Source organism: Leucopleurus acutus, assembly GCF_964270905.1.
Source record: "Leucopleurus acutus genome assembly, chromosome: 6".
NCBI classification, from domain to species: Eukaryota; Metazoa; Chordata; class Mammalia; order Artiodactyla; family Delphinidae; genus Leucopleurus; species Leucopleurus acutus.
In genome coordinates, this window is record NC_139149.1 from 9,456,958 (window position 1) to 9,529,046 (window position 72,089).

Genomic DNA, 72,089 nt, shown 5'->3' on the forward strand with positions numbered 1-72,089 from the left:
TGTGGTGGTAGGACAGAGTTCTCCATTGTCTTGCTACATGGCTCTCTTCATCTTTAAGCCAGCAATGGCCAGTGGAATTCTATTCATGATTCTCATCTCTGAATTCCCATTTTGCCTTCTGCTGCTGCTTTTAAAGGCTTATGTGAATTACGTTAGGCTCACCCAGATAATTCAGGATAATCTTCCTATCTTAAAGTCAACTGATTAGCATCCTTAATTACATTTGCAAAGTACCTTTTGCCATAGAGCAACATATTTTTTCACAGGGATTAGAATCTTCTTGGGGGCTATAATTCTGTCTGCCACACGCATGTTACCATATATAGCTAAAACAATATATAGTCTGACATTTATGATTATATTAGAATGGTGGTATTATTGGTGACTTTTTTTCTGTGTCTACTAATTTTGTTTTTCAGCTAAGTGAACATGTTGCTTGTGTGTGTTTTATCAGGGAAAAAAATGTACAGGTTATCTATGTTTAATAGATGATTTTTCAGCCCTGACTATTGTCCATGGATACAGCATTGCTGAGTTTGTAGTTTGGAGCGAAAAGCTTGCTTTCTGACTGCTGTTCTAATTCTATTCTCCAGGCATCCTGACACTAGACAAGGACTACCTCTCTGAAATGTACATGAATGTGTTGTCAAGAATTGGTGTGAAATGGGATATGATAGAGCAAGTTTAATGATATGAATGTCCAAAGCCCTAGGTTCATTTGTGTGTTTCTTTACAATGTGTAATAAAATGGGTGGCTCTATGGGAAATCAGATGTGTCCAGGCCTTATAATGAGATGACTGGCTGGGGCTCTAATAAGATGCCTTGCTGGGAGCATGTAATTAGACATTTGACTTGGTGTATGTAATCAGAGGTGTGACTAGGAGCATAATTAGTTTGAGTGTTGAGAGAGAGTAATGCTATGTACAGCTGGACGGTAAAGAGACGCTCAGGCAAGCCTTGTGGGAAATGCATGGGGACTGTGATTATGCACACACTGAGAGGGAAATGAGGCATGCGGGACCATTCCCTTGGGCTACAAGGGTGACGTGATCTCTTAATAGTGTGTGGTCATTCATTAGGATTAGGCTATCAGAATAGATTTACCTGTGTGGCATAGAGGGTTGAGCATGGACTCTGATGCCACACTGCCCAGGCTAGAATCTCTGTCTCATCTCTACCAGGACAACCACAGGCAAGTCACTTATGTTCTCCCTGTCTCTATTTTCTGTCTGTAAAATTTGAAAAACAATACTACTTACCCCATGGGGTTGATGTGAGGATTAAATGAGTCAGTGCTTGGAAAGTGTTGAAAGCGGCGTCTGACATATAGGTAAGTGTGCTCTATAAGTGTTAGCTGTTATGAAGGGCCAGGACCTATACGTGAAGTATTGGATTTAATCCTTCTTACAACTCTGCAAGGAAACAGAAGCTTGGAGGCATTCACTCACTTTCCCCAAATCACACAAGTAGCAATTAGCCAGAAGGAATCTACTGTGTGGCAGTAGATTTATGGTTTGAAGAGTATGATGCCCATTGCTGAAAGAGAAGATGGAAACCTGTGAACCAGATTCCTTGGGGAGCAATGAGGAGGAAAGAATGAGTAATAGAGCTGAGTTGATAGAGCTGGTAGAGAACTGGCTGCACCCTGGGCCTCGGTTTCCCGTCTACATATTAGGGAATAACAACCTCATCTCTTAGGTGGCCTTAAAAGTGAAAAATATGTTAAAGAGTTTAAAATAGTGTCTGTTACATGGTACGTTTTGGTCAGCTAGTATGGTGTTTGTCTGCAGGTAACAAAAAATATGACTCAAAGTGACTTAAGTATGTGTTGATTTGCTATCACTAGTTTAGAAATCTGGGTATAGACAAGTCAGGGCTGAAATGGACGTGGCCGAGTATCATATGACAGTGTTTCCACTGGTCATAACTTGGTGCCTCTCCCCCTCTAAACATCAGACCTGGATTTCAGAAAAGAGAATGTGAAGGGTGGGATTTGGAGGACAAAGAACCTCTATACAGGTCAGTTAGCCTGCATTATAAAAACCTCCATGTTCTAAACACTGCTTTCTGCTTACTTCTCATTAGCTATCGATCCATGGGAGTTTGGCAAAGTGAGTTTTTAGCTTTCCAATGTACATATACTGAATTCTTAATAGCTTTCTTGTGGATTGGTAGGTGGTCTTTATTTATCAAGGATATTACTCTTTTTTCATCATTTAAACTAAACATTAAGGTAAACCTTAATGATGGAGTATTTAGTTTTTCACTAGAAAACCTTGGCAAATTTACAAAACTTCAGGGGAAAAATAAATCATTCTTCATGTAGGAGAGGCTGTTATTCTACATGAGAATTACATGTAGAATATCTTCTGTGTTTTTGTGCTGTATATAAGGTTACAAATAGATCTAACAATCTATCCCCTCCCACCCAAGGCATATTTGATATTTCTTCCTTTACTTCTACTTAAAATAGGAGGAGCTGCATTTCTATTGTAGAAATCTACTAGCAGTTACATCACAAACCAAACCAACAAATTAATTTATCTCTGAGAATGTAAAGAGTTAAACCTCTCTGAGCATTCCACAGGAGGCATTTTACAAACTCAAGGGCTCCACAGTGGTCATTAGCTATATCTCCATGGAGCCATTGGTGGTCTCGCTCCTTCATCTCTTTTCTCTAAACTTGAAAGGGAAATTTATTGCACAGTACAAATTATCTAACTGAAAAGGATCTTCACCTCAGACTGGGCACTGCTGTGAATTTCTCCTTTGATGATGAAAGGGTAGATAATGTATTATTCAGGTTAGTCTAAGTTATACTGTAGTAAAATAAAACCTCCACATTTTAGTAGTTTAACAAAATCAAATGATTATTCCTATTCATGTGAGGTGTCCAGCGAGGTTGGCAAGGGGAGCTCTGCTTACCAAAAGCCATCAGAGATACAGGTGGACCAGGGCACCACCATCTTATCACGTCATTTTCTCAATACAAGGGTCAGGATTTATTACAACTTCACAGAGATGGCTGGAGAGTCAAGCACAGACTATTAACTAGAAGTGACATGTATTATTTTTTCTCAGATTTCTTTATCCAAAACTAGTCACATAGTCATGTATCCAGAAGTAAGGAAGAATTGAGCATTGGTTAGATTGATCCCAGTTATTATTCTGCTTCATTTTTTCCAAACTCCTAAAGGTAAAACAAAGCTTGTACTTGCTTTATTCACTTTTTTACTCCCCTCTTACTCTGTCTCTCCTGAGAAAGCTCTAATACAAAGGTCACCGAGGGCTGACGTATCCCCACCCCTTTGTTCTTAAAACCCACAGAATATTCCTAAAATGATAATTTTGCTAAACACTTACTCCTTCTAAAATTCTGTTCACTAGATATCATTTATTTAAATGGTTCTCCAAGCTCCTTAGCATGACCTGACTCTCACCTCATTTCATTATTATCCTAGGACTTTTTATTCTGTTTTATTTTTCTTTGCTTCCTCCCCTCCCTCCCGGTGCCTGCTTGCCTATTTCCCTCCCTCCCTCCCTCTCTCCTTCCCTTCCTTCCTTCCCTCCTTTTCTTTTCTTTATTCCCTTTTTTGACTTTCTTTTTGCAATTGTATGGTCATAACTTTGCTAATTTTTGTTCTTAATTTTGTTGGGGGATTACAAGTTTCATATGTTTTTAGAAATCAAAGAAGAATAATAAATGTTTAATAAGGTAGTTTTTATATTTCAGCTTCTTTTCTAATATTTAGCTAATTTCTTTTTGTGATATTCTTAACCATTTTTAAGTGGACAGTTCAATGACATTAAGGACATTCTCATTGTTGTCCAACCATCACTGGCATCCATCTTCAGAACATTTTTCATCTTCCCAAACTGAAACTTAAAAAGTAAAAAACAAAATTAAAAAACAAGTCCTCATTCCCCACTGCCCCCAACCACCATCATATTTTCTATGTTTATGAATTTGGCTTCTGTGTGTTCATCACATAAGTAAAATTACACAGTATTTTTCCTTTTCTGACTGAATTACTTCACTTAGCATAACGTCATCAAGGTTTATCCGAGTTGCAGCATGTGTCACAATTTCCCTCCTTTATAAGGCTGAATAATAGTCCACTGTATGTATTTATCACATTTTGTTTATTCATTCATCGATTGATAGGCACTTGGGTTACTTCAACCTTTTGGATGTTGTGAACTGTGCTGCTATGAACATGAGTATACAAATATCTGCTTAAGTCTTCTTTCAATGCTTTTGAATATATAACCAAAAGTGGAATTTCTTGTAATTCTCTTGATATTTATTAATATGGCAATTGTGCATTTACTTTTTTGAGTAACCAGTATGCTGTTTTCCATAGTTCCTACACCATTTTATACTTTTACCAGCAATGAACAAGGATTCCAGTCTCTCCACATCCTCACCAATACTTGGCATTTTCAGTTTTGATATTAACCTACCTCATAATTTTGATTTGCACTGCCCTAATGATTAGTGATGTTGAGCATTTTATCACGTGCTTATTGGTCATTTGTACATCTTCTTTGGGGAAATGTCTATTCAAGTTCTTTGCCCATTTTTGAATTGTACTTTGTGTTTGTTTGTTTGTTTTTGAGTTGTAATTCCTTATAGATTCTAAATTTAACCTCTTATCAGATATGTAATTTGCAGATGTTTCTCTCATTTCATGGACTGATTTTTCACTGTGTTGATAATGTCCTTTGATACACAAAAGTTTTTAATTTTGATATAGTCCAATTTATTTTTTCTTTTTTTGCCTATACTTTTGGTGTGTCATATTTTTAAAAATTGCCAAATAGTGAAGCTTTTTCCTTAACATTTTTCCAAGAATTTTTTTTGTTTGTTTATAGCTCTTCTATTTATGTCTTTCATCCATTTTGAGTTAATTTTTTTTTAATGTGGTATAAGGTAAGGATCCAACTTCATTTTTTGCATGAGAATATCCAGTTTTTCCAACACTATTTGTTGAAATGACTACCTTTTTTCCCATTGAATACTCGTTGTACTAGTTCATTTGACCATACGTGAAAGGTTTTATTTCTGGGTTATCTACTCTTTTCCATTGGTATATATGTTTTTCTTTATGTCAGTACCAAACAGTTTTGATTACTGCTGCTTTGCAGTAAGAATTTAAATCAGGAAGTGTGAGACATCCTACTTTGTTCTTCTTTTTCAGTATCATTTTGACAACTCAAGGTTCATTGAGATTGTATATAAATTTAAGCACTGAGTTTTCTACTACTGCCAAAAAAACATTAGTTTTTTTTTCCATAGGGACTGAATCAAATCTGTAGATCATCTTGTGTTTTATTGATATCTTTAGCAATAAGTCTTCTGGTTTATGAATACAGATGTCTTCCTATTTATTTGTGTCTGTAATTTCTTTTAGGAACGTTTTGTACGTTTCAGTGTACAAGTCTTTCAGTTCCTTAGTTAAGTTTTTTCCAAATAATTATTTTTTTATTTGACTATATAAAAACATGGAATCATACTCTTAATTTCCTTTCAGATTATTCATTGTCGGTATACAGAAAAATAACTAATTTATTTGTGTTAATATTGTATCCCCAAACTTGACTGAATTGGTTTATTATTTCTAACACTTTTTTTGGAATCACTAGGTTTTTCATACATAGGATCATGTTGTCTGTGAATAGCAATGATTTTACTTCTTCCATTACGATTTGGATGTGTTTTGTCCTTACCTAATTGCTCTGGCTAGGACTGTGTTGAATAGGAGTGGTAAAAGCAGTATCCTTGTCTTGTTCCTAATCTTAGGGGAAAAGCTTTCTGTCTTTTACCATTGAGTATGATGCTAGCTGTTGTTCATATATGGACTTGATTCTGTTGAGGTACTTTATTCCTGGTTTATTTTTTTCATCATGAAAGTGTGTTGAAATTTTTTCAAATTTTTTTTTTCTACATCAATGGAGTTTATGTATGTGTGCTTTTCCTTCATTCTGTTAATGTTAATATGTTACAATGATTGATTTTCAAATGTTGAATTATCCTTGAATTTCAGGTATAAATTCCACTTAGTCATGGTATATAATCATTTAATATGTTGTTGAGTGACTGAACTTGGTATACTGGTGTTTTGTTGAGGATTTATGCATCAATATTCTTAAGGGATATTGGTCTAAATTTTCTTATTGTGTAGAGTCTTTGCTCACCTTTGGTATAGGGGTAACGCTGGCCTCAGAATGAGTTTGGAAGTATTCTGTCCTCTTAAACATTTTGAGAGAGATTGAAAAGGACTGGCACTTAGTACTCTTTAAATGTTTGGTAGAATTCACCAGTGAAGCAATCTGGTCCTGGACTTTTCTTTTTGGGGAGGTATTTTGAATCTTGATTCAATCTCCTTAACAGTTACAATTCTATTCAGGTTTTCTCTTTATTCATGATTCAGTCTTGGTAGGTTGTGTGTTTCCAGTAATTTGTTCATCTCATTTGTGCTATGAAATGGAAGACTTCTAGCAGGGCATGTTCTGAGCCTTCGAGTCAACCCAGAGTGAAGGTTTAAGGTCTTATCAGCATTTTGGAGGGCATGTGTCTTCCCTGGGCCTGTGTGTGTGTGTTGGGGGTGGAGGGCTGCATGCACGCACATGCTCTTTGTTTTTTGATTCAGCCTATACACAGCTTTTTTTGTTTTGTTTTAATGTCTTATTTTCACTAAGACTCTCACTCCTGCTTCTTCTCTGGCCCTTCAATGTGCTATGTGTTCCGATCACTAACCACTTGACCCAGGCATGAGTAGGTCTCCAGTCTACTTTTGGGGTCCATGAACCTTGCCTGTTGCTTCTCATGACTTTTACTAGGCTGAGGTCCAAATGATGCTGTTTTTGGCCTTCTGAGCTCCAAGTTAGGTGACACAGAGATGAATTCCTCAAACAGTCCCCAGACAGGTTAGAATGTTTCCAATTAAGTCTGTTCTACTTTTTCTAGTTCATGGAAGGGGACTGGGGAACAGGCTGCTCCTTCTCTCAAACCAAGGCACATCACACTAGAGAAGGTGTGGGCAAAAGCAAGGAAAAAAAAAGAAATTTACTGTTTGAATGTGTTTCTTTTCTTGATTGGTCTTTTACTTGGTTGCTATAGATGGTTGACTGATTTACAGAGCTTCTGTAAAGTTATTTTAGTCAGTATATAGTTCTTTATTTAATGTTTCCATTGGGAAATGAGGAAGTGGAGTTTTCTAGTCTACCATCTTGCTGATATCCCTCCCAGATTAATTCTTAAAATAAGACTGTAGCATAGATATTATAACTAATGATCAATTTTTGCAGATAAGAAAACCATAATACATAGAGACTGAGTAATTTTGCCAAGGTCACAACAGAGAGTAGCCAGCAGAGGTGGGTTTTAAAATATGCCCATAACTTCAAGAATTCATTGGGCTTGTTTTTATTCTAAGATGGAGAAGGAACCTTTATGCTTCCATTCTACGATAGAGATTATAAGATGGAGATACTATATTATAAGCTAGAGATACCTATTCTAAAGTACAGAAGAAGGCTTGACATCCATTTTGTTTTCTAATCTTTTATTCTGACCCTAAGTTTAGACATCTCGGAGGAAGTGATACACAGGTACTTAAATTCAACTGCTATACCATAGCTAAGCAGGAGAAATCAAAGTAGAGCCAGAAAGGGAAAAAAAAAAAGTAGTGCATTTTTGATATAAATAGCACACAAAAAAGGAAACTAACTTTACCCTTCAGGTGTGCAGAACGTCTGTGAATAATGACTTTTTATTTTAGTTATTCTTTCACTAAATGTTTTGAAATCCACTGAATAAGAAGGGTCACCAGAAGGATGAATTAGTGGAAATTGGAAAACAATAGTTTTCTAAGAGTGTTTGATTTCAATATATATCTTATGCTTTCTGGGAACCTCTCCCTTCCTTAGCATTGAGACCATGCCTGGCAAGCAGTTGGCAGGAGGAAAAGGTCTGCATCAAGGGACTACAAACAAGACAATTACTGGAATTCAGAAAAGCCCACACAGAAAACCAAATATCAAGCAGCAGTTTTATCTTACACTGTACATGAAAGGCATCTGTCTATTTCATTCCAGTTTATGTCTAACTGCCTTTGGTGAGAGGTATACTCTCAGAGTAATCAAATAGTATTTTTTTAAATATTTATTTAAACAGTAAAAGGTTGCCTAATATGTGATAGGACCTGTAACAATGGTTTAGAGGGCTTGTATCATAATCAATTAATACTTCATTGATAATCATTATCAATAGTTTGATGAGTCATCCTATTTACTAATGCCACAAAATTCAACAAATCTTTAATGAATATCTAGAATGGACTCAACTATCCTAGTTTGTTGGGGCAATGTGATGAATAAGATACCTTTAGTTCAAGGAGCATAGTAAGCAAGACTGGCAGGCAAACAAATAAATGGAGTACGACTTGATTCATTAATTCAGAACACATTTGCAGAGTGTTTGTTCAGTACCTAACACAAGGACAGATGTTAGGGTTAAAAACAAAAGTTGATAATGCACCGCCCCTGCCCTTAAGAATCTACAGAGAGGTACAGAAGACTAAGACACAGAAGTAGATTAATAATCACAGTGTGCTGTGGTCCATGCTAAGGTAAGAGTGTATAACAAATGATACAGGAGCAGAGAGGTGAGGCTCTATTTGTAGGAGGACTGAGCTGCCTTTTGGAAAACTCAAATCTGATTTACTGTTGCAATTCAGCTGTGGGCTGAATATGAACAAGTGAGGTAGACAGACAAAGTCTAGATACTAGCTTTAACAAAAGAACTCAAATTAAAAAGAAGGAGGCAGCTACTAAAAGAAGGATCAGGAACAAAGATTAGTCTTTAGAATAATGCATAGGCATAGCCTTGTGGAGGCCTGTGAGTTCTGCAGTGTGGTGGCTATTACTTGCTCTGCCCAGCTCTCTGGATATGTGTACAGGAAGAGGGATGGCTGTAAAAATTTAGAGAGCTCTTACACTAAAGTACAAAATACCAGTGAGCAATCAGTGATGGTTACCCTAATGGAATAGAATTTGAAAGGGAGAGGGTCATTCTCTAGCCTTTGTCTTAAACCTCAGTGCTCAATGACACAACACACTATGAAGGGGCTTAGAATCTACGTGTGCCCAGGGAGCCTAGGGAGGTTCTGGTGTCCCAGCAGTGGCCACAGGCATGGTTTGCAGCATCCAGCAGGGCCAGAAAGAAAGAGCATCAGAGGCACCCCAGAGAGTGTGGCACAGCCAGGATAACAGAAGCAGCTGCCCTCAAGGTGAAGCCAGCATCAGACTACAGTACCGATGGAGCTCTGAGGAGGGGCGGTAGTAAATGGGAAACACCATGCTCAAGGCACTGCAGCAAGGATGCCTATAGGGAGAAAGCTATTAATGCACATGTGGAAGAAACCCAGAAATACTACCCAGGAAGGTGACTCTGGAGTTACATGGCCCAACTTGAACAAGTGAGAACTAAAACCATAAAGACCTAGGTTGTTGCCGTTGATGTGTCCCACATCTGCACGCATCTTAGAAGGTACAGGAAATTTAGGCAGTACATGTACACACAAAATAAAGTGTCTAACACAATGTATAATGCATGCTAATTAATTTTTTCCTTTTCTAAAAAAACTGCTTTATTGAGCTATAATTCATATACCATACAACTCACCTACTTCAATTGCACAAAGGTTTTTAGCATGTACACAGAGTTATACGACCATCATTGCAATCTAATTTCTGAATATTTTCATAATATGAAAAAGAATCCCTCTACACATTAGCAGTCACACCCACATCCACCCACACCTTTGGCTTCCTGTCTCTTGGAAACCACTACTCTACTTTCTGTCTGTGTAGATTTGTCTGTTCTTGACATTTCAGATAAAGAGAATCATGCAATACATACTCTTTTGTCACTGACTCTGCACCTAGGGTAATATTTTCAAGGGTAATTCATATTGTAGCATGGCACAGTCCATTTTTGATGCTCAATAATACTGCATTATAAGGATTTACAATATTTTTCCTATCTATTCATTAGCTGATGAGGAATTGTGTTGTTTTCACTTTTTGGGGTACTATGAATTATGCTGCTATGAACATTTTTGTGCACATTTTTGTGTGGATGTATGTTTTTCTTTCTCTAAAATGTTTACCTGGGAATGAAATTACTTGGCCAATTTTTAATATTTTGAAGAATTACCAAACTATTTTCCAAAGTGATTGCATCATTTTACATTTACAGAAACATTGTATGAGCCTTCTGCATTCTCGCCAACACTTGCTAATATCTTTCATTTATTATAGCCACTCTAGTGAGAGTGGACTGGTATATCATTGTGGTTTTAATTTACATTCCCTGATGACAACGATGTTGAGCATTTTTTCATGTGCTTATTGAATGTTTGTATACCTTCTTCAGAGAAATGTCTACTCAGATGCTTTGCCTAATTTTAACTGGATTATTCATCATTTTATTATTGAGTTCTAAGTGATTTTCATTTATTTTGCATATAATTCCCTTATCAGATGGATGTTTTGCAAATGTTTTCTGCAATTCTGTGGTTTACCTTTTCACATTCTTGATAGTATTGTTTTCAGCACAAAACTTCTTTATTTTGATGTGGTCCAATTCATCTCTTTTCTTCTTTGTTGTTTTTGATTCTGGTGTCATATCAAAATAAATAAACGAGTAAAGCCTAACGCAATGTCATAAAGATGTACTTCTTTTTTTTTTTTTTTGGATGACTTTTCTTAGCTTTTATATTTTGGTCTATAATCTGTTTGGAGTTAATTTTTGTGCATGGGGTGAGGAAGGACTTACCTTAATTTTCTTGCATATGGTTATCCAGAGTTTCAGCATCACTTGCTGAGGAGCATGTTCATACCTGCTTTGAATGGTTTTGGTATGTGTGCTTGTCAAAAATCAATTGACCATTAATGAATTCTTTGTTTCTGTACTTTAAATTCTATTCCAATGATCTATATGCCTATCCATATGCTAGAACATACTATTTTGGTTACTATACATTTGTAGGTAGTCTTGAAATAAGGAAAAAGAAAAATATATATATACATACACATACAGATATAATGGAATATGATTCAGCCTTAAAAAGAAAGAAGTCCTGGGACTTCCCAGGCGGTGCAGTGGTTAAGAATCCGCCTGCCAATGCAGGGGACATGGGTTTGAGCTGTGGTCCGGGAAGATTCTACATGCCGTGGAGCAACTAAGCCCGTGTGCCACAACTACTGAGCCCACGTGGCACAACTACTGAAGCCCGCACACCTAGAGCCCGTGCTCTGCAACAAGAGAAGCCGCCACAATGAGAAGCCCACATACCACAATGAAGAGTAGCTCGCCGCAACTAGAGAAAAGTCCATGCGCAGCAATGAAGACCCAACACAGCCAAAACTAAATAAATTAATTTAAAAAAAAAAGAAAGAAGTCCTGCATGTGTGACCTTGCTGAACTTGGAGGACATAAGTGAAATAAGGCAGAGAGAGAAAGACAGATATGGCATGGCTTCACTTATGTGTGAAATACACACAAACACACACACACACACACACACACATATATATATGTGTATATATATATATATATATATATATATATATATATATATATATAAAGGTCAAACTCATAGAAACAGAGAGTAGAATGATGGTTGTCAAGGCCTATGGTTTAGGGGAAATGAGGTTGGTAAAAAGGTACAAACTTCCAGCTATATGGTGAATATGGTGAATAAGTTCTGAGGATCTAATGCATAGCATGGTGACTATAGTTAACAATACTGCATTGTGCAACTGAAATTTGTTAACAGAGTAGATCTTAAGTAGTCTCACCAAAAAAAAAGAAAGAAAGAAAGAAAGAAAGAAAGTAAAAAGAAAGAAAAGGAAAAGAAAGAAAAAAGAAAGAAAAGGGAAAAATAACTCTGTGAGCTGATTGATATGTTAATTAAATGGTTGTAGAAATCCTTTCACGATATGTAGGTATATCAATCCATCATGTTGTACTTTTAAAATATATTACAATTTTATTTGTCAATTATACCTCAGTAATCCAGGGGCGGAAAAAAGAAATTAAGTATTGTGAGTCTCCTAACCTTGATGTTCCCTTTCAAGATTGTTTTGGCTATTACGCATCCTTTGAATTGCCACATAAATTTTAGGATCAGTTTGACAATTTATGCAAAGGAGGAAGCTGGGATTTTGACAGAGACCATGTTGAATCCTTAAATCAATTTAAGGAGCATTGTCATGTTAAGAATATTTAAGGAACCCCAGTCTTCATGGCCATATCTCTCTGGAATAATAAAGGACTCACAAGATAGACCTGGGAAGAAGGTGAGAGATAAAAGTGACCTGTCCTTCCTGGGGTGAAACTATAGCCCTAGACAGGCAGCTGGTGTGAATGGGAACCCCATGTTCTTGGCCACACACATCCAATGTAGAGCTCCCTTTACCCTGAGCTGGGAGGAAATAGAAGTCATCATACCACAGACTCACGGTTCTTACCGAGATTTAATAGATTTTCTTAAATATATGTCTCCATTTTCTGTATGCCCTTAGGAAAATTTCCAGACACTGAATAGTTGTTTTAGTTTTGTTTGTTAGTTTTTGAAATATTTTTCAGCAGTTCAGTGATTGTTTCATTAGGAAAAGCATACAACGAGCTCCTCACCCACTGTCCCTGTGTATAGTTTCTTAACCTTTTCTTTTTTTCCTGATTTTTCCTATAAGAAGTCATTATGGCATTGCTCTGCTGCTGTAAACCCACAAGTAAAATGTGAGCTCCTCTGGTCTTCCAGGCAGAACTGTACTTTCCTCTGCACATTCTTAGAACAAACAATTGCTCTTGTACTTAATACCTAATAATATTGTAGTAATTTTCTTAGAACCTCAAAGCCATGTCTGTGTTAAATTCTTCTGTGTGATATAGGTGTCCAGTGCAGGCCTGGTACAGAGATGCTGTTCAAAAAGTATTTATTTGGATAAACAAATGAATCCATCTAGGGAAAAATAAGATTTGCCAGTTGAGACTGGGACATAATTAGGCTTTTATCTCTAAAGCTGATAATATGAATAATGAGGATAATATAATACAGCATATTTTTCATCTAAATAGTTTCATTGACCCCTCTTCCATTCAGTGCAAGTATAAATGCCAAATCTCAAATGGAATTCCCTCTCCCAGGGTAACTTGGAGTTATCCCATGTTGCTGACTAAAGGCTATTTAATGCTAAAGTGTTTTATAACATGGGGACTGAAGCCAGGGAGACTTTTCAATAAAGGGACAATTTGCTGTGAGAGGAAAATTAAAATCAGTAAACTTTTTAACCTGACAAATTAGAAAAGATTATTACTATTTTTCACCCAGTGCACTTAATAATTGCCACATACTTGCTCTAATGTGCATTACAGTCTATTAAATCATCTCTGTGCTACCATTGTCTGTATTCCTATTATTGCACTTACACAGGACTGTAATTACTGTAATTATTTATGCATTTATTTTCATCACTAACTGGAGTCCTTTGAAAGTCATCACAAAGTATTGAATATTTGTATCCCTCAGATGCATAGCACATAATCAGTGCTCAATAAATGTTTGTTGAATACATTATTTCATTTATCATCCTGTGCTGTATTGATGTGCTTTCATGTTGAATCTCTCAAACTCCTCAAAGAGAGTCTTTTATCTTCATGACAATATCCCCACATTGAATAACTGGGTTGCAAATTCAATAAATAAATGAGGGAATTAATGACTGGATAAATATACTGAAAACTGTGTTTTATATTTCACAGCCTTGGATACATGAATTATTATATGAACATGCATGTCCAAATCTCGATGACTCTGCACTACCACTTGCTTGACTATGTAGTCTAATTTTTCATGGCACCTCCAACACAAATATTTTCAAGAGAACCCTCCAATGCATAGTTTCAGCATTTAGTTCATTTGATGACATCTATTACCTCGTGGTGAAGTTTCTCTGTGGGTTTTTCTTGCCCTTTTTATTCTAAGCCCTCTCTCAGGTCTATCCAAGTCCTTCAGATATAGTTATAATAATCCACAGGAAAATCTGACTCATTTATTTATTTTTTTAGCTGCTTGGCATTCAAGTCTTCAAATGGAAGATTTTGAGGAAATCCATCCACAAGTGTGTAGCCTTGATGGAAGACAGGTGTTCACTATCATCACCATGAAACTCTGGGAACCAGATCATCTCTCTTATTAGTTCTTGCCACTAAGGGAAAAAGACAGATAAGTCTGTCTTTATAAGGCTTATCCCCATGAAATGGGGAGTCCATTGTAGAGTCCTCATGAAATGTTAAATCTGGAGTAAGTGAGGTTAGGGTTGATTAGAATCCATTCAACGACTCATCATGGCATCAGTGTGCAGGGACATTGATGCCAGTTGTGGCAGCAACAGTTTAAACACTATCTAATAAAAGCTGGGTGTTGTGTTACCTTCTTTCTAACCATGCAGGTCCTCTACAGTGCCTGCCTGCAAACCAAGCTTATTTTCCACATTCCCATCAATATGTTGAGCTATGATATATTTTTTTAATAGATCTTTATGGGAGTATAATTGCTTCACAATACTGTGTTAGTTTCTGTTGTACAACAAAGTAATCAGCCATATGCATACACATGTCCCCGTATCACCTCCCTCCTGAGCCTCCCTCTCACCCTCCCTATCCCACCCCTCTAGGTCATCACAAAGCACCGAGCTGATCTCGCTGTTCTATGTTGCTGCTTCCCACTAGCTAAATATTTTAATTTGTGCTGTATATATGTCGATGCTACTTTCACTTCGCTCCAGCTTCCCCCCACCCCATGTCCTCAAGTCCATTCACTACATCTCTATGATATTTTAAAACAGATCTCTTGGTTTTAATGTAATCAGGGTCTGTTTACCTTGCCTCGAACCCAAAATCTTGACTGATACAATATTACTTTAAAGGTAAACAAGGTTTAAACATTTTATTTCCAGGAAGCTAGTCAACCCAGTGTAAATCAACAGAGGCAAATGAATGTTTCAGATAAGAACATTGTTTAATATCTTTCAATAGAGTGGCTTATTCCTGCAGTTTCTCAGCTGGGATACAGAATAGTGGCTTGCTCATACTACCTCTTAAATCTCTTGATGGAGATCAGCATCTTTAAAACTATGTTCACAAAAGGTTAGTTCAGGAGAGTTCAGTGAGTACCCTGAGAAAAGGGAATTCATAGTCACATAACTTTGGGGTATACTGGATGCTAAATCTTCCTCCTGGAGATTTGCTATGCAATTTAGCCTATTTGATTCTCTGAAGGGTCTTAACATAAAGACACTCATTTATCTTTCCTGGGGGTTTAACATAGAGTATATTTTTCACAGCACACTAATTAAAATAATGTGGAGCAGCAGACTACGGAAACCAATGTGGGTAACACTAATGGAGATTGCTAGTGTTCTTGATTTGTATTGTGGAGGCAATGGATGAAGAACAAGTGAAAAAGACTTGCCAACAAACCTGAAATGCTTTCGTTAGTGCTACATTCCAACTCTGTGTTGCATAATTTCTTGCACGCCCTGCTATATGCCTTTCACTATAACTGACTTAAAAAGTTGGAACATGGCAGGGAGAACTCATTTCAAAACTGACAAAAAATACTTACTGAGAAAATATGAAGGATCAAATACTCATAGAAATCTAATGCCATCTTGAAAGTAAAATAAGCTATGTGATTTCCTTATAGGTATTTACTGGAGTAGAAATGTAGTTTTTTGAACAGGATGCTAGGAGAGAAGGGCAGTAAGGAAATTTCAATATTAATTTCAATATTAGTCACAATAAGAAATCATTTGACTCCATTTACAGAAAGCAAGATCTGAAGATATTAGTATAAAGATAATCAGTAGGAAAATTACATATGTATATAGGTATAGTTCTTTCTAAATGTAAAAATAAATGCCAAAGAGTAAACAATATAGATTACATAGTAAAGGAATGAATGTGTGTATAATATGTGTATCTCTGTATGTCTGCTTATTAGTTTATACACATATTTTTATAGAGTGACTGTGATATAAAATATGAAAATAACTGGAAGAAGATATATCAATCACACTAGTAAATGTAAATGGCTCAATATCAATAATCAAAAATGTAAAATTTTTCAGATTTGCTTAGAAAGTATAATCAAACACTCTATAAGAAATGCATGTAAAGCAAAGAGATTGAGAATGGTTAAAAATAAAACAACTACATCAGGCAAAGAAAACAAGAAGAAAGCAGTATTTCAGTCTTGATGTGTGACAAGAGAATTCAAACAAAAGCATTAGCAGAGGCAAAGAAGGACACTTTGAAAAGATAAAGTGTCACAATGAATATGTTTAATGTTCATTAATATTTTTTTCAAAGATATAAAAATAATTTTCACAAAGTAGAAATCACATGACACAAAAGTAAAAACACAGAAGCATATTAATACTAGAATTTAATGTACTTCCCTTAATAAAGGTAGTTCCAATGGACAAAAAAAGTTAGCTCTTTTAAACATATATCAAAATCTGAATCCCAATTATAAATAATATATCATTTTTCAAGGGCAAAAGAAACATTTATGGAAACTGATGATTATAAGATGATAGAGAAAACTTCTATATATTCCAAAAAATAAAAATAACTCAAATAAAATTCTCTGACTGCTAAACAACAGTACTACAAGACAACCACGCTACTAGAAAATAGTACTACTATTTGACAAAAAGACAATAAACTAGAACAAAATGTTATTTTCTAAAAGACCATATACCTTGAAATAATACAAGATAACACTAAACGTCTATAGGTGAAAATTAAACTACAGAATGAAAATACATAAAATTTAAAAATTATGAAAATGATTACACAGAATACAATCTGTGGCATAGAGCTAAAGCTATCACTAGGAGAAATATTTTAGTATGGTATAGCTAACTCAATAAGGATGAAAATGTGTATGAAACACTAAAAATTAGAAAATAATGAAACTAAACCTATGAAATTAGAAGATATAAATTACAAATATATAAGGAAGTACTAATGAGAAAGAATACAAAAATACAGAAAACTTATAAATAAATCTTAGTAAAGCACTTCAAAATATTTTGTAAATACCAAATCACCAGCTACATCATAAAAAAAAGGAAGAAAAACTAATAAACAACATCATGAGAAGACAAAGAACAGACAATGATCAAAAAAGAATAAATTTAATTTAGACAACTCTGCAAATAAATTCAAAAACCTAGATGAAATGGAAAAATACATAGGAAAAGTATCTTACAGAATTAACCCTAGGAATGAAAGAAAAATGAAAAGACAAATTAACATAAAAGAATACAGAACATAATTAAAAATCCCCCATCTTCAAATAGATAGATGGATAGATAGATATATATTGATATATTTATATATCTAGATATATTGTTATCTATTTCATCAGGTCCAAATTATTTTTGACCAAACATGATATTAACCATCCATAAAATAATCAATGATTAATATTATTTCTTGCAGTGCTAATGGTTGCTCGGGTCTAGTTTAGTAGTTCTTGCTCAAAGGATAATGTGGCAGTAATAAATGACTAGAGGATCTTGAGTCAACGCAAAACCTTCCTTACTCCCATATCTGGTGCCTGAACTTGGAAAACTCAAACAGCTGAGACCTAAAAGAGCTGTTTTTCTCAGGCATCTTTCTCTTCACTCCATGTGGCCTCTCTACATGACACCCGCAACATGGTGGTTCAGAACTGGACTTCTTCCATGGCAGTTTTGGTTTTCAAAACACATGTTTCAAGAGAAAGCCAGGTAGAAGTTGCATAGTCTTTTATGAAGCTGCCTCAGAAATCACACTGCCCATTCTGCTACATTCTATTCGTTAGAATCAATCACTAAACAAGTTTATATCGAAGGGCAGGGATTAGACTCTAGCTCTTTATTTCTATGCAAATGGCAAAGAATTTGCAGTTATGTTTTAGAACTACTACATCCATCATGTTTACAGAGTTGACAGAGATTAATAACTGATGAAGTAAAGTAATATATGATTTAAGGATAACAAATAGCTGAGGAGATTCACAAAAATTGTTACCTGTCTAGGAGAGGGGTCCCCAGCCCCTGGTCCGTGGACTGGTAGTGGTCCGCGGCCTGTTTGGAACCAGGCCACACAGCAGGAGGTGAGCAGTGGGGGAGTGAGTGAAGCTTCATCTGCCACTCCTCATCATTCCCCATCACTCACATTACTGCCTGAACCTTCACTTGCATTACCACCTGAACAAACCCTACCCCCCCACCCCCCACCCATGGTCCATGGAAAAATTGTCTTCCACAAAACCGGTCCCTGGTGCCAAAAAGGTTGGGGACCGCTGGTCTAAGGCAAGAGAAAGTAATCATGGCAAGATTCAGAGGTAGTGGTAATGGTCTGCTTTGAGACTGGATGGTGGCTATTTTCCAAAGACATCTGCAACAATGTCTCCCATCTGACAAATACTTCTCACTTTGCCACTCTTCATGTAAAGAGGTGAGCTCTAGATCTCCTACCCTTGAAACTTGGTGGGCTTGTCACTACTTTGACCAATAAATGTCTTGAAAGTTTCAAGACTAAGTCGGAAAATGTGCTGCAGCCTCTTTCCTATTCACTAGAAAACTTGTTCTTGGGGTCCTGAAGTCTGAGTACCCTGAGGCTGCCATGATGTCAGGAAGCCAAGACATATGTAGGTGCTGAACTAAGGAATTCCAGTCTTGGAGACTTCAATGCCTAAGCATTGTCTTGAGAATTACTGATCATTCTGATGAGTTTAGACCCAAGCTGTGTAATCATTGCCAGTCTTTGAATCTTCCCAGCTAAGGCTCCAAAACTTGCCCCACAAAGACAAGCCATCAACACTGGGGTCCAAATTCCTGCTCACACAATCATGAGCAGAATAAAATGGTCCATTTCCTGCTACAGGGTCTTGGGGTAATTCACTATGCAGCAATAATAACTGTGCAGTCATATTGATGTTATTAATTTTATCATATATTTTACATATATATTTATATATTCTTTAGTACGTGTGATAGACATCATAAAAATATACGCTTATTTATAATAAAAAAGATGTGGTACATATATACAATGGAATATTACTCAGCCATAAAAAAGAATGAAATAATTCCATTTGCTGCAACATGGATGGACTTAGAGATTATCATACTAAGTGAAGTATGTCAGACAAAGACAAATATTATGTGATATCACTTATATGTAAGATCTAAAAACATGACTAAATAGTGGAGCTCAAGCAAATTTCCTGTGCACATGGTGACTGTTTAGTAGCAACTTTGGAGCAATAATCCCACCTCTAAGATGGACAATGTATAGACGGTCCTCTTCTGAGAAGCCCACCTTATAGGTCTTCTCTGCTGTCTGCAAAAATATCAACAAATAAGATCTCAGTATGAAAGCCTGTTTTAAAGTTCAGAGCAATTTTCTCCTAGAGTCCCTGGAAAGAATTTTGTAAATAAAAAATTCATGATATTTTTATAGTGTATAATTTAATGAAAAGTTTTATATATCTATTTAGATGTAGCTGCATCTATCTATCATCTGTCTATCTATCACCTATCTCTCAAGAGAGACTTACAAACGTCAGCTGATTGTTGTCTGACTGTTTTGTAGTTCTCTTGTTCCATTTTTCCTCTCTTGCTGTGTTCCTCACTTATTCATAATTGCTTCAAATGTAAATGGTTTAAATTTTCCCATCAAAAGAGAATATATATATATATTTTTTTTTTTTCAGAGAGAGAGAGAGAGAGTGTGTGTGTTTTTGGAGCTCTACAGTAGAGAAAGTATTCAAATATTCTAGGAAATAACTATAATAAGGATTTTCTTCCTGGTGCTAAGAACTTGTTGATTTGTGGTAATCTGCTTGTTCCAATAAATGGCAGGTATGGCTTCCTACATACATCCCCTCAGAGTGTGAAGAGGGGGCATAGAACTAGAGAGCAGCATGGCTGCTAGAGATCTACCAAAACTTATTTAATTCACCTAAAGTTGGAAATTCAGATAATCCTATTTTTTATATTATAAATAATACTGTGGTTAATGTATTTGTGCCTGAAGCTTGGCCCACATGTCTTGTTACAACCTAGGATAGGTATTTAAAAGTGAGCATCTAATTTAAGAGATCTGAACATTTTTATGTCTAAATCACTCTCCAGAAAATATATTTCAGTTTACCCCGTCACCAGCAATGTATACACCAGCAGTGTATTAATGTGTGTACTTCCTCAAACTTTAGTTATTCTTCATAACTAAAATGACTTAAAGACTCTAAAAGAAATAAGATTTAATGGTGGACTTTCAAGAACATGATGGGTTATAGAAGAGACTGCATACAACACTCTTAGGAGCATCTTTCAAATGAAATTAAGTGAAACTAACATTTTGATACTTCCGATTTATCGTATTAGGTGCTTTGGAAAAGGTTTTTTATATGTAATCTTCACAAAAACTCCAGCAGATTAGTGCCTTATCCATATTATTGCATATTTGGAAACTGTCTCAGAGAGGTTAATTAAGTTGCCTTTGATCAAACAGCTTAGGTAATACTGGGCTTCACACTAACACATGTCAGACACTAAAACAAAATCAAACCATCCCGCCTCTCAAATCACGTGGTATAAAGGGCCAGTAATTCAAGTGATCAGACTCCCTTCTCTGTGGTCCTTCATCTTATGTTTAATTAAAATGTGCAGAAACAAATCCCATTTCACCACATTCATTATTCATGCAAAATCATGTGTCACATAGGAATGACAGCACAATATTGAAAATATCTAGGAAGCTATTTATCTCCATCCCTTTTATGCATTTACTGTCATTTAATAAACAGCAGATTACAATCTCTTGGCATGATAAGGCAAGCATACACAAAGAAAGGAAAGACTTTAGTAATATTTAATTAATGACAATGCTAGCTATTATTTATGTGGGCTTATTAAAAGCTGCTGGTTTGTATAATCAATCTATAATTTTGAAATAATAGTAAATGGTATTATTGCAACCACAGTATAAATTTGGTTAAAGGTAACATTCATGTGTGGAAGTAGAGAGAACTCTCTCCCCTAATAAATGAGAAACTGTACATCAACTTTTAGAAATAGCTACTCCCATTAAATGCAATCACTTCTTTCCATTGGCTTCAACTCTTGGGTGACTTGGAGATGAGGGAATGCCTATTATATGTAATTAATTTCCACAGCAAAGAATCACAGCTAAATAAAGTCAACTGCTTGCTGAAAGCAGCTTCTCAGATGAGCTACGGTCTATAGTAATTAATAGTTACTGAAATGACAATGACTGTGTTGAAAACATTGCTGGAGATGATCAGAAACATGAACAGTACCTGTTTCTATCTGACCCTTTTGTCTTCTGTGCACATGGACTTGAAAAGTACCCTTTTAAAAAATTAATAGCTTTATTGAGATACAATTCATCTACTGTACAATTTACACATTTAAAGTGTACAAATCAAGAGCTTTCAGTATACTCACAGAGTTGTGCAAACATCACTATAATATTATAATTTTAGAACACTTTCATCCAAAAAAAGAACCCTCATATCCATTAGCAGTCACTCCCATTTCTCCCCACTCCCACCCTCCCCAGTCCTAGATGGCCCCATCTTGTGTTTTGGAGGAGTCCCAAGACTTTATGGTATTTAACATTCCCTCTAAAGAGTGGGAATGTTAAATCAGACCTCTGATTATTGAACAGTTTGACAACCTGTGTCACAAATTAAAATTATTTTACTCCTGTAGCTTCTATAATTCTTATCTATTTTCTTAACTATATACCTTTTTTCTCTTCCAGAGGATTTCAAGGAGTAAAGCCAGCTTTATAAAATTATGGTAGTCTAGTTCAGTTAGCCAGAAAGAAAAGGGTGAAAGAAGATGTAGTTTCTCTGACTATTAGAGAATACATGTCAGAATTGCAGAGAGAAGGGAGCAAGCTCTCTTTTAATATTTGACCCACCAAATAAGTATCAATATCATAACTTGGCAAAGCAATGATGACCAGAGGGAGATGTACAGGAGACCACGGCTGACAAAAGTAGGGCACAATCTGAACAAGTCAAAATCAGCTTTTATCTTCTAGCCTCCCTTGACCATTCTAGATCCGTGGGATGGTTTTGAATTTATCAACACTCTTTGGCTTTATGCTGACATTATTAGCCCATGATCAAATGCAACTTTTTCATCTTTCTTCTTCGATAAAGACTTCTTTCTGGACAAAGTTGTTTCTTATTCACAATGGAGTACAGCTGGCTGGTGACCTAGTTCCTAGAGAAGATTAGTGCCATGGAGCTGGTTCTTCATCTGTACAAGAAGGGGGCGGATTTGATAGTTCCAAAGATTGCTTTCAACTTGCTGTCTCTAATTATGTGACTCTACATTGACCACGTTGCTCAGTTTTTATCTAAGCACTAACCTGGGAGAGGATAGCATTCACAGTCCAATGCATTGGGGCCTTGCAATTCACTATCATTGCAGAATCAGAAGTAGAATTTTTCCCTGGAAAATAAAAACACCACTAAGCCAGTGAGAAGCTGTATTACCTGGGTCCTCAACTAACCTACAGACATGAAAAGAGCAATTGTCTGGTTAAAGAATTTGTTTACCCAGTGAAATATGTCATTACCATTAGATTGATTGATGGAAATCAATCTTCCCCCAAGACAGGCTTTCTACCTTAGTCAATCAGTGCCCTTCACTGACCTCTCTCTCTCTCTCTCTCTCTCTCTCTCTCTCACACACACACACACACACACACACACACACTCCTCCACCTTTAAATTCCTGTTTATACGTTCATACCCTGCTATCCACTTAGAACATCCAGGACCCCTTTTTCCAGGACACAGAACTGGCCAGGATGTCCATTGTACATTAAAAATATCAAGGCTGGCAGACAACTAAACTGAGAACAGAGAGCAAGTGGGTGGCAGAGTGAGAAAGACTTTAAAGCGGATAGAGAAACAACTGGTAAGATCTGAAGCTTCAGAGGGTATGTGTGGTTCTGCAAAGGGTTTAGAGTTTGTGTGTGTGTGTGTTTGTGTGTGGGGCGGGGGATGGTGATGGTGAAGCCATTATATTTTACTTGAGAGATAAACTGGACTTTGGAGGTCAGATTTTTTTGTTTGCTTGTTTTTTTCTCAGGTTTTTTTTTTTAATTGAAGTATGGTTGATTTACAATGTTGTGTTAGCTTCAGGTGTACAACAAAGTGATTTTTGCAGCAACATGGATGGACCTAGAGATTATCATACTGAGTGAAGTAAGCCAGAGAAAGACAAACATCATGTGATATCACTTATATGTGGAATCCAAAATATGACACAAATGAACTTATTTACAACACAGAAATAGGCCCACAGATATAGAAAAAAATGCATGGTCACCAAATGACAAGGGGGAGGAGGGATAAATTAGGAGTTTGGGATTAACATATACACACTACTATATATAAAATAGATAAACAACGAGCACAGGGAACTATACTCAATATTTTGTAGTAACTTATAAAGGAAAAGAATCTGTAAAAGTATACATATATATATATATATATATATATACATACATATATGTGTATATATATATATGTATAACTGGAGGTCAGATTTTATACTTACTGGATTCTAGACCCTCAAGTTGCTTTACATACAGCTGTTCTCTTTTAATCCTCACAATCTACCTCGGGGTAATGGGGAGCCTCTGAGAGCTTCAAGCAAGGTAATCTATCCTCAGACTTAAAAAAATAAATCATACTAGGGGGAAAAGAAAAGGATAACACTGCAGTTTTGAAGAGAAAGTAATGAGAGGTAATGGCTCTCAAAGTTAATATATATAACAATTATCTGGAATGCGTATTTAAAGTGTAGATTTCTTTGTCCCTCTCCAGAGACTGATTGGGAAGATTAAACATAATCATCCCTATGTAAAGCACAAGAATGAGTGAAATATAAAAAGCGAAAGTAAAATAAAAAGTAACTATTCTACTGCCAATGATTTCTATGATTATGATGATACGATAGCAAATTAGGTTCTAGGAAGTGGGGTCACATCTGAAAATGTAGGACCCACACAATGTAAGATATCTGCCAGGGGTTCTTAACCTCATTGTTCTGGTTCTCTTAAGGCAGTGTTCCTCAGTCCTGAGTGTGCCTTAGAATAACCTGAGCATCTTTCAAAAATACTACATGAAAAACAATTCAATTAGAATTTTGGGTGTGGGGAAAAAGCATTGGAATTTTTATAAAGGAATGTTAATATGCAGTTAGGTTTAAGAAATGCTGCCCAAATTATAAACTTTTATTTCACCTTTATTTAGAGCATTTGTTATAAATGTAGATTCCTGGGGCTAACCTCAGATGTACTGAATCAGATTACCTGAAGTGTGTTGGTGGTGAGTGATCTCCATGTATCCAAACACCTAAGTTGGGTTTATGCACATTAAAACATAAACCACTGCTTTATAGATACAGGTTGCATACAAGTAATATATCATCATCTTATCTTACTTCAAGGGAAGGGTCTCTGCCTTACTTATTCTTGAATGAATGATCTACAGCTTTTATTGTAATGCTTGACACACAGGGCCACCAGATCTTTGTAGATTACTGAATTATCTTACAATGTATTTAATGCTTTTTTATATTTAGTAGAACACAAAATAAATGCACATAGGTTCTAAAACCAAATATCACCACTTGCTCTTTTATATAAAAACAATAGATGTCCAATTAATTTTGGTGGATTATTTTTATTTTGTTTTCCCTTCCTTCAATGAAAGTGGAGAGGAGAAGTGTATTCAGGAAATATTTATTGGGTGTCTACTATCTTCTAGGCACTGATGCTCTGCTCTCTGCTGACACAGCCCTCCTTATGGCCTTCAAGTCATAATAAATCTGAAATGTAGAATTTTCTATGGACTAGCTAAGTATACCCCAACAATAAGCTTTTTATTTATCTTTTCCATGCTATGCTTGCTTCATTTATCTTTTCCAGTTTGAAGTAGAAACTCTCGAACAGAAACCCAGTGCCTTGATAAAGGTGAATGCTTTTGCAATCATGTTTACTTCATCTCTTTGCACAGCGGTGTTGTTGCATAGATCTGGTCATTTCTTTGCAGTAGTATTTGAAGGATGATTGGACACTCCCTACCCCTCAACTGCAAGGTGAGATAATCAGACTTGTTATTAAAGTGTACACCTTTTATTATTGTTTTTTCTGTGGTTCATTAAAAAAGTACTAGCTTCTTCTTCAATTTAAGTTTATGGTTCTGGTAATCTTATCAGCGATGTCAAAGTAAATAAATGATTTAACCAGAAGGATGAAGGGACAGTCAATAAATGTAGAATGGTAATCTACCCAAGATAGATGTATGCAAGATAGATTCTTTTTGGACAGTGAATATATTTATATAAATATTTTTTTTCAGTACTAAACTTGATAAACTGCATCTTATATGTTTTACTTAATGATGCTTTTGAGAGTTTGATGATCCATTCTGTCATATTTTGCACAAAAATCAGGGCAACAAAAATAAAAGGTTGGGACATAAAAGAAATATTTTAAGCAGCTTGATATATAACCCTTCTTGAAAATTAACCACTTTTTTAAAAGCATAGAGCTTATGATATGATTTTTTTTAGAGCTTCTGCTCACTTAGTGCCTGTGAAGAACAAATTTTTTTTTTTTTTTTTTTTTTCGGTACGCGGACCTCTCACTTTTGTGGCCTCTCTCCAGATGCGCAGGCTCAGCGGCCATGGCTCACGGGCCCAGCCGCTCTGCCGCATGTGGGATCTTCCCGGACCGGGGCACGAACCCATGTTCCCTGCATCGGCAGGCGGACTCTCAACCACTGCGCCACCAGGGAAGCCCAGAACAAATATTTTTAAATTTGATTACAGGATTTATGAGTTCACATTATAAAGCTCTATTCATACCTACAGTGGATAGAGAAACCAGAGAAAGAACTCAAATATTCTGCCTCTACTTACTTTAACTATTGCTACCATAAGAAGAATACGTCATAGCGACCTCTCCAGCCAGGACAGAGAAGTGTGGGGCAGTGGCTCCAGTTAGCAAACTACTTCATTCAATAGACACCATCATTTTAATGCCTGGGCTTTCTATAAATGCCTTCCCAGAGGTTGACCTCAGAGCTCCCGATTATTCAAAACCCAGGGAAATGTGGATTGTAGAAGTTGATACAGAACCTTATGTTGTAGTCTTGGTGGGGTAAGGGGGGTAGGGAGGGCTGGCAGGTTTCTTCATTCTGCCCCTAGATCTCCATGTGCTTCTTCCCCTCCACCCCCGAAAGAAACCTCGCCTGTCTTTCTTTGTCTCTCTTTATTCTCTAATATATTCAGCTCATTCCATGTCCCATAGAAATATTTCCTCTACCCCCCCCCCGTTTTCCACATGTATTATTCCAGGTGTCAAATGATTATCTGCTCTGCCTTGCTTCAGTTTTTAAAATTCAGTTTGTTTCTTCTCTTTGTTACAACTTATCCATGATTTTTGCCTCACTGCTGCCTTCATGCACAATTATGTACATTATGTTGTGAGAAAAAAAACGCTGTAGGCAGAATTGTTGTCTCAGTCAGTTTCCAAGCCCCTGATGTTCTTTTAATTCTTTTGTGCATTTTCTGAGCAACCTCTGTGTGCCAGGGCTGTGCTAGGTACCAGTGATTGAAGAGATGAACTCTGACCTTCAGGAGCTCAGAACAAGGCAGGAGAAAATCGTGTCCAGACACAGGGCTAGCATAGTGGGGTCCACAGAAGATCAGAAGGCCAAGTAAGACAAGGCTGTTGGAGAAAACTCTGGAGCACTTAGTCTTGTGGTTCTGGTCTCCCTCATGAGGTTTATCTTGCTCAGTACAATTAGCAGTAACAATTGATAGCCAAGACATAGAAGCAACCTAAATGTCCATTGACAGATGAATGGATAAAGATGTGGTGCATATATACAATGGAATATTACTCAGAAATAAAAAAGAATGAAATAATGCCATTTGCAGAAACATGGATGGACCTAGAGATGATCATACTAAGAGAAGTAAGTCAGACGGGGAAAGACGAATATCATATGATATTACTTTTATGTGGAATCTAAAAAAATAATACAAATGAACTTATTTACAAAGCAGAAACTGACTTACAGACATAGAAAACAAACTTATGGTTACCAAAGGGGAGAGGGAGGGAATAAATTACGTGTTTGGGATTAACATATACATATTATTATATATAAAATAGATAACCAACAAGGACCACCTGTATAGCCCAGGGAACTATACTCAGTATCTTGTAATAAACTGTAATGGAAAAGAATCTGAAAAAGAATAGATATACATATATATAACTGAATCAGATGGTTGTACATCTGAAACTAACAACACTGTAAATCAACTATACTTCAATAAAAAAAATATTAAAAAGAAGTAAAAATTGGACCCATGATGAACCTACTGTAAGCTTTTTATGTACAAACTTTAAAAAGTATCCTCTTTCTCCTGAAGTCATTTCTGATGTGTCTGCCCCACCGAGACCAGCTTTCCCCTCTCATTGCTTCCCTACCTTTTCACCCCTTCTTCTTCATCCCTACCTTTCTCACAAAGAAGCTCAGAGGCTTCTCCAAGGGCAGGTGCCATGTTTTTGCCTAAGAAGTATAGTCTCCCACCCTGAAGACAGAGAATTGAAAGGTTAGCTGTGTTGACTTGTATCCCTCGCTGAGCTCCCATGACTCATCTCCTGCCTCTCACTGTGCACACCTGGTGCTCTAACCCTCTCAAGACAACAAGTTTCCCAAATAGGAAAAACACCTTTTGAAGCCTTTGCATACTCTTGACATGTTTTCTTGGCTATGCCTATTATGATTTGAAACTCAGCTAAGACATCATATCCTTTCACAAGAATCCTTTGATTACCTCTCTTCTCCCAACCCCATGGCACCAGCTGCTCTACTCATCAGGGAAGCCTCTGTTCAGCACCTGTTTGCACCCAGACTTCTCTGTTGAGCTCACCTAGCTCTCCATGGTGATTCTCACTCTGCAGTCACTGCTTACCTGTGCACCTCCTGCTTCAAGGGAAGACACCATGCCTTCCACCTCTGCAACTCCATCTCCCAGTCTGGCATCTCATACACAGGAGCATAAGAAGAACTGTGAATTTATAGTGTGTACGTGTGCTACAGTGATTCATTATTTTTTTTTAACTTTTTATTGCTTTTTAAAATGGAACTATAGTTGGTTTACAATGTACTGTTTCAGGGGTACAGCAAGTTGATTCAGTTATATATGTATGTGTGTGTATATATATATATATATATATATATATGTACATATATATATACACATATATACATATTTATATATAATTTTTTAGATTCTTTTCCATTTTAGGTTATTACAGGATATTGGGTATAGTTTGCTGTGTTATACAATAGGTCCTTGCTGGTTATCTATTTTATATATAGTAGTGTGTATATGTTAATCCCAGACTCTTAATTTATCTCTCTTCCCACTCTTTCCCCTTTGGTAACCATAAACTTGTTTTCTATGTCTGTGAGACTGTTTCTGTTTCATAAATAACTTCACTTGTATCATTTTTTTTAGATTCCACATATAAGTGATATCACATGATATTTGTCTTTCTCTGTCTGACTTACTTCACTTAGTATGATCATCTCCATGTAGCTGAAAATGGCACTATTTCATTCTTTTTTATGGCTGAGTAGTATTTCATTATATATATATGTACCACATCTTCTTTATCCATTCATCTGTCAATGGACATTTAGGTTGCTTCTATGTCTTAGCTATTAAATGAGAAAAAAAATATCCATAGAGTGAACAGTGTTTCCAGTGAAGACAAAACACAAGAATGCTGATACTTAATGGGATGAATCTAAGACAAAGAAGGGGACACAGCATGGACAGCAAATTTGAGAGACAGCAGAAGCTGTGTTAATCTTCATTGTCTCCTGAATATAGTCCAGGACTCTGAGTGGAGGTAAAACGAAACAAAACAAAGCAACAACAAAAAACTCATTTCTTTTCATGAACAAAATAGTGACAATTGGTTATTGTCCACAGGTTTCTACAGATGTGTCTACCACATCTGACAGATTTTTCCCTATAATCGAACCACAACATTTCCTCAGTGTTCAAACTGAAGAACCTAAAATATAACTTCTCTACTCCATTGATAAGAAGCAATACTTTCGGAGATCTTTATAGAGGAAGGAATAGACACTTCATTTACTCCTTGTGAAGCAGTTTGGTACTCATCACCAAGACCATTAAAAAATAGTAAATTCCACATTAGAAAAAATGGTGGAACAATAAACTTCTTATAACAAAATGACATGTGTGTCAATCACAGATAAAAGTGATATGCATAACCTCCTGTTTGACCCATAATTCATAATTACTTACCCATCAGTTGGTTTACACAGAAGTGAGGAGATAAAATGAAGTCCAGTGTTAAATTTATTCACTGAGGTATCAGCAAAAGGATGTAGAAATATCACAAGATAATAGAGAGGAAAGGGACTGTGAAACTCTTTGGTTTCTTTGAGAAAACATGCTGCTAATGAGTTTCTAACACACCATTTTCCAAGAAATAATCAACATAACAGTCACATTTGAGTCCTTCTGTTCATTACTGTTGGCTGGCTTCTTGATTTTTTCTGAAAGAGGAAAAATTGGGGTTAGAACACTACCAAGAGTAATTACAACTCTCGAGGACTCTAGGATTGCAGCATTTGGAAGGGATTTTTTTTTTTTGATCATAGAGTTCAAATATTCATTTATGTATTCTCATTCATTCTTAAGCATTACTGACCACATTCCTACTAGAGCAGGTACTGTCCATTTTAGAATTGGTAAAAAGAAGTATGAGCATGTGTTATGTACAAATGACTTAATTCAGAAAGACATTGCGGAACACTGTTGCCTGAAGGTCACCATAATCAGTTCATAGTGATTGAATTCCAGATTTACTGCTCAACTTCTGTCAGTCTTCAAAATAACTTCAGCATCCAGGAGCTGCTTAGTTTACTGAAAAGAACCTTGAATGGCAGCCAACAACATGTGGTTCTAGTTGCTAGGCCTATTAGCCATGTGGACTTGGACAAAGTCCTTGCCTTCTGAGGCTCAGGTACATAGACAGCAATACCAGCTCCACCTACCCCCAGAGTGTTGGCCTGGAAAACAAAAGACTGCATATTCCTGGGCTTTCTATATGACCACTAGAGGTTAATAATCCAATCTCCCCACACCTCGGTGAGCTGGGTTCCATTCAGGTGCAATCAATCCCTGCAACTCCTATCAATGTTTTCTCTCGAGTTACGAATATTAGCATGGAACTTTTACAAACCTTTTGGAGAGGATGAGAGTGTAGGGAAATTCTAGAATAATCTGAAGAATGCAATGAACACATCTTTCCTGAGCCCCAAAGCCAAAGGCCGGGTTGCTTAGGTAGCCCTCTTCTGGGTTCTCCAAACCTCACCCACTTTGACATGTTCTGCTTCTTTGGCCATCTCCCTCATTCCCACATGTGGTTTCTGTTCTCTGAGATTATGCTTTGCCTTGTTCATTTTAGTGACCCCTGTTCCTCTAGCCAGGAACTTTCTCCTACCCCCAACACAACCACCATCCTGTCTGACTCCTACTTGCCTCAAGATTGATCTCTAGTTCTCCACTCCTAGGATCTCAGGACCTCTCAGCTTCCAATGGTTCTCTCCTCTGATCACTTAGGTCACTTAACTTCACTGTGGTTTTGCAAAATGATTGTATATTACTGTGTAATCCTAGTTGTCTGCTGTGTGCATGCTTTACTCCTAGATTAATATTAATTACCATCTTTAAGTGAGGAACTGTGCCTTAAAGTTTATTTCATCACCCATAGCACCCAGCCCAGTGTCTTGGTGATAGACATATAGGAAACAGATATGATTCAGATATCATTGGTGTGCAGCTTATCTTTCAAACTTTCATTTACAGATGAGACTATTTCTCTTTTGACCACAATGCAGAAAGTAAAATGATTATAGAATGAAATTTTTTGAAATGACTGTCTTTTTATTGAAATAGAATTATATTAATGTCACCCTTGCTGATTCCTCCTAGCAGTGTATGAAAGGGATATGTACTCCTTTTATTAGAAGATCAATTTACAGGTTTTGCTCAGCAAAGGAAACCACTGATACAATGAAAAGATAATCTACTGCATGGGAGAAAATATTTGCAAATGATATGGCAAATAAGAGATTAATATCTAAAATATATAAACAGCTTAGACAAATCAATATTAAAAATTAAAAAAAAACCAAACAACTCTATTAAGGAATGGACAGAAGACCTGAATAGATATTTTTCCAAGAGACATATCTGTGGCCAACAGGCACATAAAAAGATGCTCAATATTGCTAATCATCAGAGAAATGCAAATCAAAACTACAATGAGATATCACCTTACACATGTCAGAATGGCTATCATTCAAAAGACCATAAAAAACAATTGTTGGTGAAGATGTGGATATCAGAAAACCCTTCCTGTACACTGTTCATGGAGTTGTAAATTTGTGCAGCCATGTGAAAAACAGTGTAGAAGTTCCTTAAAAATTTAAAAATAGGACTACCATATGATACAGTGATTCCACTCCTAGGTACATATCTGAAGAAAACAAAAACACTAATTCAAAAAGATACATGTGCCCCAATGTTCATAGCAGTATTATTTTCAATAGCCAAGATACAGAAGCAACCTAACTGTCCATCAACAGATGAATGGATACAGAAGATGTGGTACACACACACATACACACACATACACATTGCTTTAACAGTTTCCAACATGCTCAGTGAAAAGGACAGAATTACTGAATTGGCAGGCATCAGGATAAATAGAAAGCAAGCAAGTTAGGGTGTGGTATATTACACTCAGAATCAGCCGAGCTCAGACCTTTGTCATGCATGTATTCATTCATCCATTTATTCATTCATGCAACACCTACAATAGGTGAGGCCTGGAGCTCAGTCTTGACAATTTAGAGAGAAACAAAATAATCTCCTTTTTCTTTTAATCTCATCAAAGAAAGGGAGTAACAGAAAGATAAATATTTATAATGTAATGTGAATTATTTACAAATAGTTCTGGTAAAGGTCACATTCTCATGCAAACGTGCCCCTTTCTGTTTTTCATTTGCATGCACATCATTATACATTTTCTGTGCATGTATCTCTAAATAAGATGTAGAATTGCCTTATAGTTTTAAGGTTTATATTCAAAGAATTCATAGGGCTTCCCTGGTGGCGCAGTGGTTGAGAGTCCGCCTGTCGATGCAAGGGACACGGGTTCGTGCCCGGGTCCAGGAAGATCCCACATGCCGCGGAGCGGCTGGGCCCATGAGCCATGGCTGCTGAGCCTGTGCGTCCGGAGCCTGTGCTCCACAATGGGAGAGGCCACAACAGTGAGAGGCCCGTGTACCGCAAAAAAAAAAAAAAAGAATTCATAGATTTCTGGAATAAATGGATCAAATACTCAATTATTTTAGAGGAGTCATAGAGGTTTTCTGGACAAGGTGATAATGAATCTGAGTCTGAAATCTTGAATTTTCTGTGTTACTATCAGTAAACTGTATTTGTGGTGATATTAATGCCACACCTCACAAGAGTAAATATTCTAAATATATGTCCCCATGTCACACATAAAGATGCTCATATCACTAAATTATTTTGCCTTGATTTCTTTACTCATAAATTTCTGGGAACCTTAAGGCTACTAGAGAACTCTGCTGAATCAATAATTAATAACCTTCCAAAATAGAAAACATCAAGCTCAGACAAGTACAATGGTGGATTCTATCAAACATTTAAGAAAGAAATTATACTAATTATCTACAATCTCTTCCAGAAGATAGAAGCAGAGGAAATACTTCCAAACTAATTCTATGCAGCCAGCAACACTCTAACAACAGAACCAGATAGACATTACAAGAAAAGAAAATGACAGACCACTATCTCTCATGAACATAGATGTAAAACCCTCAACAAAATATTAACAAATCAGTCAAAAAAATTATAAAAATAATTATACACCATGGCTAAGTAGAATTTATGCCAGGTATGCAAGGTTGGTTCAACATCTGAAAATTAATTAAGGTAATCCTTTCATATAAATAGACTGAAAATGAAAAATCTCAGGATTATATTAACTGATGCATAAAAAGCATTTGAAAAAAACCCAACACCCATTCATGATATTTAAAAACTCTCAATACACTAGGAGTAGAGGGAATTTTCTCAACAGGATATAGACTATCTCCAAAAAGCTACAGCTAATGCCATACTTAATGGTGAGAAACTTGAACTTTTCCCACTATGATAAGGTACAGGCAAGGATGTCTCCTCTCAGTACTCCCTTTTAACATCATACTGGCATTCCTTGGTAATACAAAAAGGCAAGGAAAGGAAACAAAAGGTATACAGATTGGGAAGGACAATATAATACTGTCTGTTTTTATGCTAGATGACACAATCATTTATGTAGAAAATCTGAAGGAATCAACCAAAAAACTCCTGAGACTAATGAGTTATTATAGCAAGGTCACAACATACAAGGTTAATATGCAAAAGTCAATTGCTTGCCTATATAGTAACAATGACCAGAATTTGAAATTAAAAACACTGCACCACTTGTATTAGCAACCCCCTCCCCATGAAAAAATGAGATACTTAGGTAAATCTAATAAAATACATTTAAAATCTATATGAGGAAAATTACAAAATTCTAATCAATGGAATCAAAGAACTAAATAAATGGGGAGATATACCATGTTCATGGGAAAGAAAACTCAACATTCTCAAGATGCCAGTTCTTCCCAACTTGATCTATAGATTCAATGCAATCTTAATCGTAATCCCAGCAAAGCATTTTATGGATATCAATAAACTTATTCTACAGTTTATATGGAGAGGCAAAAGACCTAGAATAGCCAACAGAATATTAAAGAGAAGTTGGAGGACCGACAATACCCGACTTCAAGACTTACTTGAAAGCTACAATAATTAAGTATTTGGTGTTGGCAAAAGATAGATTAATAACAGAACAGAGAGCACAGAAGTAGCCACATGTAAATATAAGCAACTGATCTTTGACAAGATGCAAAGGCAATACAGTGGAACAAAGACAGTCTTTTCAACAAATGGTGCTGGAAAAACTGGACATCCACTTGCAAAAATTTGATCTAGACACAGACTTTACAACCTTCACAAAAATTAACTCAAAATGGATCATAGACCTAATCATAAAATTCAAAACTTTAAAACCCCTAGAAAGTAATAGGAGAAAACCGAGATGACCTTGGGAATGGTGATTTTTTTAGATAAAACACCAAAGACATGATCCATGAAAGAAATAATTGATAGGACTTCCTTAGTGGTGCAGTGGCTAAGAATCTGCCTGCCACTGCAGGGGACATGGGTTCGAGCCCTGGTCTGGGAAGATCCCATTCCATGGAGCAACTAATCCTGTGTGTCACAACTTCTGAGCCTGTGCTCTAGAGCCCACAAGCCACAATTACAGAGACCACACACCACAACTACTGAAACCCATGCTCCTAGAGCCCATGCTCTGCAACAAAGAGAAGCCACTGCAATGAGGAGACCACACACCACAACAAAGAGTAGCCCCCACTTGCTGAAACTATAGAAAGCCCCTGAGCAGCTGCAAAGACCCAACGTAGACAAAAATTAATTAGTTAATTAATTAATTATTTTAAAAAAGAAAAAAAATGATAAGCTGAACTTCATTAAAATTTTTAAAAACTTCTGCTCTGTGAATGACAATATCAAGAGAATTAGAAGACAAACCACTGTGAAAATATATTTGCAAAAGACACATCCAATACAGAAAATGTTATCCAAAATATACAAAGAAACACAAGAGGGAAGAGATATGGGAACATATGTATATGTATAACTGATTCACTTTGTTATAAAACAGAAAATATATATATACAAAGAAATCTTGAAGCTCAACAACAACAGCAAAAATCAGACAGCCAATTAAATAATAGGCCAATGACCTTAACCACCTCCTCATCAAAGAAGACATACAGCTGGCACATAAGCATAGGAAAAGATGTTAAATATCACACATTATTAGGGAAATGGAAATTAAACAACACTGAGACATTACTACACACTTATTAGAATAATCCAAATCTGGCACTCTGACAACACCAAATGCCTATGAAGATGTGGAGCAACAGGAACTCTTATACGTTGCTGGTGGGAATGCAGACTAGTACATCTACTTTGGAAGACAGTTTGACATTTCTTACAAAACCAAATATCTTCTTACCATGCAATCCAGCAATTTCATTCTTTGACATTTGCACAATGGAGTTGAAAATTTGTGTTCACACAAAACTCTGAGCATAGATGTTGATAGTAGCTATATTTACAATTGCCAAAATTTGAAAGCAACCAAGATGCCTTTCAGCAGGTGAATGGATAAATATCTATTGTAGTACAACTGGAAAATGGAGTATTATCCAGTGCTAAAAAGAAATGAGCTATCAGACCATGAAATGACACTTAAAAATCTTAAATGTGCCTTTTTAAGTGAAGGAATTCAATTTGAGAAGGCTACCTACTGTTGCTTCTAAGTATATGACATTCTGGAAAAAGTATCACAACTGAGACAGTAGAAAGGTCAATGGTTGCCAGGGAGAAGGTGGGGGGGATGATAAATAGGCATAGCACAGAATACTTTTAGGTGAGTGAAAATACTCTGTGTGAGACTATATGGATGGATATATATTACACATTTGTCCTAACCCATAGAATGTTCAACACCAAGTGTGGACTTTAAACTATGGACTTTTGGTGATCGTGATACATCAATGTTGGTTGATCAGTTGTAATAAATGCACCACTCTGGTGTGGAATGTTAATAATTGGGAGAATATGCATGTGTTGGGGTAGGGGACAGATGAGAAATCTCTGTACCTTCCTCTCAGTTTTATTGTAAAACTAAACCTGCTCTAAGAAGTCTTAAAAAACAACAAAAAAAAACCCAGCTGACTATATCCTAGATCCTTCAGAATACCTGTAATGTTTAGTTGTGGCACATTTTATGTCTGTCTAGCTTTTATTCATACTCTTTAGAGGAAAGAAAATTTGTCTCTCATTGGCATTGCTGAAAGCCTTTTAAGGACACAATGTAAAACATTTTCTTTTTCCTTCTCCATGATTCTGAGTAATATTTTCTTCTAATAAAGAATGTTTTAAAGTATTTGTTGATTTTATTTTATCCTCCTCCTGTGGCTGCTGTGGGCAAAAGCACTGAAATTGATCTTATTTCAGAGATACCTTGTCCTCAGGCTTCTAATCAGCACGAAGCTGTCAGTTTGAATTCCCCAAGAAACTCTCCTGTGATAGGGCTTGATGTAAGAGATGGCGGCAAGACATAGAGAGCACAGAAAAAGAGACTCATCAAGGAATCATTTTCCAATCCAAATCTCTCATCGGGTGGCCGGGTAATTTCTCATGGGGTCTTGCAGTGTCCTTCACTAAGTGACCCCTATTTAGGTTTCAATTTCAATTTGCTTTTCCAGATAAAACAACAAAGAAAGTCATGGTGCAATTAGAATAAGAGTAACTACAGTATTGAAGGGGGAAAAATATGACTTTATATGTCTTTTCATTTTGCCTCAGTATCTCATTTACTACCTATCTCTTTAAAAAGAAGTAGTTAAATAAATACTTTTTGAGAACTAAATGTAGACACTAAGTGAAATTCAAACAACTTCTGCTTTTCTTCTTTTGATGAGCTTAAGATCTACTGAGGAGGATATATAGATATGGCTATAAAAAAGTCAAAGTTGTAAAAGGGGGCCAGCACTCTATTCAGTATAAAAACTTCTGATTAATTCAGTGAAATGAGCTCATCTGGTATCTCCCTTCTTCCACTTCAGTAATAGAAAATTTAGAAAATGTTTTAAATAGAGAATCAACCCTAACACCTAGAATGCTTTCAGTAACGTGGCATTGAGGAAACATACTCTAAAACAAGTCATATGGTAGGTGTACAAATTGGCATAACCTTTATGAAGGAGAATCTGGAAAGACTTAAGAAAATGAAAAAAAAATAACTTTTGTTCTGTATCTCTGAAGATACATCACCAAAAGTATAAACACACATATACATAAGGTTATTCACTGCTGCACTTTCTGTCATAACAAAATATTGGAAATGACTTTAAAAGTCATTTGTAAGAGATTGGTTGAATAAACTCTGGTTCATCCACCTGTTATGAAATAATTTTCGGGAAATATTGCTAAGAAAAAAATGCAAATTAAAAAATATTGTACTTAGTATAAGAGAATATCGGAAGTGAAAATGTGTGTTGAACTTATTTTTACTAAAAAAAAACTGTAAAAATAAGCTACACATTTATGCGTTTGATTACTTATGAAGGGTGGGTATGAATGGGGTAGAAATGTCAGGAGGGTGGAGGAAAGTCACCTCTTTGATTATATACATTTGTATACTTTTGACTTGGGAAACCAGGTTACTGTTTCCCATATTTTAAAATATAAGATAAAATCAATAAAGATTGGGAAGAAAAAAAAATAAAATTGAATTCAAACAAAACCAAATGATATAGCTGTGTTTCAAACAAACATTGTAACTACCCTGAATGAAAGGAGATATAAATCAAATAAGCTTTTGAATGCAGTGTTTTGACTATGCGGCTGCAAACAAATTAAGAAAAAACAATTGTGAACAAATGGTGAAATCTAGTTAGAAGACTTCTTTTTCAAGTGCTGTGAGTAAGCAGTTCTGAAACTACTTCTGTGTATGATAGGCCTGAGGACAAATTAAACATGAGTGGACTGTGACATGGATTTCTCACTATTAAAGAAACTTAGAAGAGGGGGAAGAGTAAGCTGAATTATGGGAAGTTGGATTAGAATTGGAAGTAACAGTATGAAGTCAAGGTTTTAGATAGAGAAAGATAAGGACATGAAGATATAAACATATTTCTATCTATCAATCAATATTTCCTAGCTCGGGCTTCCCTGGTGGCACAGTGGTTGAGAGTCCGCCTGCCGATGCAGGGGACACGGGTTCGTGCCCCCGTCAGGAAAGATCCCACATGCCGCGGAGCGGCTGGGCCCGTAAGCCGTGGCCGCTGAGCCTGTGCGTCTGGAGCCTGTGCTCCACAATGGGAGAGACCACAGCAGTGAGAGACCCGTGTACCGAAAAAAAAAAAAAAAAAAAAATTTCCTAGCTCAACTGAGTCTAGAAGAGTGGTACAGTACTAGTAATGAACACACCAGAAGCTCACATCTCAGTTTCTAAATACTCTTCTTAATCAAAAGGAACCAAAGTTCCTTGGGAAAATGGCTGATTTCAGGTACAGGACAGGAAAAGCCCAAGATATCTTGTTAGGCAGGAAATATGAAGTATCTCAAGAGTGGTGGGACACATCAACAAGATAGTTCTCAATCCCCAGATGTGGGCAATTTGATTATCAAAATAGATAATGATAGTCACAGATTATAACTCATTCAGTATGATGCAAATATGTGTGTTCATTTAATATAAACAGGGAATCATTTCAGACAAAACCATTAATACATACTAAAACTAATGGGACCAGGATATTTACATGGTCTCAAAGTATCTTCCTGTAAGTTGCCAAGTAATTACAAAGGGAGGATCCTGGTAAACACCATCTTTTTTTTTTTTGTAATTTAAAAAAAATATATTTATTTATTTATTTGGTTGTGCCAGGTCTTAGTTGCAGCAGGCAGGATCCTTAGTTGTGGAACACGGGCTCCCCGGCTGTGGCATGAGAACTCTTAGTTGCGGCAATGAGGGATCTAGTTCCCTGGCCAGGGATAGAACCCGGGCCCCCTGCATTGGGAGTGCAGAGTCTTACCCACTGCGTCACCAGGGAAGGTCCCTGGTAAACACCATCATAACTAAGAGATTAAAATTAACATCACCAGTAATGGAGCCAACTGACATTGTATGTCTCCTCATGAAGAAAATAACATTAATTTTTGGAATGCCTACTATAACTACATAAGCAAATATAATCAAGGGAAAACATCAGATATTAAAGTAATACAAGGATATTTTAGAAAATAATTGGAGAGTACAGTTCAATATATCAAAATTATGATAAAATACATCTACTATATTGACATAGGTAGAAATCAGATTTCAAAATATCTAGGAGTGAAGGTAAGGAAGTGAAGATAGAGAAGAAATTTTATTCATTCATGTATCTGATCAGCAAAATTGAAAAATGTAATTGGGCCAAAGTGGCAAGGTAAGAGGAATTTTGTTTGGTTTGTCTTTATATTGTCACTCTTGGGACACTTGAACCTGTCTTGTTTCTATGTGGGTCTGTGAGATTAACAATAAATTATTTCCTTAAGATAACCTGCTAATTAGTCATTAGCTAGTTTCTAAACCAGAAAATTTAATGGAATAGGCCATATGAGTCAAGTTTTCTTTTTGTTATTTTACGGTAACAATAATTTCCAATTCTTGGTCGCTTACCATAAAAAAGGCTAGACTCTCATTCATACCATATGCCTGCCATTGTGGGTCCCTTTGGCTCTGTTCCACGTGTCTTGTTCATTTTAAGATCAGGTTAAAGGAGATCAGGTTAAAGGAGAAGCATCTGCCAGGGACATTGCAGTTCTCAGGGCTAAGGGGATGGAAACACGGTGGGACCTCATAGAGGCTCTCAGACATTCTTCTTGGCAGGACACATGCCACTTCTGCTCTCATTCTATTAGTCAAAGCAAGTGTACACAAGGAGCAAATAACTGGGGACACAAATTGCCACACTATTGAATTTTCATAAGTGTAAATATCAAAAATACTTATAGCAGATTATTTGAAAATTGGGAAAAAATTTAAAGAGGAAACAAAAAACACAAGAATCTTAAGCATTCATGGAACATTGTTGCTAGTAGAATGTTGATTCATTTCCTTTAATTCTCTATCTCCACATATACATATTCACTCACACACACATTCAGATTTACGAAGGGTCAAGTTGTACACACAAATTTATATCTAACTCTTTATATGCAAGATTATATTTTAAAAATCTCCTCAGAGAGAATGGTATGGACATATATACACTACCAAATATAAAATAGATATCTAGTGGGAAGCAGCCGGATAGCACAGGGAGATCAGCTGGGTGCTTTGTGTCCACCTAGAGGGGTGGGAGAGGGAGGGTGGGAGAGAGACACAATAAGGAGGAGATATGGGGATATATGTATACATATAGCTGATTCACTTTGTTATACAGCAGCAACTAACACAACACTGTAAAGCAATTATATTCCAATAAAGATGTTAAGTTAAATAAATAAATAACAAAAAAATAAAAAGCTCCTCAGATCATTAAAGAATTTACAAACATAATTTTAAATGGATGCAGAAGAGTCTACTCTAGTGATGTGACACTATTCACTTAAATGTTTAATATTACCTGGTATCTATGCTATTTTCTATTTTTCTCTTTAAAATAATGTCATGATGAATTTATGTGCTAGTTTTTTTAATTTTCATATATAATAATTTATTGAGGAATAAGTTCTTATTACTGAATGAAATCTCCAAACTATTTGAAAGGTTTTTTTTGTGCATATTGCTTAATGGCTTTCCAGAAAAGATTTGCCCAATTTATTAGGTCTTTGTTTCCCACACTTACTATTACATCCATTGCCCTGAGGCTAAATAAATTCTATTTTATAACATTTCTTTGTCCCTGAGGTCAGACCAAAAGGTGAGGATATTCAGTTCTTCCTCTACTGAGAATATCCATACACGCAAACAGCAGTACCTCTCCCTTTAAATGGATTGAACGTTTATTTCAAATTTTCCAGGAAATAAGAAGTGTCTTGTCCTTAGGAAACTTTGGTTTATGTTTGCCTTAAAGATATCAGCTCTGGATTTGGTATGTTGGAGTCCTCCATGCCTCATGTTCCACACAAATAGGAGAAATATATATATATCCTATATACTGTGTATCCAGAAGTCCATTCTGGATGTTTAACAAGTGTAAACATGTTTAACAAGTATAAACATGTTTAACATATTTAACAAGTATAGTGATAAAACAATGACAAAGGCAGAAATTGAGACACAGAAGTAGAGAACAAACGTATGGACACCAAGGGGGGAAAGCAATGGGGTTTGGGGATTGTGGTGTGCTGAATTGGGCGATTTGGATTGACATGTATACACTGATGTATATAAAATTGATAACTAATAAAACCTGCTGTATAAAAAAAAGAAATAAAATAAAATTTAAAAAAAAAGAACAAAAAAGCGGTAAAGAACATGCTTCATTATCTGTGACTCTTCAAGAATTACCTAAAGGCAACTGGGATTCAACATCTATCCCTGCAGCCACCTGTCAGGTAAGCAGCAGAGAAGGAGAAACAAAGAGTTTCTGATCTCCTTCTCCCAGCTCTTTACTCTCCGTCCCCCTCAAAGCAGCTGCCCTAACACTCCCTTTCCTGCTGTGATTATTGATCTCATTCATAAAAAATAATGTTTGAACGATGGCAGGCATTACATGCTGCTATTCAGTACAAGGAAGGATTTCCTTCCTGAAACTAACTGGTCATGACAAAAGGAAGGAGATCTTATCAGAGGCAAGGGACCTAATACTAGCTTTCAAGTGAGGTACTTGAAGGACACATTTGGTTCATTAAATTGTGTATGGCTGTCTTCAGGAATCTCCAAAAAAGCTCCACAAGGAAGTTCAGATTTGATGAGACTGGTATGCCCTGTGGATCTCATCAGAAGTACAAGTTTTTTTCTCTTTCAGTGCCTTGGGTAACAGCTCTCAATGGGGCTTGAGGATACTTAGAGAAACACTCTTGTCTAGTGGAATATGAGCTGGATGGTTGTTTTACCGAATAACCACCAGAAGAGTTGATTTCATTTTTCTCTTATCTTTGTCAGTGACTGGAGAATGACACATGATTGACTACCATTCTCTTGACTAATTAAGGGATGTATAATCTCTATTTCTATCCATAATCACCATGGAGGAAAATAGTCTAACTCTGAGTCTCTGTATCAGGATCAATTTATGTCAAACTCAACAATGAGCATCTGCCCCTCTCTTCCTCCCTTTTCATATTTGCTTCAGTTCCTACAATGCATTTCTGTCAGGCTGTTTAGGCAGATCATGTCCTGTTCATTTATCTATCTTAATCTATTAGCCTGGAATCTAGCAGGAACACAGTTCTAAGAATCAATGTACTTCAAATCACTTATTTGAAGACCACCAATCAATCCATCAACACCCTAACCCTGAACAGTCAGATTTTTATACATTGAATGAGATCCAACTAACCAAGTGTCTGTAATTTATGAAGCATCACATGAAAGGTGCTGAATGTTCAGGTTGGAACAATTTCAGGAAGCACATTACAGGTATAGGTGGCATGATTGATAATGACTGGGTGGGTCAGATACAAACATGGCCCCAGCCTGTCTATCATAGATAACTATAGGATACTGAGTTGGACATTGCATGTATCTGCCAGATAATTGTTTAAAGATAAAGTGTTTGTAAAGCATGTGCTTATGAAACAAGTAGCTGACCTAGGTTGAAATCTACCCCACCCTGTTGGTTCATTGCTTGATGCTTTAATGTATGGGATTTGCCGTAAGAGGGAACATCCAAGGCAGAAAAAGCAATCTAAAGACAGAGAAGGAAAATAAGAATTTCAGTTTATTTTGCCTATAAATCTGTGAATTCATTTCTATATCCATAGACATGTAAGGTGATACATCTCTTTCAAACAGTAGCAGTTAAATGGAAGAAAATGTTGGACTTCTGCAAATAATTTTTCTCACATTTGGTTGGAAAGTTTTGGTCTGGTTCCAAAAGGAATTGGAATTAGAAATACCTCTGTCATGATAGAAAAGTCACTGTCATGGTAAATGAATCTGCAACTGTTGAAAAACAATTTAGTACAGAGGCTTATCCCTAGAAAATATAAAGCAATAAATGTCAACTAAATTCGTAGGGAAGATATGACACTCAATGAGTCCAAGTCTTCAGCAGCATAGGGGAACTGGCAGAGCAATAACTGGAAGTTATTGAAAAAATAAAACCATTTTCTAATTATTCTTTATACAATGTGATGCCTCAATCAAAACACTTACACATCTTATTCCTCTTGGGTTCCTAATACAGGGTGTGTGTATTATTTATGTTCATAAATTCAGTGCTGAGCATAGCCCCTCACTGCACAAACTCAACACTTACTGAATTGAAAGTGTTAAAAAACAGAAGTCAACTGAGTAAATCTGAAGATATAATTGGCTTTATTGAACAATTCATGAATCTGGCAACATACCTTCTAGTAAATAGGAACGTGCTCTAAGGGATTGTACAAAATTAGAGGCTTTTATAGGAAGAAGGATGAAGCAAGGGAGTTATTAGTGAAAGTATAGAAAGGTTTATTTTTAGGTCAGGACATCATTTTAGGAAGAAGGGATAGCAAGGGTTTTATCACACAGATTGCCTCTTCCTCTGGGAGATGGAGAGGGCCAGCATGACAGATTACCTCATGGGTGCTCACCAGAAATTTCCAAACTGGTTGATTAAGATCATATTTCTGCTGAAGTTCAAAACTGTCAAGTTTTGGGTTGCTTTTATCAGGGACAAATGACCCCATTTTGTGCCTGTTATTTCTTTTTTTTAACAAAAGTTATAAACATTATTTCCCAAAATAACAAGCTACACCTAAGAGAACGCTTTGTGAACGATTTCGCTTGTAAAGAATGCCATGCAGCATGGGTTATTCTTGTTAACTGTGAGTTGGCAAAAACATAAGGGATGAAAAATGATAGAAAAGGAATCAGTAAATAGAAAAAGGAGAAAGAAAGAGTGGAGAGTAGAAAGAGATCAATAGCAGTTGGGAAAAGCAGAGTAGGAGTGAGAGGGGCAGAGCGAGGAAAGACGGAGAGACATGAGAGAGCAAATAAAGCTGGGTAAAAGACTTACAGGGTTAAAAAAGAGGGAGTAGGGACATTCCTGGTGAGAGAAAGAGGAGTACTTCCACACTCAAGAGCATCCTTGGATTCTATGAAATACATGGATAATGGGATTTCTCATAGATATCAAAACAGAACCTAGAAAACAATCAAAGAAATGTTAAGTCAGAGTAAACACAAAGGTAAGGGGCATACATAACTATGTGGGTATTGAGAAATTATCTCCCATTTCTAGCTTGTTAGTTTGTGTTTTTGTTGTTTTTTTTCCCTAACCACTTGGATATCTTCCAACCAAACTTGGAAAAGATGCTGTGAAACAGGTTTGAAGAAACTGCAAGTACATCATTTTTTGGCTAATTTACTAAAATAGCACATTTATAACTAAAATGAGAGAAAATGGTTAGAGGCAAAAAGGGAGCTGTATTTCCATGGCCCTCTGAGCATTTTAGCCTGTGTATAATCAATTTACGTTCAAGAGGAAACAGTGTTCAGCTATTTAGGTGGCTCTCTATTTCTTGAAAATCTTGGTTATTTTGTGTTTTTCTTAACATAGACTTCAGGCTGTCCTAATTAAATACGAGAAGTTTTATTATCAGCAAAAATGGCATTAGACCCAAGGTAACTTTAGACGCTAGAGTTGTTTTTCTTAGTTTGGGAAAAGTAAGAGTAGGGCTAGAAGAAAGAGGTGAATCACTTTTTTGTGTAAAGACAACAAGGAGACTAAAAAAATGCTAAAACCACCAGGTGTCCTGAGAACAAAGAGAAGTGGTCGATGTCGATGTCTACCTTGGCTTATCACCCAATTTCTCAAGTGCCCTAAGTTCACTTGTCTAGGAAATCAGCTCATCAACCACATTGCAATCAATGGTTGTCATGGTAAGGACATTCCTGGCATTATTTCCAGGACCTTTTTTGGTCACCCCAGCAAAATTGCTCATAGACAACCAGCTAAATGTTTCATCATGGGCAGCCTTGGAGCATGTATGGATCGTAAAATCTTAGATTTGTAGGGGATTTTAGTGATTATCTCATCATCTCTCCTTATAATCCATTAAAGATGGGGAAATAGAGAACCAGAGCAAAGGGAGAGATTTATCCCCAGTCCCAGGAAGTTGGTGACAGGACTAGGACAACATTCCCTGGTGGCGCAGTGGTTGAGAGCCCGCCTGCCGATGCAGGGGACACGGGTTTGTGCCCCGGTCCAGGAAGATCCCACATGCCGCGGAGCGGCTGGGCCCGTGAGCCATGGCCGCTGAGCCTGCCCGTCCGGAGCCTGTGCTCCGCAACGGGAGAGGCCACAGCAGTGAAAGGCTCGCGTACCGCAAAAAAAAAAAAAAACCCAAAACAAAAAAAAACACATCCTTCATGCCCCTGGCTTTCAGACTGACTTAAAAGAGAAATACAAAGGACACATAGAATGAGAAACTTTCTGGCATTGAGGCTGAGCTTCATGGAGGTAGACCAGCAGAGTGCATAAAAATGGTTGTTTTTTTTCTTTTTATGTTTCATAATCCCACTGCAAATCAGTAGTTCATGTCTGTATGGTGCACCCAAGGGTGCATTTCCTGATGGGCAGTTACCTCCTATTCCCTGAGGACTGGTTCTGCATCATAACATTTATCAGAGTCAATGCACTGGATTTTTACCTTAGCAAAGGTCTATCTTTAAGAGGAATAGCAGACAGTGTGAGGCAAGATGGGATAAATAAACAAATATCTGAGAAGTGTCTCCTGATCTCCCTCTTTACATCTGTTTAAACTTTTTTGGTTTATTTTCTCTTTCATTACAAACAGCAACACACACTTCATCCTGTCTTTCCTCTGCCAATCTCTCAAAGCCATCTCAGAATGGGTCAGGATAGAGTGACAAAAAGATTTAGGATCAATTTATGAAAAGCATTTTTGGAAAATATACTCCAAAAACTGACACAAAGAAGAAAAGTCAAGGGGATCTGCGCTGAACATCTGGCTTTGTATTTACTTCAATAAATATTAACGAGGGCCCACTATGTGCCAGGAACTCTGCTAGAGCACAAATCATGGTTCTGCTCATTGCCAGCTGTGTAAGTTTGGGAGCTTCAAACACTGAATCTGTAAAATAGAGTTAACAACGTTTCTCCCATGGAGTCATGAGGATTAAACATGCTAACATTCTGATCTACTTTCTTTAAGGGCATTTTTGTAATTTGTTGCCATCTAGCTTTGTTCCAATGGGTCATCTTCCAATGGCCATGTTCATGAATCTTCACCCAGCTGTACATCCCAGATCCTGAGTTGGGGAGAATGTCTGGTTATGTTAACAAATGCTCTGTTGAAGGTAATGAATATGATGGATTCTGTCGACTGAAACAAAATGCACAACATGAGAATTGTGAGTTAAGTTTTATTTGGAGCAGAATGAGGACACAGCCCGAGAGACAGCATCTCAGAGAGCTCTGAGAAACTGCTCCAAAGAGGTAGGTCAGTATATATGTGACTTTGGTAAAGAGAGAGTACATGTAATCAAGTACATATTTTTTTGCAGAATGTTGCTGCTAATCTCATGAAGTTTACTGAAAGTCATGTAGATCAGATGTTACCATGAAGGATTTTAGTGCTTTTCTAGGTACGAGGAGATGCAAGAATTGGGCCCATAAAATCTTCTCCTGAAAACATCTAAAGGCCTGTTCTGCCAGTTTTTCCCAGAGCACAGAGTGTCTCATTCCTGATCTCCACCCTGAACTCCTTTTCAGGTGTGTTGAAGGTCAGCAGCTCATGATTTAATCCTTATAGAGGTAGATGGCAAGTGTTAATTTTTAGTTTGCAATTCCATATAGAGTTGGGATGTGGCAAGGATTTGCAAAGTTTCCTAGAAGAGGTGACAGTTTATTCGAACATGGACATTATGAAAAATAGGGTAATTCAGTTCTTACGTAATGAGGGGGTTGTGGTGCTGTAGTCTGTGCTACATCAGAGAAGATGTGAAGTGAGAAGACAACCATTTCATACTCCCACAGCTTCCAAGGATCATAAATTGGAGAAAGCACACAATTGGCTTTAATCTCAACCAGTGTATTCTGATACGTTTATAAAACAGTTCTCTGAAAATAAATAAAACACTGGTTTACTGCATGTTCTGAGTTTAATAGTGTAAATCATTCCACTAAGGCCCATTTTGAACTACCAGTGTGAGGTCACTCAATGTGGGTTTAGGAAGGAAAGCACCCAATCTGCCCTGTATAACCGGTGGGAACCAGCTCCAGCACATCACTGGGTCAACATCACACTGACTGTCCCTCTGAACTTGGTAAGTTAATATTTTTAATCCTCAGCCTCCTTACCCATAAGGTGGAGACTATGAAATCTACCTCAATTATTTACAGAAAGGCTAAATGAGATAATAAATAAAAGTCCCCAACATGGTATTTTGCATATCAATAGATTCAAAAATACTAGTTTCTCCCTTTTCCCCTGTTGTTGAAATGTTTTCATGAGTACTCTGAAGACCCAGAGGAGAACCCAGAGGAGGTATTGCCAAGGCAAGAGCAATACCAGAAAAGGGTCACAGACTTCCAAAGATTCACACTCAGTTAACTAATTCACCTGGTTAACTCCAATTTGTATTTGAACATAAAGCACCCCAGCAACCCTTTTGTTTGATGGGTCTTTACATGTTAATGTTTCACCCACCAAGATGCTAGAGTATTGTCTCAGGGTAAAGACCATGCATAGTTTTCTTTCTTAAAGATTTACATATTTTAAGTCCATAACCTATGCCTTTGAATGATTTATTAATTGACTTGAAAAAAATTACATACATTAATACAAATATTTTATTTGGGGGCTTATTTTCTGCTTGCTTTTTTTAATAACTATTTTTATTGAAGTATAGGTAATTTACAATGTTGTGTTAGTTTCAGGTGCACAGCAAAGTGATTCAGTTATAGATATGTGTGTGTGTGTGTGTGTATATATATATATATATATATATATATATATATATATATTCTTTTTGGATTCTTTTCCATTATAGGTTTTTACAAGATATTGAATATAGTTCCCTGGGCTATATGGTAGGTCCTTTGTGTTTATGTATTTTATGTATAGTAGTGTGCATATGTTAATCCCAAACTCCTAATTTATCTCCCCCTGCCCCCACTATCCCCTTTGGTAACCATAAGTTTGTTTTCTATGGTATCACTTATTTGTGGAATCTAAAAAAATATGATGCAAATGAACTTATTTACAAAACAGAAATAGGCTCCGCTTGCTTTTAAAATAAGACTACCGCACTAAGACATTAGTAGCAGTGAGCTGTCCACATTGAGGGACCCATACTTTGCTCCAGTCTTGCTTTGCCCCTGCTCCATTGCCTTGTATTATTTCTCTTCACTGCTGCAGTCTTCTTATCTTAAATTCCCTTTGAAATTCACATCTGAAAACAGCCTCTCTAGACTTAATCTATATTGTTCTCTAGCAAAGAGTTGGCTTAATATGGACTTGCTTTCTATTTCTTTCTACTTATAACCAATTTGAGTATAATGCTTAAAGTAGTTCAATGTGTAGCTAGAATGACACCCACCATGTTCCTTTGATATGTGTGCCAGGCATAAATCTCAATCAACCCTGTGAAATAGAAATTAAAAATTTACTTTACATAATTTGAAACTGAAGATAAACTGAGATATTAACCTCTTCAAGTTCACACAGCTATGTTCAGCCAGTTCTATAATATTCCACCTGTTCTTGCTTTGTCTTCTTTCTCCTCCCTCAAGACTTAAGTATGGAAATAAATAATTAAGCCATTACTTAATGACTACTAGACACCATTCACTAGGTTAGACATTTTTGTGTAGATAAAATGGAAGAAAAGATTCATTTTACAGTTTCCATTCTACTTGGTCTTTCTTTAATCTTCTACACTTTTCACAACTGCCTCCTTATCAAGACATTCAATTTCCTTGGCTTTTGTAACCTACCTCTCCCCTGATTCCTCTCTAAGATTCTGGTTTTTCACCCTCCTCTCTTTGGATATTAAATGTTTTTCACCCTCCTCTCTTTGGATTCCTCATGTTGCAATGTTCCTCTCTTCTTATATATTCTTCACCTAGGCAACATCATACCATACCCACAGCTTCAGTTACCACCTATTGTGGGCTGAATTGTGTTCCCCCAAAATTCATATGTTGAAATTCTAAATCACACCCTATACCTCAGACTGTGACTGTATTTCTAAATGGAGCTAATTAGTTAGCTAATAGAGCTAATTCGTTCTTAAAAGAACAAATTAAAGTAAACTAAAGTCATATGGGTGGGCCCTAATTCAATATGACTAGTATCCATCAAAGAATATGGGATTAGGACACAGACACGCATAGAGGAAAAGATCATGTGAAGACAGCAGAAGATGGCCAGCTACAAGCCAGGGGAGAGAGGCAGAGAGGCCTCAGGAGTAACCAACTCTGCTGACACATTAATCTTGAACTTCTAGTCTCTACAACTATGAAGAAATAAAATTCTGTAGTTTGAGTCACCTAGTCTGTGGTAGTTTGTTATGGCAGCCCTAGCAGACTAGTATACTACTTATATGTGGATGATACCCAAATGTATGTTTCTAAACAAGAGCACTTCCCTGAGCCCTCTTGATCTAGTTATACAACTGCAAGATATCCCTTCTTGGATGTTTCGAAACCACATCTGCAAAACCAAACTAATGATCTCTCCCTTCCAAAGAAGTTCATATTTCCAGTATTCTCTCTTTCCATCCATCTAGCTACCAGCAAGCTTTACACATCTGTGTTACTTTCACATCTCATACATGGTCAAGTCCTGTCAATTTTGCCTCCTAATTGTCTGTTGAATCCATTCACTTCTCTCCATTTCTACCAAGTTGGTCTAAGCTAACGTTGTTTCTCATCCATACTATCGATATTACAGTAACCTTCCAACTGGTGTTCCTTGCTCTTAATTTTCAGTCTATTCTCCTTCCCACAACTCACTTACCCAATTAACACACTTCATTCCACCCTTCCATTGATTTATCAGAGTGACAACACTGACGATGGTGTACAAGGCAGTCCTAGCCAATTGGCTAGAAAATCAGTTCACCAAAAAGCCATTTGCTGAATTATGAGCATTTCTTTTGTACTTTTCTTTACCCCTTGCTCCTGCCCTTGTATCTGACCTTGAAGCTGTCCCTACCCTTTCGTAAGCTCTTGTTTATGGCCACAAAATAACTGCTCCAGGAAAACCTACAGAAGCAGAGTAAACCCACAAGGAAGGACAAACATAGAGATGGGGCAAAACTAAACATTCCACAGGTGAATGGTCATTTGACCCGTTGATTTAGGAGAGTTGACTGGGAATCAATTTCTAGAGGCTGTCTTCTTCCCTCTGTCCCCCAAAGCTCTGAAAGACATGGGTATTTCCATGGGTTTCAAGCTCATTTCATACCAATGTCTCCTCCACTGGCCTATGAATTACATGTAAACAGAGGAGGCTTTTTAAAGCTCTGTGTAGTTTTAGCTGGAGACGTTGGACTGCCTTGGAGACGATTCAAAGTGTGTAGGAGCATTTGGTTGTCATAGGAGGCAGCATGGGTTTGAGACTTGGGTCCTGTCCTTCCGTGGATGAAGACCAGAGATGCCAAATATTGCTCATTGCAGGTGACAATTTCACCCGATAGAAGCTCTGTTTGTTAAGAGATTTGGAATGCATGAGCCCTATCACCTCAGACCTTCTCCCTCTGATACTCTTTCCTTCTCTCTCTTTTCACCAACGTAATTTCTACTTAACCTTTAGATCTTGGATAAGTGCTACTTCACAGGAAAGTCTCAACCTCTCTAAATACTGATACATCACATTATACTCATAGCCCTGTGTGCTCACAGTTTTATAGTTAAATATTTATTCGTGTGATCATTATGTCTTCCCCGGAAGTCTGTCCAGCTTCAAGTGGACAAGAACTGCCTCCGATTTGGTAACGACTGTATCCCCAGCAACTGACAGGGTACCAGGCACTTGGAGACACTTGGTGAGTGCTTGTTGAATGTGCAAATGAATGAATGCATGAACGACACAGCTCTAATCTTAAAAGACTTGTTTTATGGCCGGAAATAGTGAACAGAGCTGATGATGAAACACCATTGTTTTCTCTGTCTGTGGGCAAAGAAGGGCCACCAAACCAGTCTTGGCACAGTGAACCCCCTCTGTACTGAGAGAACAGCTAGAATCAAGATTTCACGCAGACATGAATTTTAGTCCTTACAATCCCTCTGGATGGAAATTTTGCTTCGGAAAGGTGACACTTAAGGTGAATCACTTCAAAGAGGATGACTGCTTCAACTCTTTCTCTTAAAGGGCTCCCAAGTCAGTTCAATGTCAACCACATGCACCTTCTCTCTGCAAGGCTTGTACATCTATGGACTGTGGAATTTTATTTGCTTCTACTGCAAAGGGTCAGTGCTCTCTTACTGAACAAAAGATGAAGAGAGCAAGAGGTCAGGTCTTGGTCAGAGCAGGCTTTAGAGCTGGAGAGTGAAAGGACAGGGGATGAGGAAGAAGGGAAACAGAAGTTACTGGAGAGGAAGAAGAGCCAGGAATAAAAGCAAAACCAGCTTTACAGTTATTCCCCATGGTTGAGAAGAAAAGCCTCACCGTGCTCTCATTTGCAAAGAAATCTGGGGCAGACAGACACCTAAAGATATTCATTATTTCCTTAAATCTTTAATTGAGCACTTCAAAAGATCACAAATAAGCTTTTTAAAAATATAAAGTTTAAGTTGAAAAGAATCCATAGAGACCAACAATATTGAATCGTCTGGTCTGAACCAATGGCCTTATTAAAAACAGAAGGGGGTGAGAGTACAAAGACACATTCCTGAGTCACTGGTTAAAGGAAGCATTCAGACTTTCCTCCCTCTGTTAATGGGCTAAGAATGAACAAGAAAGGCAGGGAGAGACAGAAGATTATGCTCTATTCAACTGTAACAGCAAGATGGAGATGTGCACTCTGAGTGGCAACACCATTCCAAGTGCCTGTGAAAATAAAATCAGGGAAATTATTGCCCATGCTCTGAGCTCTGCCTCTGTGCTTGCATATTCCAGCCCTGTTAAGACATGCATTCTCTGTGAATCAGCTCACCAATCCTACTTTTAGGTATTAGCTCATGCCTAACACTGGATGTGCCCCCCAGGGCCTCAACCCTCGATATCCTGCTCAGTGCTGTCCTGCGTGGTAGCTTTGCCTTGCTCCTGATGCTGTCATGTTGGAATCTGCTCTGGTGCTTTCTCACTTGTGATTGCTTTTATGATATCCACCCTTTCTCCCTGCCCTTGAGTCCCACTCATTCTCCTGAGCAGGAGTATTCATTGTCCTCCTAGTGGATGGAGCTCTGTCCAGCCTCTGCAAGGCACAAGCAAAGGAAAGGATCTCAGTCTAGCAACTTGGAATTTCATCACAGTCTTCCTTGCTGTCCACTGGGCACGCTAGTTCTGTCTTTTAACACCATCTTTGTTTTCTCGGGTTTTTTTTTTGTTTGTGCTTTTCAATGTAACCAAGCCCACAAGGGGTGTTTTAGAGTTCATCTCCCCACCCAGTGCCCTAGATCAGCTATGACAGAGGCTCTGGGTTATTCCTAAAAATGTTTCTTGGGGGGTTCAAACTCCTAATCCTGAACGTTACACCCCAGAGCTGAGCAGTCATTGCTGTCTCAGAACCTTCTTGAATCTTTGCTGGGACTTCTACTCTTTTCTGAGGTCACCGTGCTCTACATGGGCAGCCCATAGAGCCTGAGGTTGGGGTCTCAGTACACTGACTCACAGTTCTCCTGGACATCCACTAAGCCTCTTCTGACTGCCCCCTACAAGCCTAGTGCTCCCATTGGGTAGCTTTCCAACATGACTGACATGTCATGCAACTTGTGTATCTTTCCGATTTCTGAGAGACCACCCTCTCTGATCAAAGTTGTGGCACTTCCTGGGTTTCTGATAGATATTTCTTGGCTCTATCCCAGCTCGGTTGATTACTGTATACAGACTACTTTTATCCATTGCCTCCAGCTTGTTTCTCCAGGCTTGTTTTGCTATCTCTGTTGACTTGTTGTGCTGCAGTCTATCTATACAGTTCAGCACAGCTGACACTTCTGGCCTGACCCTAGGAAATTAGTTGAAAGTAGTGAAAGAAAGTCTGTGTGTCTTATTTACTACTGTCTTCTCCTTCCACCAGCTGGATGTTAATGGCTCCACAGCAATAAAGATGGTGGAACCAAAAGATGGAAGTTATCCTTATAGATAAAAAGATGTTACCCATCAGCAGAAACACATTCATTGAGCAAGAAATAATTGTTAGTTTGTTAAAGCATTGCAATCTTTGTGTTCATTTGTTACCATATAGTGGTTGGGATTTATTTTTATTGAATTCTACAATTTACTGGCCACTTCCTAGGAAATTTTACACACTCTCATTGTCCAGCACACTTGGATGGCAGATTATATAACTAATTTACAGACAAGGAAAGTGACACTAACATGAGTTTTTTTTATCTTGCCTAAAGTTAAAGCAGAACATGTAAGTACCTATCACTTTAAATAAAGAGAACATTCTCCCTTCATTCCTTACCCTTCTCCTAATAAGAGAACACCTGTTTCTTTATCCTTTTGTTGGTCATATGATACAGCTTATTATGCAATTCCAGAACGAACGATACATTGGTAGACTACAAAAGTGATGAATTGAAGAATCCTTCAAGCCATGTCTGGATTGAGTGATCCCTACCTGACTATATTAGTCAGGACTGGTGCCCAGAAAAGCCTCCCTTAAAAAACTAAGTTATCTGGACTTCCTCTCCAACCTTTTCTGGACCCTGAGAGAAGGAGTAACATATCTGAGTGCTGAGAGTTTAGCAGTGTCCCTGTGCTGGGTTTCCCTACTTGATAGTGTGAAGGAAGTCACTGCTCAGGCCTGCCCAGAGCAGCAGACTTTCTTTTCTCTCCTTATCAGAAGGAAATATTCTTTCTGTGTGGTAGCCTGCCTTTCTCCATTTTCTCTGCCTATGGTTACATAGGATAATGAGATTCTGTTTAGTCGATTCAGCTATTCCTCTTAAGGTTTTCCTGATATTGTCCTGATTTTAGCATTGAAAGTGCCTATTCTGAGAAATTCCTGGGTCCTTAGATACTGGGACAGCTGGTCACCCTAAATCAAGGTCCATTTACAAGAATGGTGGTGCACAGCCTTGGCGTGTTCTCTTCTCCTATAATTTTCAGCTTTCCGTGAATGTGGTAGGGAATTGATCAACAATGATCAAGATGATGATGATAATAGTGATAATATTAGGAGCTAATATTCACCAAGAGCTTACAATTTTGCATCAATTACTGTAAGGATTTTACACCTAGTATCTTATTCCATCTTTCCTAAAACCCTAACATTAGTAATAATGCAATCCCTATTTACCACATGAAGAAACATAGGATTAAAGAAGTTAGGGATGTTGGTCAAAGTCTCCAGCTGGTTAGGTAGTGGAGCAATCTAATGCCTGAGCCTATGTACTTACCAACTGGTATATTTTGATGCTCCTTCAACTGGTTACTCAAGGGTCCGACATCTCAGTTGGAGCCTGTGTGGAGTGGAAGTGGATCCTGCACGACTTGACCTCAGGCTTTTCCTTGACTATGACCCAGGACTGAGTTTACAGTGATATTCCACAGGGTTTTCAGAAGATATGGAAATAAGTTGCATTACATGACACTTTCAGTTTGTGACCAGATCTGTATTATTTCATTATCTTTAGTCTATTAGAGCTTACTAAAGATCTGATCATCTAATTAGTATTTATTTCTTTTTAAATAATTTTTCACATCTACGATTATGTAGAATCATGACAAGATTGTTAATTTTTTTTTTAAAGAAGACAATTATTACCCTTTTAAAAATGAGAAAACTGAAACCTAAGAGGGAGAAGTTTAGTGGATGAAAAAGGTCTCTAAGAAAGTATTTGGACTTAAATTATCTAGACTAATGGTACATTTTTGATACAAATAAACAATGATATCTAGAGATATTAAATGATATACCTACAACCAAGTCCACGTGAGTCCCATTTCCTTCCCCACTGGATCCCTTTGAGGTTCATCTTCATTAGCTTGTATTTCTAGGATCATAACAGAGTGATGGAGTGTTACAATTCTTATATTTTCATATATGTTGACATTGTTCAAAATTGGGTATAAAATAAATTGAAGAGAAATCATCTCCAAGAACACCTCAGTGCATAAGGTTCTGGGAAATTAATCCAAGAAAGCCTTTGCCATTCTTGGTACAATCCTTTGTAACAGATTGAATTGCAACAGTTGCAATTCAACAGTTGCTTGAATAAAGATGCCAGTTTACATTAAGCTGTCGTGGTTTGCTCTATCCTCTACTTAGAAAGGAATAGACCACATCATTCAACATTGGGTCATCCACATGTGAGTCAAACAGGTGATGTAAAGGCATGTGTAGAATATCTGCTGAGGACCTCTTAGCTGTGCACTGGTTCTCTCATGCTTCTGCTCAGAAGATAGAGGGAAATAACTTCTTAAAGAAAAAAAAATCTGATGAAAGCTATCTTATTTTTTAAACCCTTGTGAAAATGACACATGGTAGCTTTCTGGTCATATATTCCTATTGCGTGGGTGCCAGTCTGGAGGGGAAAAAGAGTTTGTACTTGAAATTATGCACCTCTAACCCTCCTCTGCAGGAGAGAAGAAAATCATTATAACAAAGGGCATTAGAAAAGGCCTGTCAGTGTGACTTTCTGATGATAGAGTCCAGTAAAACTGAATGCATGGTTAGGAAAAATAAGATTCTTGTCAGTTATAGCCCTCAATACCAACATTGTCTTCTTTGTTATTAAGAACAACATTGTTTTTGTTATTATTGTCTTAAGTTTGTTAAGAAATTAAACTATGTTTCTGTAGAAGAACCCTTTGTATTTTTGCCATCGATAGACTATCATCTTAAAAAAAAAAAAAAAACCTGTTTGATGCCCACTGAAATTCAGTAACTGTCTCAAGTCACCTTTCTAGTCTGATTTTATTCTTTTATAAATCAGATATATACACAGGCTTGGACTCTCCTCCTCTCCATTGCCTCAGAGAATCTATGTAGGCAATGCATCCTGCTCTTCCTTTTAGCTGACTTCTAAATCAGGCTCTTAATTTTCACTGCAGTTTTTGCCCATGGTGTTCAGCTTGGTGTTTCAGTTGGTTCTTGCTTTCTAGTAGACGAGGAATCCAGTTCAGCTTTGCACTTCCTCTACAGCTGCCCCACTCAGTTCTATGTCAGCTGAAAAATCCTAGGATACAAGTGTACTTCAGAGCCCCAGAAACTTCTCTTCAAGCACTTCAAGCTAAGTCCTCATCAAGCTATATTTAATTGACCAGTTATTACATTCCAAGTGCCTACTACTTATTAAGCAATTTACTATGATCCACACACAACTGTGATTTACATATACTGACTCATGGTACACTTATACAATATCTACACGAAAGATGTCATGATTATTCACATTTTCTGAAGATGATGATCATGAGGTATAGCAAGGGTAATTAACCTGCCTAAAGTCACACAGCTAGTAAGTGGCAGTACTGAAATTTGGACCTTGGCAATGAGTCTCAAGGCTCTATGTTCTTCATCATTGGACTATGCTACCCTTATATGTATTATGATATTTTATTCTGATTTTTAAATATCTGTATGTGAGTTTCTGTCCCAATTATAAAGTTGAAGATATGACAGCTCAGAGAAATTGAAAAAAACTTCTCATAGCCACACATCCAGTAAATAGCAGAATTGGGGTTTGAATCTGGATCTAACTAACACCAAATAACATGTATTTTCCATTAAAATCCAAATATATCACCTGTTGTGGTTCCGTAACTTTGAAAATCATGTTTGATATTTACTGGACTCTGCGTTAATGGTATTTATCTTTCAAGTAAATATTTAAAAGCACTTAGCTCTCACCCTAAGCCAGGTGCTGGATAGACAGAGAGATGGACAACTCCCAGTCACTGACCTCTAAATATCAGAGCTATCAAAAAAGAATGTGGTTTACTGATGCACAAAGTAGGAACCCCATTTTCTAAGGGCAGTTTTGTAGGATTCTGCAGTCAAGATTTACCAGAGAGCAAAGAAGTGGAAGTTATGGCACCAAGCCTATAAAATGGGTTTACACATTTTCCTGTCCATTTATTGAATGTCTCAGAAAAAGGGGAGCTATTAAAATTTTTTTGAAAGCTGCATCTTATGAATGTGGATTTCCTCAAGTCATTGTTGTGGCTTTAAACCCAATTTTTGATGTTTTGAGGACTTTCATGATTCCTGGACCAAGAGGCCCTTAAGACTACCAGTCTATCTTTCTGGGCTCCTTGTATGTTGCTAGTTTAGTCATGTCAAGTGCTTTATAGTTGCCCAAGGGGCACACTGCTTCACATTCTGCCTGTGATTCTCTTTTTCCTTTAGATGAGGTAGCCTTCTGTTGGCCTCTCTGTGAAAATCCAAGTCATTGATTAAAGACCAAATCAATTTCCATTACTTCAACAAGACTCCCATGCTCCTTCATTCAGTTAGTCACTCCCTACAAATTTTGGGCCTTGTGTTTCTTTCTATTATCATATTTATAATTGGTAATGAATTTATATATACATATCTGTCTCTCCTTCTAGGTTGTTAACCACCTAAAGCATGAGATGTACTATTATTTAGTGCATTATTTGGACTGGCTGTAAAGAATCTTTGGGGTTGGAAACCTCTTTAAGACTTTAAAATTGCCTGGGACTACAAATCTCTGGGCACAGTGAGGTCAGTTAGGGGTGAGAGCACCCACCAGTGTCCTGGAGCAATAAATCAGGTCTTCTGGGACGGCAAGCCAGTCTGAAGCATGAAAGACTGGTGATGTGATTCTGAGCTAAAGTCTTCAGAGAGAAGTGAGAAGCATAAGAGATAGAAACTGAGAATGGGCACCAACTATGAAGACACCTGTGGACCCTTAATTAGGAGAGAAAATCAAGGGACTAGGCCAGATGGGAGCAAGTGTAGAAAAGACCTGGGTCAAGCAGAGGGGACTCAGGACAGGAACTACCAGAGCACACACCCCTCGTGTGTTGGTGCATATCCCTGTTGCTTGGGGAAAGTGTTGGGTTGGGGTAGGTTGGACTAACTTACAGATGGGATTCAGTACTAAAATCCTGCTGTTGAGGGAATAAGGCTTCTTTCTAGATGTTCAAAGGCCTTTGCAAAATCTATATTCATCAAAGTGTGATGGGTTTTGAATCTGTTATAATATTACTACAGCCGTCTCTCTATGTGAAATGCAATATAACATGCCTTCAATGGTTAACTTTTCTGAATTCTATAGCTGATGTCATAAGTGAATGACAATAGAAAGTATTTTTGAGTACTTCAAAATATATATTTTCTATCTAGCAAATGGGATCACATAAATCCATCCCTGAAAAGAATATCAAAGGTGAAAACAGTATTTGAAATCTTTAAGATTTGGAGAAAGATTGTTGCTTTCTGGGAATGTTAAAGGGCATTTTTTTTATTTTATATATTGCGGTATAAACCTGAGAGGTCTTTGTTTACATTTTTTAAAGGGATTGTGCTAGTTTTTTGTGAACGGAGAATGTATCAGTGGCACATGCTTGAATCATTTTAGTTCAGGGAATTATAAGAATTAATGCCAATCACACTCACTTTCTATAAATACAGGGGAAACTGACACTCAGGATGGACGAAAATCTTCCCATTTACCACCAAATTTATACACTCATTCATAGAATTGAGACAGGCTGGGATCTGGGACCTGAGGCCATTGCTGCAGTGCTTTCACCCAGACAAACGTCTCCTTGAGCAACAAAATACAAAGAAACTATAAGGGACTAAAAATAACTGCGTGCATACACAGTTGGGGCAAATTCTGGACAACAAGATACAAAAAGCCCAAAAACCCAACTGCCACTTCTGAAGAGCTGGGAAGAAAAACAAGGGGTTGGGAGCAAAAGCAGGGTATTGTGCATGTCCCCTGCACTCAACATCGCCAAAAGTGTTGGGGGGAAACACTTAAGCCACCCCTCCGGCCCAACCCCTGGACCCACCCCTACCCTCACCCCATATAAGGAACCAGCTGCCCCCCCCACACACACACCACCAAGCAAACAAGGGAAACTTACTTGCTTTTTTTCCCCCCTGCTGCAGCAGGAACCCTAATAAGGTCTTGCCTGAATTTCTTGTCTGGCCTCTTATCAATTTGTATTGATTAAGGAAGGCCAATAACCCAGGTCAGTAACAGAATGAATCTGCAGTGGGCCTGCAAAGACATGTAATTCATGCTGCTTCTCTACAGAAGAGGAAAACAAGGGCTATTGAGCTCATGTTATATAAACATGGACCTGGAATGAGAAGACCTAGGGCATAATTCCAACCCTGCAATTCACAATCTCTTTGATCATAGACAAGTTTTTTTAGTATATTTGAACCTCAACTTCCTCCCTGTGAGAAGGGAAGAGTATATTAAACCTCAGACACCTTGTGTGAGAAGGAAATAAAATGACAAGAATGTGAACATCTCTGATATGTTCTTCAGCATATATAAGGGACTTTTGTGTCTACTTCATCCCAGGATGCAAAAGCCTATTCCTTGAACTTCTCAGGAACCAGCCTATTTTGTCAGACCCTCCAAAAAGTCTTGTCCCCCTGCCCACTGAAAAGTCATTCAATCCCACCCATCACTTCTCATATTTACTCGTTCTGATTTCTAAACCTGCGGGCTCTCATTTTACACTTGATATCAATATTAATTTCCTGTAGCTGCCACAACAAACTACGTCAAATTTAGTGGCTGAACACAATGCACGTTTATTCTCTCGCAGTTCAGGAGGCCAAAAGTCAGGAATCAAGGTGTTGTCAGGGCTGCTCTCTCTACAGAGGCTTTGGAGAAGAATATGGTTCTGCAGTTCTTAATGTAATCTCATTCACTGCTACTTGAGGACCAAGTGTCAAAATTATCTGGAAGACTGCTTGAAATATAAGTTTGCATTCACTATTATGAAGGACAAACTTTGCTCTGAGTATATTCTGTGCCTTAAGCAACTAGCTGATGATAGTAGAAAGTAAAAATGAGTGGCAAAACATTAAAAAATGCATTGTTTATTTCACCTTTAGCTCACATTTAAACCCTGCTGATGTTATTTGTTTTATAATACAGATAGTATAACTTGACAGTAGTACCTGTTTGTTGGAGATGCTTGCATTTGTCTTTCTGATGAGATGAGCCATCAGAAAGATTCAGTGATCATTTGTCCGCCTTCTGTGACTGTAGCTGTGATTGTTTATTCTACCTTTATGTTCTCAATCCAACTTCAGCTCAAACCCTCTTAGGTCTGCAACTTTGATAATTTCAGTTACTTTGACTGCACTTGTGTCTTTCCTTTTTGATCATCTGAAATAGTCTAAATTTTTCCAGACTAACACCTCCAGGATAGGTTCAAACCTGTTACTAGCATACACTCATAGACAGGATCCAAACACAGCAGAGTTGTAATAAGAATAAAGGATTTAAATATCAAATCACTTAGGTCAAATAGAGTTACCGTATGATCCAGCAATCCCATATATCTGGAGAAAAACATGGTTTGAAAGGATACATACACCCCAATGTTCATTGTAGCACTGTTTACAATAACAGCCAAGACATGGAAACAACCTAAATGTCCATCAACAGATGAATGGATAAAGAAGATATGGTACATATATACAACGGAATATTATTCGAACATTAAAAAGAATGAAATAATGCCATTTGCAGCAACATGGATGGACCTGGATATTGTCATACTAAGTGAAGTAAGTCAGACAGATAAATACAAATATATGGTATCACTTATATGCGGAATCTAAAAAGTGATACAAATGAACTTATTTACAAAACAAAAACAGACTCACAGACATAGAAAACAATCTTATGGTTAAAGAAGGGGAAAGGCAGGAGGAGGGATAAATTATGAGTTTGGAACTAACATATGCATACTACCATATATAAAATATATAACCAACAAGGACCTACTGTAAAAAAAAATCAGAAAAATGAAATCAAATTGATTTGAAGAATAAAAAGGAAAAAAAATGTAGAAGGAGGATTTCCCTTTCCCTGAAAATAGAATATAAATTCCTTAATGATGTTTAATAGGGTTCCTGCCATAAAAAGTTTGAAAATTGCTGCATATCATGCATATTCACTTACTAAAGTGCTATTCTTATTGTAAAGAAACACTGAGCATGTGCCACTTGAATACAAAACCCATAGGACCCTACACAGTGTAGGATGTTGCAGATAATTAGGTAACCAAGAGATAAGAGACTTTAGCATGTGTTGTTATGGTAATATTTTAATCATTCAGCTTAATGATCTATAGTCTTGAAGTTTTGTCCAGGGTGAGTGTTGCACTGTTCAATGTAAATGATCTTTGTTTAGTTGAAACTGTGATTGCCCTTGTATCCAATTAGAAATCTATATTAGAAAGGGATTACCGCTCTTGATGATTTGTACCCAATCACTGCCCATTTGATGCCATTGCAGATCCAACAAACTCTTCCCCAAGCTCCAGTTAGCAGCATCCTGTGCATTGGATCATGGAGAGGTGGGGCTGAGGCATGGAGAAGACAGAGTAGCTCCCCAGAGCTGATATGACTAGGTGTTTGCACAGACTTTTCACCCTGTCAATCTAAATATGGGCTCTGACTTCAGGGCTAAGTTATGATTTTGGATTTGGGCATAAGACATATCTGTTCGAGTCTTAGTTCAGTTTCTTACTATGTGAATTCCCTAATATATCCGAGTCTCAGTTTTATCATCTATAAAAATAGAACAAATTTTTACCAATTCAATGATTGCATGAAATGATGAAACCCCCAGAAAAATGCCTATCCATGGCTTTCTTTCTTACTTTCATTTCCTTCTTATTAGATCTTCATGTTAATGGTGAACACTTGTTTTAAGTATGATACTTATTTTATTTAAAACTATTTTCTCCCATATATGAACCCCCTCAGTTTGGGGCTTACCCCCTAAACTTCCCTGCCCCTTTCATGCAACAGGTAATAAGACTCTCAAGGTTGCTTTGAGAACATTCTCATATAATGGTATTTGAGGAATGATATTAATTAAAATAGCAACTATTTATTAAGACCTCACTATGTGCAAACATTGAGCTGCTATGTCTAATTATCCTATTTAATTTTAAGACTTGAAGACTGAAATCTAAAGAATTTAGAGTAATATTTGCATTGTTAAAATGTATGATATGATGAGTAACAATGTAAAATGTACAGTGCTTACTCAGAAATAAAATATTGATGCAATAGAGAAAACAAATTAACAAAACTATTATCTTAGATTATTTTATTGCTACTTGTTGTGAAACCAGTTTGACTAGTTATTTCAATGCACATTGAGGTGCTTTTGTTGTAATGTCAGTTAAAAATATTTGTATTGCAAATACTGGACTGTTTAGAAAATCGTTTTTACAATAGACACATTTTGAGAGCTCTGGATGCCTTTATAAGAGGTAAGTTGCAAATTGTATTGGTTGATAAAATTTACACTGAAATGTAAATTTTGAGTTTTATTTTTGAATCAAGACTAGGGCACCCTGAGCCTTAAAAAAAAATGAGGACACTGAAAATGTTCGGAAGCAGAGGAATAATTGAAAGAATCAAACCTAGTAATTTCCCAAAATGTAGAATTTGGGGTACAGGAGATGGTAGAAGATACATCTATCCTGGCTTGTTTAAGTGTTTTGATAGTACGTCAAGGGATTTAGAACTTGACATATGATGGAGACTCAGGTACATTTGAAGTACCTTGAAAATGACTAATCAAGGAAAATGCCATTCCATGCTTTACTCCTATAATGGAATGAAAGAGTATTAATAGTCAGGAGGCAGTGACTCTTCAATATACTAGTCCCAGTTATAAATTAACAGGAGCCTTTCTTGATTGCTAATTTAGGTAAATGGAAAACAAAAGATAAAGTCATTGAAAAGTAAAAACATTTATTGTCCACATCATCCTTTTCATGCATAAATAACATTTCTAGAAACTCAGAAATGAAAGTATTTGCAGATGGGTTCCAAGAATTATCACTGCTATTCTGAGCTGGACAATTTCTCAAAGGAGCCAAGACAGAGTGGGTCAATCTCCACAGCACCCCTGTACCAGATGTCGATTATAGGAAGTTCCTCTCATTGTGCTGCTGGGTTAGATGACCAGCTTGTGTGTGCTTGTCTTTTCCCTGCTCACCTCACCACATGACACTCTCCCATTTGTACTTTCTCTTCTAGCCACAAGAGTCTTTGGAAGGACCCAAGAATTTGTCAGGCTCTTTCCTGACTCAGAGAGCTGCATATGCTCATATTTATTTATTTAATGGTTTTTTTGAAGTATAGTTGATTTACAATGTTGTGTTATTTTCAGGCATACAGCAAAGTGGTTCAGTTTTATATATATATATATATATATATATATATATATATATATATATAATTTTTCAGATTATTTTCCCATATATGTTATTACAGATTATTGAGTATAGTTCCCTGTGCTATATAGTAGGTCCTTGTTGATTATATATTTTATATATAGTAGTGTGTAAAAAGACATTTGCAGCAACATGAATGGACCTAGAGATCATCATACTAAGTGAAGTAAGTCAGACAGAAAAAGACAAATATCATATGACATCACTTAATGTGGAATCTAGAAAAATGATACAAGTAAACTTATATACAAAACAGAAACAAACTCACAGACATAGAAAACAAACTTATGGTTACCAAAGTGGAAAGGTTGGGGAGAGGGATAAATTAGGACATTTGGGAATAACATATGCATATGCTTTTAACTTTGTTTAAAAAAACACTGTCCTGGGGCTTCCCTGGTGACGCAGTGGTTGAGAGTCTGCTGCCAATGCGGGGGACACGGGTTCGTTCCCTGGTCCGGGAAGATCCTATATGCCACGGAGCAGCTAGGCCCTTGAGCCATGGCTGCTGAGCCTGTGCGTCCGGAGCCTGTGCTCCGCAACGGGAGAGGCCACAACAGTGAGAGGTCCGTGTACCGCAAAAAAAAAAAAAAAAAAAAATTACTGTCCTGCTAATCTTATGGTTCGTGCAATTATGTCATTTAAATCTTAGCTTACATGTAGATCTTCCCTTATTATTGCCAAATCAGTGCCTCAGTTATGCTTTGCTTGGCATTTATCTCAGTGTGTAAGAATGAGTTTAACATATGTTTATCTGTTTAGACTGGGAGTGTTATGAGGTCAGGAACATTTCTGTCTCCTTCACCCATATTGTGGCAGCCTGTGCCACAATATATGGCCTGTTGTTCAATATGTGGCAGAGTAAATAAATGATGGATACAAGAGGAAAACACACAGTCACTCCTTAATATAGATGGCAATTTTTGATTAACAGAATCACTTGGAAAATTCCTAGAAATGTGTAATTCCTGGAGCAGATTCTGAGAGATTCTGATTCAGGAGTTCAGGGCTCACTATTCAGGGTGATCCTAACTCAGCAACATGCCCATCTCCTGGGGGCTTACTGGAGAAACAAGATCTCAAACCCCACCTCAGATCTACTGAATTAGAGTCTGCATTATAACCAGATTCCTATGTGACTCCTATGCATATCAACCTCTGAGAAACAACATCAAAGTTGTTTACTAAATAATCTCCAGGTGTTTCAACCAGCAGCCCTGTTTGAGGACCACCAATCAAGAATATGACCAAATCAATGGAAGTAAAAACAAAAATCACCACTCGCTTCCCATCCCCAAGCAGAGCAGACATTACGATGTGCATTTATTCCTCTAACACAGCGTTTGTGGGACAGAGACGAGATGGTAGAGGGAGTAGAAGGAACTTTAACTCACCTCCTCCCATGAGGACACCAAAATCACGACTAACTGCTGAACAACCATTGGTAAAAAAAACACAGCATTCGTATTAAGCACCTGCTCTAATTAGGCAACACTGTAGGCTCAGAGAATACAAAGCAAAATCAAACATATTTCATCCTCCTGAGAGGATTTAGGTCTATACTTGGGAGAGAGACTCACCAACAGTTGACAACACCTCACATAGGTATGGAAGCCTGACAAAAGCAAGGGAAGTAATTTCAACTTGGAGCCTTATGAAAACCCTCAGGTAAATGAACCTGGTGACACATCTTTATCCCTAAGGAGGTGTTCATATATCAGGCAGAGGTGTGGGAGATCCAGAGCAGACTGGCAGGATTGAAAGTCTTCAACCCAGATCTAGTGGGAGGCAGCTGTGAGCCTGGAAAGACCCTGGGATCCTATGATTCAGGGCAGAGTTTTTCCTCTGCCAGGCATAGCCTCTGCCCTCAGGAAGCCCAAAGCCCAGTAGAGGAGACTAAGTGAAAGAACAATTAAACCATAGAATAACAGATGCACAGACTTGAGACATTTGGCTGTGTTCTAAAGGGTACCTAGATGTCAAGAAGGTGGAGGAAATGTTCATTGCAGCACATTTACAGTAGCCAAGACATGGAAATAACCTAAATGCCCATCAACAGACGAAAGGATAAAGAAGATGTGGTACATACATACAATGGAATATTACTCAGCCATAAAAAGGAACAAAACTGGGTCATTTGTACAGATGTGGGTGGACCTAGAGACTGTCATACAGAGTGGAGTAAGTCAGAAAGAGAAAAACAAATATCATTTATTAACACATATATGTGGAATCTAGAAAAATGGTACAGATTAACCAGCTTGCAAGGCAGAAATAGAGACACAGAAGTAGAGAACAAACGTATGGACACCAAGGGGGGAAAGCAGGGGCGAGGGTTGTGGTGGGATGAATTGGGAGATTGGGATTGACATATACACATATTAAAAAAAAATCGTTACGGCAGGTTGGTAAAGGCTAACTAAATAACCTCATCAGGTTATCTACAGCCTTCATTTAGATAAAAACAATCAATGGAAACACCTGCCCTGACAGCAAGATTAATTTTGCTTTTCCAAATGTGTGTTATGAGCAACCATACTTCCAGGAGATGCTTCCCAAAGGAAGAGCCCTGGGGAAAACTAAGTATGGGAAATGCTATATGTTAAATGTATCTTATGATCATTCACAACACATACTAGCATAGTAAAAGTTTGTAGTAAAGAAATGTTAAAAAAGAAGGTGGAGCAAAAAGGAGAGATATTCTAGGCAGAGATTCCCCCACACTTGAAGTCTTAGAGATGAGGTAAGGCTTCTTTTTTTTTTTTTTTTAAGGAAAAGCAAGCACTTTTCAATGTTTCTAGTGTGTATGAGTTTTTAGTGAGGCAGATATAAATCTGCAAGGTAGGAAGGAGCCAGAATATGTAGGACCTTAAACGTCATGCAGAGAGCTTGGACTTTACTATTTGTCAGTGGAAAACCTCCAAAGAATTTTAGGTAGGAAAGCCCTATGATCATATTTGAATCTTCAGCCTTGTTAGGAAAGAATTGCAGAGGAGCAGGTAAGATGTAGAGATCGGATGGGAGGCGCTCTCAACTGTCCAGGTGGGAGACGGTGGGAATTGAATCCTGGATATGAGTATAAGAAGGAAACAGATATTACTCAAAAAAGAATTCTCAAAGTCTTTAGACAGAGACTTTTTTCCTTTGTCTGATGTAATTCATAGGAAGCTGATTGCTGAATTCCCCACCTTATGGAATAATTTATTAAAAGCACAAGTTAAAATGCAGTGGGAATGAGTATGGGGTAAACAGAACTGCTTATCAGCAGTCCAGATAAAAAAGGAAGAAGGGTGGGACTTCCCTGGTGGTGCAATGGTAAAGAATCTGCTTGCCAATGCACGGACATGGGTTCGATCCCTGGTCCGGGAAGATGCCACATGCTGTGGAACAAATAAGCCCCTGCACCACAACTACTGAGCCTGCGTCCCACAACTACTGAAACCCACCCACCTAGAGCTTGTGTTCCGCCACAAGAGAAGCCACTGCAATGAGAAGCCTGTGAAACGAAGAGTAGCCCCTTCTCACTGCAACTAGAGAAAGCCAGTGTGCAGCAACGAAGACCCAGCACAGCCAAAAATAAATTAATTAATAAATTAATTTTTAAAAAAAAGGAAGAGGAGAAAGTTAAGAGAAAATCTAATAAGGAGAGAGATTAAATAAACAAATAAAAAGCAGACCCAGGGACTCGAAATCAGTAGTGTAGCATTTAATCTTAGGCAAACATCCCCAGATAGCTCAGTCCATCAACAGACATGGACAGACAAGAGAAAGAGATACTCCTGAGGAGCACAAGTCTCTTCAGGAAAAGAGCAAAATATGTTCATGAAGGTGGGGGTGGGCGGGGGCCTTATTTAATTTAAGCACATTTCCATTCAAAAGCATTCAAAAGAAAGCTTATTTGGGCACTTCTAGGTACACATGGAAGCCCTGCCACTCTGCAGACCCCTGAGCCCTGGCCCACTTCCCTTCCCTTTGACCTTGTCAACCGCAAAAACACGCAACGTGGGATCTGTGAGTTCAGATTTATTTGGGGACTTACTGAGGACAATAGTCCAGGAGACAGCCTCTCATATAGTGCTGAAGAGCTGCTCCAAAGAGGTGTGGGGGCAGGTCAGTGTATATATAATTCTGATGAAGGGGTGTACGTGCAGCCAACACACATCTCGGTGGCATGTTGCTGCTAGTCACTAGAAGCAGATGTCACCATTCATGTGCTTTCCTAAGAATGAGAAGAGGCAAGAAATGGGGTTCATACAATATTCTCCTGAAAATATCTACCTATCTGAAGGTCTGTTCTGCCAGTTTTTCCCAGAGCACAGAGGGCTTCCTTCCTGATCCCCACCCTGAACTCCTTTCAGGGTATGTTGAAGGATTGCAGTGGCTGGTGACTTCATTTCCTTGTAGAGCTGGGTGGCAAGCAACATCCTTTAGTCGGCGACCCTAACTCTGGAAAAGAACATAGTATTTGGAAGCCGAGTACCCAGAGGGCTCTGCTCACTGTAGTACTCTGAGGTAAAAGCAAAGCAAGTGCAGGTTGAGATGTCAGCACAGAAGCAATATTACCCCGGTATAACCTGCTGTGATTTCTGATTACAGTAATCAGGAATGCCAGGGTGAACGAAGCAAAGAGGGCTGTTGAAAATACTGTGTCTCTGATAAAGGGAAATAGTCAAGTTGCAGCTTTTCAGCTTTAGGGTTAGAAAATAAAGACTGGTTACATAGTTTTTATGCTTTCTCACAAGCCTGGGGGTGTGGGGGGGTGGTATTAGTGCTGAGTTTGTTTCCTAAATTAGCAGATTTCTGAAGCTCTGATAGAGAGGTGGTGATAATTTGGTAAAATGTGTACCCATAGTGGAAGGGAGACATATTGAGGAAAAGGAGAGCAAAATGCTACAAAATATTTAAATTACAGTTTAAAAATTTCTAAAGCTTAGGAATTGTGATCTTTCTGGAAATGTATCTCTTTTTAAAACCCTAATTATGAAAGCAAGGGTGTAGAGATAAATTTCAAATCCAAGAGACTATAGTAAGCCCTCTATATCCATGGGAATAGATCTCCAGTTGGTTGAGTCTGCAGATGTGGAACCCACGGATACAGAGAATCCCGTACTGCCCCATTTCATATAAGGAATGTGAGCATCTACGGATTTTGGTATCTGCATGGGGTGGGAGGGTGGGGAAGGGGTCTTGGAACCACTGCCAGAGGATACTGAGGGCCAACTGTATTTGGAAGGTAAATCTCCCCAAGAGGAAGTCTTGTGAAAATGTCGTCGGTTTACTAGAAAATTCGCAGCATTGCAATAATAGTTGCACACACTCCAGCTAACCATTTTGAGCATTCACTGTGTGCTAGGCACTCTGCCTCTGTTAGCTAATTTTACCTTCCCTTAAAAGGAAAGAAACATTAACTTCCACATTTTACTGATGAGAAAATTTTTGTGTTGAGGGTTGAATAACTTAAACAAAACCACATAGCTAGTGAGTGATGGATTGGTAGCCTAGCTCCAGGTTGCCTGCTGTGAACACTAACTTGGATTAGTTTATTTCTCAAAATTAATTGCAAAATGTGACAAATGCTAGGGGAAGAAAAGCTCCTGAACTTGATGTTACAATTTCTATATGAAGCTGGGAAGCACATCTAGTTACTCTGATCAAATCACTGCCGACAAAACAACCATGATCAGATTCAGTCTTCTAAAGAAAATCACTCCCATATTGTTTTTGTCCAGTTCCGAAGCCCTTAACAGCTGTTCCTTCTCTGAAGGAGGAAGCACACACCCGTGAACCTGGCTTGTATTGCCTTCACAGTCTGGTTACAATCTATCCAGATTCAATCATTTGTGATCCCCTTACATTCATATATGTTCCTATACTCTCCCTCAAAATCTCTGCTCCAGCCACAGTGAATTACTACTCTCCCAAACGAACTTTGTTTGGGGGCTTGTCCACTGTCAGAATTGGGATTGTTTTTGTCGCAAAAAATACCCATTTTTGTTTCCCCAAAACATCACAGTGGGATGGAACAATGGTGGACACAATAATTCATAGGATTGTTCTAAAGATTGTCTGAGAAGGTGTGTTTAATTAACTGCCTAGCCAACAAGGGGTGGCTGCTTATTCATAACAGTTAAATGATTTTGTCAACACAGACTGTGTATTGAAAATGACCAGAGAATTCAGACTAAACATCTTCCTGAGCCTAAAATGTTTGGTTTTGTTTTTCACGTTAATGACATTCAGCATCTAACTGCCCTGTTGAGAGGACAATTATATTTTTTTTACCTTTTCCAGGCCAGAGATGTTTCTAGAATGTCTCTAGCTCCATTTATTGAAACTCAAGTGTCTATAATCCATTTATTGAAGACACAACACTAAGAACTTCAAGTGTATCATCTCATTTAATATGCTCAAGTATCATACTCTTATATATTATTAATTCCACATTTTTACAGATAGAAAAAACTAAAGTTGAAAAAGAATATGTAACTTTCCCCTTGTCATCACAATTAGTATGTAGCAAAGCTAGTATTCAAATAAAGGTTTTCTAACTCTAAAATTGTGTTTTTCCAGTAAATCAGATTGTCTTTCTTTGCCACACGACTAATTCTTCATTATCTAAAGCATCTGTAAATTCTAGCTCACCCTTGTGGTAAAGTAAGGCCCTTTTGACAGATTTCCTATGATGATGTTTCACAGGCAAATTGGTTTAGTTTCTGGATTAAACAGGACAGTTCCTGGGGAGATTATTCTAGCCCCAGATTTAGCATCTCTAGTTTTTTTCCTATAAGCTTCCAAATATTAATTGCTGAATAGCCAAGCCCCAAAAGCAATGACTTGTGAATAATGTAATGTAGAGAACTAGGCAAATGCAAGTTTCCAATCCTGCTCTCTGTACATATTTCTTTCTGGTTCAGGTCCTTCTGTCAACTCCATTCAATAAATATTTCTGGAGGGCACACCTTATGCCAAACTTCTAGAAACTGAGGTTACAAAGGTTAACAACACAGAATGTGCTTTCTCTAGGAGCCAGTAGCATACTGAGGTGCTTATTGCAGAGACCAACCTGTTACAAAATAGGATTGGGAACAATGATTCTGCAGATGCTTCTCTGCAGGGGATTGCCACAGTCAAACTAGTTTGGAACATGCTACGTGCCATTAGCCCTTCCTTGATATTTGTACTGTCAATTAGCTTATTAGATATCCTGCAGTGAGGAAATTTGTTTTACTTTATTTAGGTCTGGTTTTACACAAAAGACCTATGACTACAGAAACTTTATTTTCCCCCTTGCAACATGTAGGAAAATTATATGAAATTAGAGTCCCTTCAATGTATTTTTAGGAAATAGTAGCCTAAAATATTTTACCAGGCTCATAACCAATATTTCTATGTCTCTTCTCCCTTACCTAAACAGTCTTTTACACAATTGTCAAGATTGTCTTCCTCAAAGAGTGATCAGATTATGTAGGTTATGATATTTGGTTTGAATATCAGATCAAGCACATACAAACAAACAACTCAGAGTCTACAATTTTGCAATAAATTCTAACACATTATCAGAGCCTTTTAGTTTAGTTTTTGTTTGTTTGTTTGTTTTTTTCTGTCAAAGCTGCTTCCCCAGCTTTATGTCCTACTGTTCCTTTAGTCACACAAGCTTAGTGAAATGATACTATCCTCCTTTCCCACAAAGCCATCATAACACACGTATATCCTTAATGTCGGTGACTAGAATATTCCTTTTCTCTATCTCTGTCTCTATGTTTATTGCAACTTAAAGGGAGAAGAAAGTGATGCTCCAGTGTATGCTGGTGGCCTAAATTAATCTGAGGAGGTTTTTTGGAACAAATGAAATAAGATATTATTTTCTCAAAAGATGGCTAAATGAAGTTTTTACTGGGTGATTTAGTGAGACACAGAATTTTGCTTGAGTTGTTGTACATTATACTGTCAAAAAATAGATTGGAAATGTCAGTGGCTTGTTTTAATGTAAATTCTCCACGTGTTTGGTGAAACATATTGGCTTCCAAGTGACAGTGTATTTTTGACTTGATATATATCCTCAAGTCATACCTAGTAGGGACTTATTGATTGTTTTCAGTAAATACTCTGTGAAATGTTTTCTCATTTAGCTAAAAATAAAGCTAAGCTTTCAGTAAGATTTTTTTCCCCTTTTCAAGTAGAAGAATTTGTTGATCATGGTGGTTATTCTCAAAGTTGATCTTAAACCATTAGTTTTAAGTCTGTAAAATCTGGAGACCTGAGTGGAAAAAAACTTATTTAAAAAGCTAATAATGCTAATTTAGAAAAGAATGTACCATTTTTCCTACCATGTTAATAT